The sequence below is a fragment of the Miscanthus floridulus genome, chromosome 1 (genome assembly GCF_019320115.1).
Source record: "Miscanthus floridulus cultivar M001 chromosome 1, ASM1932011v1, whole genome shotgun sequence".
NCBI classification, from domain to species: Eukaryota; Viridiplantae; Streptophyta; class Magnoliopsida; order Poales; family Poaceae; genus Miscanthus; species Miscanthus floridulus.
This window is the reverse complement of record NC_089580.1, coordinates 5,479,718-5,551,806: the sequence shown is the minus strand read 5'-3', so window position 1 is coordinate 5,551,806 and position 72,089 is coordinate 5,479,718. Positions and strand designations below refer to the sequence as shown.

Here is a 72,089-nt window from a genome sequence, read left to right as displayed (position 1 = left end):
CCTGGCGAGCCCTTGTCCACCACGAGGTCTTCAGGAGCAGAGTGGAAGAGTTCGCGGGCGTAGGGAAGAGCCGAGCAGATCCGCGAGTACTCAGAACTACGGAGGGAGGGCGCCAGGGCGGGGGGCGGCGCTGCAGACGGACTGACGGAGCGCGATGCGGAGGGGAAGAGAAGTCGAGAAGAGATCTCGCGACCATATGGATTAGCAGTTTAATGGGCGAGAGACCCGTTAAGACCCAGATCGACGGTGGATATCGCGTGATGGCCAGATCCTACGGTTGCGGGATAATGGGTGACGTGGCGCTATCGGGTTCCCGAGCTTGAACCCGGGATTCGAAAGGTAAAGATATATCAAAGCTAATTAAGCAACGACGAAGAAGATAACCGGCCAGACAGTAGTGGGATCCATCAGTAAAATCGGCCAAAGAATGCTCCACGAACCACGATACAGAAAGTGGGGTTTCAGTCTGCAGGGGCACAGCCAACCCAAAGAATGGACAGGGCCTTCAACATATAATAAACATCAGGCAGTAGTTAATAGTGTTGCCAACAATGTAAAATAGTACTCGTACTTTCCTACTGATTTTCTCAAAATCCATCGGGTCGGCTGACCTCGACAAGTTTTTTTTTATTATAACCTGAAAATTCTCATTTATTAATAGCACGTCCAAACTAAATTTCTAGAAACTAGCTCTCTTCGTCATGCCAAATGTGATGGTGTTACTGGCCACTATGCATTGGCATGACTTATTGACACGCTAGCGTGACGGTCAAAATTTTTCACGAAAGCCGCCAACGTGGCCATCCTTGGCATGATATATTGTAGTTAAGCCACGCCATCTATTTAGCACGACTCGCTACGTGTAACTTTTCTTATGGATCCAAAACAAATGAGCTTGAGACCTACAAAAATCTTGTAATTTTTTGTGTAGACATCAAAAATCAACGACAACCCACTTTGCTTAGAACTGATATGCTATGTTTCACTTTTTTTGTTAAGCTATTTTTTCTTGGCGGTCCAGAACAAAGGACGTCGTGTAATTTAGTTGCGATGCTAAAAATCAAGCTCGACAAATTTTGCTTGTATGTGACATCATGGCTTTTGTTTTAAAATCAAACTTCTTTCCGGAAAGCTATATTTGAGTTTTCGGTTAAGCTTGTTAGCACCAAATGGTTTCCAGAAGTCCTAAAACTCATCTAAATTCTTAGCCTGAAAAGTAGTATTTTGTCATGTAATTTCTTAGCATATGTGTTCAAGTGAAATCCAAAGTTCCTTGACAAAACACGTGTTGAAAATTAGGTTTTAATGAGCAATCAGATTTAAAAAGCATTCAAAACAAGCTCAAAATTTTAAAGATCGTGCCATTTTTTGCAGCATTCCCATAGTTGAGTTGGTTAGGTGGTTTTGTAGCACTCCTCAAGTAGGGTTAAAAAAAATCACCTCGTCTGTCCTATGCCAAAGCACATGTCTAAGGCCTGGCCCAGGTTGTTGGTCGTTCTCACAAGAGCTACGGTGTCGCTGTGTATAGATGGGCAGAAGTTCGGGAGTTTTCGTGACCTGCGTAGTGAGAAGGTCTTCCCTATCACACAATGCCCAGGGTGGTCATACCCCCGCAGGTCAAGTTTTTTAAAAAAAAAATGAGTTTTCCACTCTATTTTGGGTAATGAACTTGCGTGAAAACAACTAAAAATAGTTGCATTAGAACTCGTATTGAACCATGAAAATGTGCTCAAACTTCAAAGTATTCACCCTGTTATTTTCTCCTTTGTACAAGATACAATTTTGATGTCGGTACTAGGGTTAGTTGTTAAGCAAAAATTGGAAAATATGGCCTGACTTTTGGAGGTTTATGTAAACAGCTAGGTAGGGGGGAACTTAAATCTGCAGCAGTTGGACTTGAGCAAGGCGAATTTGTTAGATGCTATAGCAAATTATGCAAGTATCTCTGGATTTTCTTAACAAGGTAGTAGAAACTATTATTGTCATGATATGTGAGGCAACATGTCTGAATCCGATCAGAAATAGGATATTTAGCAAGCGGCCTTTGCCAAACAAACTTGATAGAACTTTGACACAATACACGGCGTTAAGGTGCAGTGTTTCCATGCTTATCGCATATGTCCTCGAGCACGTCTTGGACACACAGTGGCAGGTTTGATGAATTGAAGGATATGGGGATCACCACCATCAAAGAAATAGTTGGCATTGTCATCGAATAATTCGCCTACTGTGACTACGTCCACTACATCGACTGCTTCGATGGAGGTGAATCCATGAAGTGAAGCTATTGAGGGATCAAGGCCATGATAAGGCTCAAGTTGTGAAAAGCGAAACCATGGAGGCTCCAACGAAGGTTGCTCCAAAGATCAATCAAAGACAGAAGCATCCCTATTCGATCTTTGTATAGACAAAAGTTTTGTGCGTGCTCTTTTCTCCTTATCCTTTTTCCCATAGTGTTTTCTAGATGGAGTTTTCAGTGTGGCACACATGGGTGGGTTTTGAAGGGCAATCCTCACAGCCAAGTCTGAGTTGTAATTTGACTTCATATAGTCATAATAACTATAGGGTCTTGTTGTTCTAGCCAAAATCAAATATTGGAGGGGTTACAATTGGTAGTGTGTCAAATGTTAGGACCCTTTAATAGTGTACAAAAAAGCCAAATTTCTAGGTCTAGGGTAATTGTGAGTATCTAATGATCTGTCTGTAAATTATAGGAACTTGTTTATAATTGAAAGCCTCACCGAGGGATTAAATAAAAATCTCTACCTTCCACCTCCCCTATAAAAAGGAGGAAAGGGATACGTGGAATGGACTCTTGGCCTCTCATACACTCTTCATTCTCATTGTCTTGTCATATTTTCTCTATGTTTGGTGCAAGGTCCAATAGAAATTTTTTATTCAGTCAAATTCGAATAACTAAGTTAGTAACAGAATAGATCATGAAATGTTTAGAGTGTGAAACTAAAATAAACTAACAAGCAAAATTAATTAGATTATAAGCGGCTCAATTAGAATATACAACAATTAGAAAATCACATTGCGTAACATCAATGTAATAGTTGCAGACTTTATGTTTGTCAGTGAATTAAATAAAAAATACTAAAATCATATTCATGCGTGTTATTTCGCGTTTACAGCTAAGAAGAACATAACAATTGAATTAATATCCTTAGAATGTCTCTATAGGAACCTCTAAAAGGCGGCAGGATGTAACCTAATATATCAATGTACCCTCTAAATCAGACTGTAGCTCGAACCATTGTCCTTGTTTGTTCTTAAATCCAGCTAGGTAAATGTTGTCGCTCCCTAAAGTTATTTCTATTTTCTGATCTCCTCTTCCAACTAGTTCGACTGGAATCCGGTTAAACGGTACTTGGTTAAGTAACTGCTCTAAGAAACGTGGGATGTTGTATATGTCGGCTGGACCTTCAAATTTGGGTTGAACTGCTCATATTGTGTCAATTAAAACTTTATATGATTGTATGACATTTCCGCTTATTTGTCGTGGTAAGTTTCTCGAATCGCCTATTATCCATATAAATAAATTGAGAAACAAGTTACAAACTTAATAATCCACTCACATAAAGATAATGAAAGTAAAAACCCGGTATGGAGATGCCGTGTACATGACATGAAGGTCTATGTAGTATGAGAAGGAGAATAATCACAATTCTGATGACCATGATGACACAACACACTGAATTGTGCTCCACAGTTGCAAATAATAATACTGTAAATATCTTCACATTATCAGTGATATAAATTCTTCTGAGCGCATGTTGCCTGAGTACGCGTTTGTGACTCATGAGGGCTCATGCAGCAGTCATGTTTGTTTGACCATATAATTAACAGTTGAATAAAGAGGGGTTCAATCTCCAATGCAACGTGTAAGTAATAATAGCCAAAATGCACATAGAATTCCTTGATAAGAAAATTCAAACATCTTGAGAAGTGGTGGGTGTATTGCAAACCAGAGGTGGCTAACTACATGGTCTTTGAGATCCATTTAGAGTAAGTAATAGCTATAAGACTTATATACAATATCAATATCCTTTTGAGGTTAGCACCACTACGCACGTTAGATCTCATCTTAGGCTCTACCAACAATTTTAAGCAACATGGTGAAGGTTTTCAACACTTGTTATACCAATGTAATACTTAATAGTGTAGTTTGTGATATAAAACCCTTATTTTAGCGTAAAAATGAGAGTTAACAAAAGATACAATAAGCACAAGATTTCATACCTTTAGCTCAACTTGATACAAAAATGTTTTAACAAATAATATTAAAATTTAAAAATGTGGATTCATGAATTCATAAGATACAGACTGCAACAAGAGACACCATAGACTAAGCTAAGGGTTTCAGTTAAATGCACATTCGAAATACATCAAGGTGCTTTGGAAAGGAAAAATATGGACATATGAAAAAAAAAATAGATCAGTAGTAAAAGATAAAAGACAACGAATCTCACCTGTTGTCTCCTCTCCAATATGGTCCTAGGGAACAAAGAACACCTCCCCATTTTGTCTCCTTTGCCAAACAGCGTGAACTATCTGCCATATCATCGGTATGTACAATAATCTCGTACTCTACAACTAGCTTCCCATTTCTATCAACTTTTGTATTCCTCCAACACCTCACCTTGGCTAGCTAATCCGAAACCACTAGTTACTGATAATGAATGACAGTAAAATACATAAAGCACACTAATAATTAATTTGAGAAAGAAGCTAAGAACACAGCCAACTAAGCATTCCTGTTCATAACTATACTTCACTCCTGTTATATATGAGCCAATTCAACTTATAACAACAACCCCTATGTGGTGTAGACAACCTTGCGTGATCTACCTACTCATAGGCAAGTACATACTAACACATGAATCATTTATGTACTTTACTAGCACACTTCGCACACACGCTCACAAATATATATGGTGTGTTTGCATTCACTTGCCAAAGAGTGTGAACTATTTGCCATATCACCGGTATTCTAACTACTACAATCCATATTATTTATGCTCATCGACTCATCGTCTCTTCTTGGATAAGTTGGTAAAACCTAACACAGGTTGTCCATTATTAGCATGACAACATGTAAAATGAATGATGAATGATTTTGTAGACCAATAAGTAATACCATGTGAAATGGTTATTTTAACACAAGTTGTCCATTAGCATGATAGCATGTAAAATGGATGATTTTGTTGACCAATACAAAAAGTATGTTGGTTTACCTTCCTTGTATAATTTGTAACACCCTCGGTGTTACACCCTAAATCATTTACTAAAACATGTCATGAGCGTCATGTTTATGTGTTAATGCATGTGATAGAGTGTATAGATAAATTTCTTGTAACTTAAAATGATCAATAAAAATGTTGAACGGAAGTTGATTCAATAGTCCGTGTATATCAAGTAGGGTTTAAAACCAATTTTTATTAAGCAAAAATACTATAGAACCTGTGTGTGATACTTAAATAAAGTTTGAAGTACAAACTTTGTAGATGACAGGAAAATACTTGCTGTAGAAAAATGATATTACTAGCTAATATTTCCACTAGCTTAGAAATCGCAATTGAAATCAAATTCAGCTCAAAACTTAGAAATTTTCCAAGTTTGTTAACAGCTAGACATTGCTATGTTTAGCAATTTATTTTGAGAGATTGGGTTAAAGGGTGATGTAGTGTTATAGCTCGATTTGGTAGTCTCATGTGCTATCTTGAGCATGGTGAAGATGGTTTAGGTACAGAAGCAACTATTTAGTTTTTATGGGCGCTTTAAAATTCATGCACGACATGGTTTTGGGTTGGTTGGCCGTGTGGGCGCGATCACCACGTTAGGGCGCTCGGCATCGCGCGTTCGTCGCCGCGTTCGTCACGCGTGCGCGCGCTGTCGTGCGTGGCCGGCCGTGGCTGCCTCAGGCCTGGCTATGGCTCAGCTACCGCTGGCCCCGCCGCGTAGATCTGTTGCTGCCCGCCGTGCCTCAATGAAGCCACTGCCGACGCTATCACCTTGCCGTCGCGTCCGCCCACTGCTGCCTCACCGCACTGCCAACCCACCTCGCGCCGCGACACTGCCGTTGCTGTCGCATTGTCGTCACGTCCGCACCTATCCACTGCATCTCTGTGCTGCTGCCAGCCTAGTGCGTTGCTGTCGTTGCTGCACACACATGGTCGGGCTTGCCGTCGCCTTGTCATTAATGACACTGCGGCTGCGCAGGCCACGCTGATCGGGAGCACGTGCACCTGTCAGCTAGCGCCTGCACATGGGTCTCCATGATCTCGCTGACCGTGTCCCACCAAGGTGAGGACGAGCTGAGCCCACCTGTCACGTCTCATCTCTCTCTTTCTCTTTTCCTCCCTCTACTGCCGCCACCGAGCCACGCCATCAATTACCCTACGAGCGATCACCTACATTCAATTCAGCGCATTCACATCTTCACCATCACATCCTCTCGCTGCCCGACCCCACCTAGCTTCGAAGCGAGCACGACCAAGCTCTAATTTGGAGTTTCTTCCACCACCGGGCCGATAAGGCCGCGTCCAGCTGCGGGTGTGGGCAGCTCTCCCACCGTCCCTCTCGGGCCAATTCACTTGCACCATCAGCTTCACCTCACCTCCCTCTTCACCCTGCGCGCCTTAGCTGAACTGCTACCACCTTCCCTTCGTCGCTGACGCGACAGTGCCACCACGGTGTGCCGCTGCACGGCTTGGCCGCACATTGCCAGCCCTCCTCTATCATCCTCCACCACAACTGTCACCTTGGCTAGGTCCACGGTAGTCTACTAATGCTCCCTCGCTTGCCAGTTGGGTTCTTAGGTGTTCTAGATCGCTGAGGCCGCTGTGCCGCCACCGCGGATGGTCGCGCTTCGCTGTAGCTCGCTCCAGCACGTCCCGCCACCCCTTGCCGCCGCTTAGCATAGCCGCTTGGGTCAGCGATGGTGATCGACCAGTTAGGTGGGCCCATAACCCATAGGTCCCAGGTGGCCGGTGTAAGCGCTCAATGCCATCGCTCACCATGCCGCCGTGCGCTGGGTCGCCAGCGGTGCGCGTGGGCAAATTAGGAAAATGTCAGGGGGTTAAGTGAGAAGTTCTAAGAGAGGGGAAAATAGCGTCAGGACTTAGTTGCAATTCAGGAGAAGTGTGAGGTCTCTTTTGCAAGGTCATCGACGCTGAAAGCTCGAGTTTGGTTTTGGTGAATTGATGAAACCCTAAGTGCTAACCTAGTTTATCAAAGTGATTATGTGATAGGTAGCACATTCTAAGTGGTGAAGCAAATGAAGATTATGACATGATGATGGTGATGCCATGGTGATGATCAAGTGCTTGGACTTGGAAAAGGAGAAAGAGAAACAAAAGGCTTAAGGCAAAGGTATAAATGGTAGGAGCCTTTTCGTTTCGGTGATCAAGACACTTAGCGAGTGTGATCACATTTAGGTTCGATAGCCATACTATTAAGATGGGTGAAACTCGTATCGAAATGCGGTTATCAAAGTGTCACTAGATGCTCTAACTCATTGCATATGCATTTAGGATCTAGTGGAGTGCTAACACCCTTGAAAATGTTTGTGAAAATATTCTAACACATGTGCACAAGGTGATACACTTGGTGGTTGGCATATTTGAGCAAGGGTAAGAAACTTCACCGGTGGAGTGTCTACCCATAGAGTGCGGACAGTCCGACGGTGCCACCGGTGCCCTATACAGAAAAGACAGAATTTCACAGAGTGCACCGGACGTTGGCCTCAACTGGACTGGTGCATCCGGTTAGTGGAAGCAGTGAAGACACTAGCGTCGGTCTTCGACCGGTCGCTGGGTCACTTCATGACCGGACACTAACGGGGTGCGTCCGGTCCTATAGATGTGGAAGCGCGTAGAGGAGAGAGTGAGTCACCAAATGCTGGGTGAGTCCGGTCAGGTGTGACCGGACATGTTTGGTCATGAGTGGAACCTTACTAAAAATGACCGGACACTTGGGTCATGCGTCTAGTCACTTCGAGCAGCGCGTCCGGTCATCACTTGACCATTGGGATCAGGTGCTCAGTATTTGAAGAGAGGGATGACGTGGTAGCCATCCGTTGACCAAACGCTAGCAGGGTGCGTCCGGTTGATCAGACCGGAGCGTCCAGTCACCCTAAGCAATGCCCAGTGAAGGCTTCTATTTAAGCCCCATGGCCGGCTCAAGCTCACTCTCTTGGCCATTTGCATTGACATAGCAACCTTGTGAGCTTAGCCAAAGCCCTCCCACTCATCTCCATCATAGATTCAACATCTTTGTGAGATTGGAAGTGAATCCAAGTGCATTGCTTGAGTGTTTGCATCTAGAGGCACTTGGTGTTCGTGTTTTGCTACGGGATTCGCTTATTACTTTTGATGGTTGCCGCCATCAGATGGCTTGGAGCATCGAGGATCATCGAGCGGAGGTTGGTGATTCTCTTCAGCTCCGATCATGGTGATTGTGAGGGGTTCTTGACCTTTCCCCGACGGAGAGTTAAAAGGTACTCTAGTGAATTGCTCATGGCTTGTGTGATCCTCATCTTATGTTGGTTGTGTGGCACCCTATTAAGAGTTTGGCATGTGATGCTAATTAGCGCATGAACCTCCAAGTGAGTGAATCGCCACAACGAGGACTAGCTTGCCAGCAAGCAAGTGAACCTCGGTAAAAAATCATTGTGTTGTCATTTGATTTCGAGGTGATTAGTCTTCATTGATATTCATTCTTGTGATTGATTGGTTCACTCCTCGACACGGCGGTATAACTATCTTGCTCTCTCTTTATAATACCACAAACTAGTTGTCAAGCTCTTTAGTGTAGCTAGTTGTAAGAGCTTGTTAGTTTGGTTAGTGTGGCTCTTTAGTTAGTATTTGAGAGTACACTAACTTAGTGTAGTGACATAGCTATTGTGTGGATAGAAACTATATAAACTAGAATTGTGGTAGGTGGTTTGCAATTTTAGTAGGCTAGTGCAATACTTGCTTCGCCTCATAATTGTCTAACCGGTTTGCTAAGTGTTGTTGTAGAAATTTTTAATAGGCTATTCACCCCCCTCTAGCCATTAGGACCTTTCAGAAGCGCGCGGGATTCCTCCGCCGTGGGACGTCTTGTGCTGTAGGCCGGCCTCGCATGGACCGCGCCTGTGGACCGCGCGGGCGAGTTCATTTTTCTTTTTCATAAGGAATTATAAATAGCTTTCTAATTTAATTTTTGAGCTGATCTTTAGTAAATCATATAAAATCATGTAGGTGTCCAAAAATTATGAAACAAATTTTGTTAGATTCCTAAAATTGTGCTCTATCTGTTAGTGTATTTAGTTCATATATGTACATGTTGATACCAGAAGTTATTAAATCATTTGTAAATGTTTAATAGTGTTTGTAGAATTATTGTAGGAATTCTTGTGGTAAATTGGTGATAGCTTTAGTCCTAAAATTTTTATAGTAGCTCCATTGTATTATTATGTGCTCACTGTAATTTTTGTAGCTTTAGAATAGACTAAACATTTGGGTAGTTAAATGCTCTTTGTTTCAATCTACATTAAATAATGAGTAGAAATAAAGATATTTTCTTCATTTGTAAAGCTAGGTGTTTGTTAGTTGAACCCAACGCTTTGCTTGATGAAGATGATAGTTAGCTTAGTATCTTAGTCATTAGAGCTAGCTTAGTAGCTTAGTATGCGTATTCTTATATTAAGAGTTGTTGTTGCATAAATGCTAAGTGTTGCATCATCATCGCATGCATGTAGAGAACGAGTTGGTGGAGATCGTGACCATCGGTGATCATGAGTTTAAGGAGATTGTCAAGGAGTATGAGGAGGAGATTCTCATGTAGGAGGAGGTCCTAGAGCCACCACTGATTGCCTCAGCTGACACCACACCTACCTAAGGCAAGCCCTAGTGCATAACCCTTATTTTTTATAATAACTGTTTATATATGTTGTGTGCATTTACGTTATAGGAATTTAATGAAAACCACATGCATAGATATAGCTGTCCTCTGAGTCCTACTAGTATAGGTTCGAGTAGCTGCTATGCTTAGGTTTTTGGTAGTGTGAGTAACCTGCCGTTACTCACAATAGGTGATTATTATAATTACTCTCATGATAAAATAATGAAAGAAAAAATAGAGACATGGCATGGATTTGGTATGGGTATTGGTGAGTGTAACAAGTTGTGTCCCGTGGCCAACGGGGCTTAGCTTGGTTATACTATTTCCCTGCTCATATCGATTAAGGACCGTCTGTTGTTGTGGATGATAGTGTAACACCTCTGGTGTTATGAGCTCGCTAAGCACCGAGATTATGACCTGCGAGATAGATCTAATAATATAGTGAGTTTGTTTACTTAGCGTAAAGAGGTGGTGATGAAAACTCCTAACAAAAAGAATAGAATAAGTTGTGTTAATTGTTGGCATGAAAACAATTTCTATGAGCAACGACCAATTATAACTGGGGTGTAGTATGGAAATAAAGATTTGAGGGCGAGTTACGTAGCTGGGCATGCAATTTAAACCTTGGAGAATAATAATGTCAGCTAGTATTTTTGTGAAGCTCGGAAATCAAATTGAAATTAAATCCACTCTTCACGGTTAAGTCGGCAAACAAACAATTTAAGTTTAAAAGTGCTTTTTTTGGTAAATTATATAGTGGAACATACTTAAATAGTGCTTTAATATTTTGTTCCTAGGAGTTAGTACCTCTTTACGCTAGATCATGGACTAGGTCATGGTATGTTAGTTAGTTGAAATTAACAATGTTTTGACCTTTTAAAAATTCAATCAAAAGTGTTAGGGGAGGTTAGTACTAATCGAACATCGAATTCTTGTAAGTCTGAAATGATAATTGACAATGCTATTTTGTCATTTAAGTTTTTACCAAAATGCCTAAACACTAGCGTCATGTAAGTGTACAGTTGATTGCATCAAGGAGAGTACTTGAGGACGGTATAGGTTGTAGTCACGATGGGAGTCGCGATGTGCCCACAAAAATTGCCCAAATTCCCCTAGAATGCACGGTGAATCACGTTTCGGAACTCTATTCGTGAACAGGCGTTCGGCGTGACAAGCCTATGTTGGCATGCATATAACTCCTCCTCGAGCGACTCCCAGGCCTCAGCGATTGCTTTGCTAGATAGTTGGCACTATGGGTTTGAGGTTAGGGAAAGTAGTTGAGCTTCATCCAGGGTCGTTAGCGATTTTTGTCTCGCTTTAAAAACCGTGTGTGTTGCCATTTCGGCCATTTGGATTACGTGGCTGCAGTCACCACGCGCGCGCGTATGTGAGCCAGTGTTGGGCGGGGGTCGTGGCCAGTTGGCCATTGCTGGTCAGCCCTCAGGCCATGCCATGTGTCACTAAGTGCGCGTGATGTCTTATCATCGCCTTGGCAGAGCCCCATGGGCTAGTCTAGAGGCTAGCTGGCGGTGCACCGAGCCAGGCTTGGTCACCATCACCGTGCTGTGCGCACATGTGGCCGAGTCACGCACAGGGCTGCACTTTGTCCTCTCCTTTCACCTCGTTCCACCCTGTGGCGGGTTCACAGCTGCTCAACTCATCTACCACGCTCCTACTCGCATTATCTTCGACTGCGTCGCGACAGTGGGCCGCCGCCGCATGTGTCCGTGCATTGATGCATGGGCTCTGGCCTTAGGAGTCCCATCCAAGCGCCATTTGAGGGACCATGGTGTCGCATTGTTTTGCCTACATGTACTCGGTCTCACCTTCACTAGGTCTCTTTTGCAAGATGGCGCGTGCGCGGGCTCCCCGCTTTGGGCCGCTTGCTGGGCCAGCTTGCCGCACGTGGTCGAGCCTCGCGCTGGGCCAAGTGGGTCATGGTGCCCTTCTTGTTTTCTAGGGAATTAGAAAAGGTTTTCTAAAATAAATTATGAGCTAATTTTTGTTATTTAGATATAAAATTATCCAGGGATCCCAAAATAGTGAAACAAATTTTGTTAGGTTCCTAAAATCATGATCTATCTGTTAATGTATTTTGTTCATCTAGTTGGTGCTATTTTTAGTGTGGCTCTAATTATTTGAAAATGTTTAATATTGTTAAAATATGAACTTGTGGGAATTTTTGTGAGAAAATTGTGATACTGTCGACTCTGAAAATTTTACAGTAAATTCCTAATAATATTATCTGCCCACTGCAATTTTTATAGCTCTAGAGTAATTAGTTTGTTAGATAGATAATGATGCCCTATTTCGAATAGATATTAAATCGATAGAATGGAATAAAGAAACAACTTGGGTTTGTATAGCTAAAACACTCATTGGGAAATAACGTCTAGTTTGGCAACACGGATACATAGCCTAAGTACGATCATCGTTAGAACTAGCTCATTAGCTTGAGAGGCGTAAATTGTATTTTACGAGTCACGGTTGTAGTTGGTTAATTACGTCTCTGCATTTCATCCACGTATACCCAAATAGGAACAATGAGAGATCATGGAGTCATCTGGAGTATCGAAAGGATGGTCCAGAGGATTATACCACCACGATGGAATGTTAACTTTTGGTTATACCTTACCCAGGCAAGCCCCGGTGTATAACCCCTATTATTCTACACTTTATTTTATGCTTGTGCATTAAGTTTAAGGAGTTGAATGAAACCCGCCTACATATATATATCCTTATCCTATGAGTTTTACTAGTATGATAAGATTGTGTATATTGCTATGCTACAGGACTCCGGTAGAAGTTGAGTGATTGCCTGTCACTCGCAAGAGATAGGAAAGATATTATTATTGCTATTATATTATTATTAAAAGCATCTAGGCCCCTTGTTGGGTTTCGGTGATTAATGACAATAACAGATTACTGTGACTAATGTGTGTTTTGTAGATGCAATTAAGTTAGGTCATGGTAATGGCAATTGATTGGGCAATCATGGTTGGCATGCCCCTACGATGGAAATTGTTTCGGTTTTCAAAGGATGGACAACAAGGTTAAGGATGGACTAGTTCTAAGTATCATTTGGTGTTGAAGAGACACTTAGAGTAGTTTAGGACTTTGTTTTTCCTTTGGCCGTACTTTGAGGAGGAGGATTTTCCTTATTAGAAAATCCGCTTGGAGGCGTATTTAGAAGCTCTAGATGTTGGAATACTTAGAGTCGCCTCACAAGGATTCCCAAAACCTTAGGATCCCATGCACCTTCAAGGCAATGAAGTGAACTATAAGAAATGGAAAGCAAAGGCTCGAAACACCATCTTTAGAGGCCTTTGCAAAGATGTGTTTAACCAGGTGAGGAACCATAAGGACACCCATGCACTATGGTTGAAAATTTGTGTGCTCCATGAGGGAACTAAGAGCGAGCATGAGGAACGCTATCATCTTGTTATGAAAAAGCTTAATTCTTTTGAGATGCTTCCTAAAGAGAGTGCTAATGAAATGTACTCATGCTTGAATGTTCTTGTAGAGGAAGTCAATGGGCTTAGACTTACTCAAATGCAACCATCCGATGTTGTGAGAAAAATTTTGAGTGTCCTCCCTATTGATAAATATGGCCATATTGGGACCGTGCTCCATCAAGGTGATCTTTCCACCGCTACACTAGCTCAAATCTTGGGAAAGATCAATGCTCATGAGATGTACATGCACATCACACCACAAGATGGATCATCCTCTACCAAGAAGAAAGACAAAGACTTAGCAGTCAAGGCTAGCCAAGAGAAGGGCAAAGCAAGAATTGAGTATGAGAGCTCAAGTGATGATGAAGTTAATGATGCAAGTCTTGCTCTCATGGTGAGAAGAACCACCAAGATGCTAAAGAAGCTCAACAAGAGTGGCATCAAGTTCGATGGCAAGAAAAAGAAGTTCTTCACTAGCTCTAGAAGGAAGCCAATCTCCAAGATGGATTGCTACAATTGTGGAGAACTTGGTCATCTAGCACATCAATGCACAAAGCCCAAGAAAGACAAGTATAAGAATAAGAACAAGGGAAAGAAAGATGACTCAAGTGATGAAGATGAAAAGAAGAAGAACAAGCCATACAAGAAGAAAGATGGCAAGAAGAAGGACTTCCACAAGAAAAAGAAAAATGGAAAGGCATACATTGTCGGTGATTGGCTCACGGACATTGACTCATCAAGTTGCTCATCCAATGATGATAGTGATAATGAGAAGGTGGCCGCAATTGTGATTGACTCTTTATCATCTTCATCGACACCACCACCATCATCCTCTACACTCCTATGCCTTATGGCCAAGGGTGAATGAAAGGTATCAAATGATGATGATAGTAGTGGTGATGATCATGCTAACAATGATGATAGTGATAGTGATGATGATGAATATGAATCACCTTCATATGATGATCTTGTTAAATTGCTAAATCAATACACTAAGATCATTAGAAAGACTAGAGCTAAGAATGACAAGCTAGAAGCTAAGAATGATTCTCTTTTAGCCAAATGTGATATAGCCAAAAAGGCTTGTGTTGAGCTTAGAGAAGCAAATGAAGCTATGTCATCCAAACTTAAGGAGCTAAAATCTTCTAAGAAAGAGCTTAAAGATAAACATGATAAACTTGAGGGGATGCACAAAGAGCTCATCACTAGCAACAATATGCTAAAAGAAGAATATACAACTCTCAAGATCAATCATGACAATGTTGTTATTGCTCAAGAATTTTTATCCAATGAGCCACATGATGCTACTAACGATGTTGTTAAGATTGATATAGCTACATCATGTGATGATTTATTTGTTGAGAGTATTGAGCAAGGATCTAGTGGCAAAGGCAAGCAAGTGGTTGAGTCTGATGACTATGATGAGTATATCAAGATCAACAATAAGAATGAGAAGCTAAAGAAAGATCTTGAGAAGCTATCAACCACCAACACCATTGTGTTAGAGAACCTTGATCATGATTATGATGTAGAGCTTAAGGAAGAGAATGAGAAACTCAAAGAGGAGAACAAGAGACTCAAGCAAGAGAAAAATCATGATGAGCTAAAAGAAGAGAACAAGAAGCTTAAGTTGGAGAAAGAACATCTCAAGATTGGTTTGAGCAAGTTCACAAGAGGCAAGCATCTTCAAAGTGAGCTACGGATGAACACCATCATGAAGATGGATAGAAGTGGCATTGGGTATTTGGCAAACCAAGAGAAGAAGGCTTAAGCTCAACAACAACAACACAAGCCAAAGCCAAAGAGGTGTTTTGAGTGTGGACAAGAAGGCCACTTTGCCCATGAGTGTCAAACTCCACCACCACAACCCTTGTCCAAGCATGCTAGACCCTTTGTTTTCAATGCTCATTACATGCTTAGAAAGGACTCTAGTGGAAAGATGAAAGTTATGTTCTTAGGACCTCTCAACAAGAATAGGCCTAAGAAAATTTGGGTAGGAAAGTCACTTGTTGAGAAAGTCAAGAGCCCTCAATAAGTTTGGGTTCCTAAAACTTGATCTCTTATGTGTAGGTGAACTACAAGACCGGTAGAAGTCATTGTGTAATTGATAGTGGTTGCACACAACATATGACCGGTGATCCTCGTATGTTCACCTCACTAGATGAAGAAGTAGATGGACAAGAAAGAATCACATTTGGAGATAATTCAAAGGGTAAAGTTAAAGGATTGGGAAAAGTGGCAATATAAAATGATCATTCAATCTCAATTGTGCTATATGTTGCTTCATTGAGCTTCAACTTGCTATCCATTGGACAAATATGTGATCTTGGCTTTCAATGCCTATTTATCGAGAAGGAAGTGGTTGTATCCAAGAAAGATGATGATCAAGTGATATTCAAGGGATTTAGATACAACAACCTATATCTAGTGGACTTCACCTCTAAAGATGCTAATTTGAAGACTTGCCTATTCACCAAAACAACACTTGGGTGGCTATGGCATAGAAGACTTGCTCATGTTCGGATGAGCTCACTCAAGAAGCTAATAAAGAATGATTTGGTGAGAGGGTTGAAGGATGTGAAGTTTGAAAAGGACAAGCTTTGTAGTGCATGTCAAGCCAGCAAACAAGTTGCAAATACTCATCCTACAAAAGCTTTCATGTTAACCACAAGAGTGCTAGAGCTCCTTCACATGGATTTATTTAGACCAACAACATACAAAAGTTTGGGAGAAAATCTTTATTGTCTTGTGATTGTTGATGACTACTCTAGATACACATGGGTATTCTTCCTTCATGACAAATCCAAAGTTGCATCATGCTTCAAGAAGTTTGCCAAGAGAGCACAAAATGAGTTTAAAGTAAAGCTCAAGAAGATTAGAAGCGATAATGGGAAAGAATTTGAGAACACAAACATTAAAGCCTATTGTGATGAAGTTGGGATCAAGCATGAGGTCTCCGCAACATATACTCCTCAACAAAATGGTGTAGTTGAGAGAAAGAACCGGGCATTGATCATGCTAGCAAGAACAATGCTTGATGAGTACAATACTCCTGAAGCTCTATGGGTGGAAGCTATCAACACCACATGCTATGTATCCAACCGCCTATTCCTTCAAAAGTTTCTTGGCAAGACACCTTATGAGTTGCTCAATGGGAAGAAGCCAGACGTCTCCTTCTTTAGGGTGTTTGGTTGCAAATACTACATCTACAAGAAGCGGCAACACCTAGGGAAGTTTCAAAGACGTTGTGATATTGGTTTTCTTGTTGGTTACTCATCAAAGTCTAAAGTATATAGAGTATTTAATCATGCCACCGGCTTGGTTGAAGAAACATATGATGTGGAATTTGATGAATTTAATGGCTCCCACGGAGCACATGAAAATCTTGATGATATATGTGATGAACCATTGAGGGAAGCCATGAAGAATATTCTGGTTGGAGACATCAAGCCTAATGATGATGAAAATGATGTACAAGTGATCAATCCACCTTCTTCATCAAATGTGCCACAAGATGGTGATAAAGATGGGAGAGTAGAAAATAGAGACACTCATGTCTCCCATGAGCAAATGGTGGTACAAGCATAAGATGTTGATGTTCCATAACCTCCCCCTCAACTGGTTGATAGAAGAAATTCACCTCTACTACAAGCTCATCCACAAGATCTCATCATAGGGAGTCCATCAAAGGGAGTAATGACTCGCTCTCAAAAGCTTGCTTTGTTTGTTAAACATCACTCTTTTGTCTCTTGCTTTGAGCCTACTAAGGTAGAAGAAGCTCTTCAAGATCCAGATTGGATAAATGCCATGCATGAAGAGTTGAACAACTTGACCCACAATGAAGTTTGGACTCTTGAAGAGTGACCAGAAGGTGCAAGAGTCATTGGAACAAAGTGGATATTCCACAACAAGCAAGATGATCCAGGCATTGTTGTGAGGAACAAGGCAAGATTAGTTGCAAAGGGGTTATCTCAAGTTGAAGGCTTGGATTTTGGGGAGACCTTTACACCGGTTGCAATACTAGAAGCCATTTGTATCCTCCTTGCATATGCATCACATCATAAAATGAAACTATATCAAATGGATGTGAAAACTGCATTTTTAAATGGCTTTATTAATGAACTAGTCTATGTTGATCAACCTCCTGGGTTTGAAGACCCTAGATATCCTAATCATGTTTATAGGTTGTCCAAGGTGCTATATGGGCTTAAGCAAGCCCCAAGAGCTTGGTATGAGCATCTTCGGGACTTCCTTATTGAGAAGGTCTTCACCATTAGTAAGGTCGATACCACACTATTCACCAAGAAGCTTGATGGACATATCTTCATTTGTCAAGTATATGTTGATGATATCATCTTTGGATCATCAAATGAAGATTCTTGCAAGGAATTTGGTGAATTGATGTCGAAGGAGTTCGAGATGTCAATTATTGGTGAGCTTACATTCTTTCTTGGTTTTCAAGTCAAGCAAATGAGAGAAGGGATTTTTATCTCTCAAGAAAAGTACACCAAGGATCTTCTCAAGAGGTTCAAAATGGATGAATGTAAGACAATCAAGACATAAATGCCAACTAATGGATATCTCGACCTAGATGAGGGAGGTAACACGGTTGATCAAACTCTCTACCATTCTATGATTGGTAGTTTGTTATATTTAACTGCATCTAGACCCGACATCATGTTTAGTGTGTGTATGTGTGCTAGATTACAAGCTAATCCTAAGGAAACTCATTTGATTGTCGTTAAAAGAATCCTTAGGTATCTTAAGCACACACCAAGCATTGACCTTTGGTATCCCAAAGGAGCTATATTTGAATTAGCTGGCTATTCCGATTTGGATTATGCTGGTTGCAAAGTTGATAGAAAAAACACATCTAGAGGGTGCCATTTGCTTGGTAGATCACTTGTGTCTTGGTCCTCTAAGAAACAAAATAGTGTGACTTTGTCCACCGCCGAAGCGGAATACATTGCCGTGGGTGCTTGTTGTGCACAAATACTTTACATGAAGCAAACTTTGCTAGACTATGGTGTAGTTCTAGAAAAGTACCTCTTTTGTATGATAATGAGAGTGTGGTAAAACTTGCTAATACTCCGGTTCAACACTCTCGCACCAAGCACAAGATATCCACCATCACTTTCTTAGAGATCATGTTGCTAAGAATGATATTTCACTAGAAGATGTAAGGACTGAGGATCAATTGGCGGATATCTTCACTAAACCGCTAGATGAGGCAACATTTTGTCGGTTGAGTAATGAGCTTAATGTGCTTGATTTTAGCAACTTCACTAGAAAATGAGCTTGTGTTGTCCCTTGAATTGCATTGTAATATACAACATGTTTAATCTTTGATAATGCATATAGGGCTTGTCTAACATGGTTAAGATAACCGCTGAAAAGCGTGTGAAGAAGCTTAACCTTGGATCAAACTTGACAAACAACTAGAATTACTTTCAAGTATTGCATTGCATATGCATGAATGTTGTTTTGTCATTTCTCTTCAAATTACCCTTTTATTGCCTATTTTCTTAAAAAAATTATAGCCTAAGGTAAAATATTTTGAAAATTTTGATGGTTTGAGATAGGTCACTCACATCAGTCCCAATTGATGTTTATTTGGATCTTATCGAAGTTGGGACTTGATTTGGAACATGCAGCATGAAGAACTTTGAAGAATTGCTGAAAAGGAGTGACTGGACGCTGGACCGGACTCTACTCTCCTACGTCTGGTTAGTTCACAGGAGGTGAACTTTGCTGTGAAATAGTGATCGGACACTGGAACAGTGTTCTCCCTGTGTCCGGTCAGAAGGTGATCCTGCGTTCGGTCAAGCGAAGAAGATGAAGTCAGGATCGACCAGACTCTGGCTGGGTTTGGTCAGTTGTGATCGGACACGTTTGGTCATGACTCTAGGAGATTTGGACCTCTCTAGAGTCGACCGGACTCTAGGTGGCAACGTCCGGTCATTGCCACCAGAGTGTTTGGTCAGTAGAAATCGTGCGGGATTCCAACTCTTTTCTTTGTTTCCTTTTCTATCATGAGTGGGCCACCATATAACATCACACCGCCATGACCTAATCCCATACCCTACGCCATGCTCCATGCTCGAGCTCGCCATTGCCTGCGCCCACGCCTCTACGCCGCTCCCACACAGCCACACCAGCACCACCGCCATGCCCTGCGATGTCATCTCCGCGCCGAAGCAGCGCCACCACACTAGCCACCTCTACTCTGCGCCGCCGCCATGCCCACACTATGCCCATGCCCTAGCGTCGCCCACATTAGCGCTGCCACTAGAGCCTCGCTGGTGCCCTAGCCACATTACTCACCGCATTAAACCATCAATTCACGCCACATTGCCTCGTCGAAACCCTAACCCTAGGTGTTTTCCCGGTGGTGCCCTCGTGTTCCATTCCTCTGCTCTTTGGATCACTAGTTCATTAGGTAGCAAGCCCTTGACTCTAATTTCGTATCTAATTACTTGCTTCTTAGGGTTTTGTATCTCTAGATATATATTGAAATTATTCATATATCTGATCTATTCAAACATGCAGCGAGTTGGTGTTTCTAAGGTCTCTTTGGTAGTTGTCAGTCAACTTGGGGCCAAGCTCACGAGTACAGATCAAGGCCAAGCCTTAGAAGTGATAGTTGGTAGTTGATTCTTGTTAGTGCTGTTGTTCTTTTCAGCTCCATCAGATGGCTCGTGTCAAGAATGTCAGAGGTGGTCCCGGTGATGAGGATCCAAGACCCCTCCCTCGCCTACCTTCTAAGGCAAAAGGCAAGACAACGAAGAAGCTAGCGACAAAGAAGAGAAAGTATGCAGATGCTGACACAGAGAGAGCAGCAGCAGTCACAACCGCTGCAGAGCGTGCAGAGAGAGGAGGTGCTAGGAGTGGAGTATAGATTGCAGATCAGCTTTCACCTGCACAAAGGGCAGCTATTGAGTAGGTTGAGCATCGACATGGTAGTCTAGCTAGGACTATCGTGCTTGAGGGACGCCATGTTTCTCTAGAGGAACCTCAGCCTTAGGGGGAGCCATAGCTAGCATAGCAGACTCGGGAAGGAGAGTAGGTCGAGTAGGCTAAGGAGATAGAGCTGGCACCATAGCTTCACCGCTCTAGTCATACCCATACCCAGGTGACACCGAGGGTAGAGACATAGCAGAGGGGTTCTCATCTACCTCCCAGACCATGAGGTCTGCCTCCACTAACTCATCTAGATTTGAGGGCCACCATGGCCAAATAGGTGCAGCAGCTTAGGTTTGTGCAGTTTGAGGAGTGGTTTCCGCCGAGGAGGGATGAGCGTGCATTAGAGGGCTTCTACACACCACTGCAGGAGGATTTTTATATTGTATATCTTAATAGTGGGGCAGCATTTAGGTCTTAGAGGGTTTGCTCCATTAAGTCCATTGTAGCAGCAGCTGGAGAGCAGATTCGCCCTTACCTATCTTACTTGCCAGGGCTGATAGACTTACTCGAATGGATAAGCAGATATGTTCCATCTTGGGTCTGAGAGTTCTATGCTATACTTTGGATTGACCCACAACACAGATTCATTCACTTTGCTTTCAAAGGTAGAGATTATAGGCTAATGAGCTTTAGGGTCAGGGAGATTCTTAGGCTTCAGGAGCAACCCAACCGGCTACATGAGGTGTGCTATGGTCAAATAGCGCCTCCTAGACATCCACATGGCGATCTTGTGCCTCCTACTGATTTGGCCTGCCATTGCTTCACAGAGCCATTCAGCGAGAGATCGAGCAGGACACCCAATGACCTCACTCCTATAGCTAGAGTGCTTGATGCTATCATGAGGAGGACCCTGCTTCCGAGGATGGGATATCACGAGGGCTTGACTCGCATTCAGTTATGGCTACTAAACTCTCTGATGCAGCAGACTGTATTTGATATTTGGGATCTCTTACTTTCAGAGATGGAGGATACTATTGCAGAGGGGTTCAGAGGTCATCGACAGTTGCCCCATGCTCACTGGATCACATTCTTGATTCACAGAGCAGTTATAGTGAGGCCACCTAAGATGCTAGTAGAGTACAGTGGTGCTACTACAGAGTTTCCTGCCTATAACATGACTCAGATGCTCCACCATAGTGCAGTGAGGACACCTAGTCAGCCACACCATCTTCCAGAGGTGCCAGAGACTGTAGCCTAGCAGGATGAGACTATCAAGGGCATTATAGCTTTAGAGGAGGAGCAGTTTGATGCTCAATAGGAGGGTATAGTCAAGAGCGACCCCAGTGATAGTACTGATGATGACTACCAGGACATCCCACAGATGCCTACATGATGACATAACCATGAGTCCGGTAGTTCCAGTTCAGCTCCACCTACACCATAGACAGATCCCGCTCTACTTAATATCCTTGAGCGGATGAGGCAGGATTAGGCTCGCTAGGCCTAGGAGACAGCAGGTGCTCTAGCATAGGTTTAGGCTAGATTGGACCAATTCTAGTGTTAGCAACAGGCTATCCAGCAGTAGCAGTAGTGAAGGGTCGAGATGGTGACTAGAGGGGGAGGGTGAATAGTATTTTCTAAAATTAATCGCGTTGGCTAACTGATACAAATGTGGAATTAAAACTATCGGTCTAGCCAAGACTATACCCCACTCTATATGTTCACTAGCACCTTGCAAAGATAACAATTATGCAACAAAGGTACCGGGCTAGTTAGAGCTCTCCTAAACAATTCTAGGAGCAAGGTTACACAAACCTATGCCACTAGTACTTTAAGCAACAAGGGAGCTCCTACACATGCTAGTAAGCAAAAGCACAAAGCTAACTAAGCTCACTAGCAATGCTCAATAACAAGGCAACCAATGCCTAATTAGAGAGCGCAAATACTTAGCTACACAAACTAAGCAATGTGACTAACAAGGTTACTAAAACCAAATTAGCCATGCAAGGGAGCTACTTCTATGCTACACAAGCAAGAAGGTAATTAGCAAGCTACACAAGCTATCTAATTACAAGAGCAACTACACAAGCTTAATATGTATAAAAGTAATTGCAAGCTTGTGTAATGGGGATGCAAACCAACGGGAAGAATAAGGTTGACACGATGATTTTTCTCCCGAGGTTCACGTGTTTGCCAACACGCTAGTCCCCGTTGTGTCGACCGCTCACTTGGTGGATCGGTGGCTAATTAGCATCACCCGCTAAGCCCGCACGTCGGGCGCCGCAAGAACCTACCCCTTGAGTGAGGGTAGCTCAATGACACGCTTTACTAGAGTTGCTCTTCGCGGCTCCCGCGGGGCGAGCACAATGCCCCTCACAAGCACTTCTCCGGAGCGCCGCACAAGCTTCTTGCGCGCTTCAACGGAGACCACCACCAAGCCATCTAGGAGGAGGCAACCTCCAAGAGTAACAAGCACCACCGGCTTGCAACTCGATCACCTAGTGCCACTCGATGCAACCTCATGATGCAATCGCACTAGAATCGCTCACTCACACAATCGGATGATCGCTATCAAGTATGTGTGAGATGGAGGGCTCCTAAGCACTCTCAAGCATGGACACAAAGTCCCCCAAGGTGCCAACACCACCAAGTGTACACCATCATGTGTATGTGTGTTAGCATTTTCACAATCATTTCCCAAAGGATGTTAGCCACTCAACTTGCCACGCCACTCGATCCTAGCGACAATGCAAAGTTAGATCACTCGAGTGGCACTAGATGACCGATATGCAAACAAGTTTGCCCCTCTTGATAGTATGGCCATCAATCCTAAACCCGGTCATAAACTTCTCTACACACCTATGACCGGTGAAATGAAATGCCCTAGGTTATACCTTTGCCTTGCGCATTCCATTCCATCTCCTTCAATGTTGATGCAACACATGCACCAACACGATCAACAATGATATGATCAACTTCATATCATCACATGATCATATTGGTTCATCGATCTTGACTCTACTTGCTCTTCACCGTTGTCATCGTCCATCGGCGCCAAGTCTTGCTCAAGCTTCACCGCCACGCGGTCCATCACTCCAAAGCCTTTGACTTGCCCTTCACGCTTGCAACTGGTCCATCAAGCCAAGTCTTGTATTGATCTTCTCCACCTTGATCACATGACTCAATGTCATGTCTCATGTGTATTTAAGCTCCTTCATCATCACATGTGTGAGCTTTGCAACATCTCCAAGCCATTTTCACCTTCATGGCATATGTTGCTCACACACATGTACCTGTGGACTAATCACCTGTGTATCTCACATAAACACAATTAGTCCACCTAAGTTGTCACTCAATTACCAAAACCAAACAAGGACCTTTCAAGTAGGCCATGCAACAGCAGCAGCTCCTCATGCAGCAATAGTTACTTGGATTCATGCAGTATGTAGTTATAGCTATTGGGGCTCCACCACCACACCCTTCACCCCAGATCGGCTAGCCTACCACCACTTCTATGACTCCAGCTTTACAGCCTAGTGGGCTTCATAGTTAGGGACAGCCAGTAGCATAGTTTCCTTCACCTACAGAGTAGGTGTCCTAGTGATTTGCCTCGCTAGTGCCAGCCCTGTAGTTTACACCTCTACAGACGGGCTTCACATCGGCACAGACTTCCTCGCTGTTAGTGCCAGATACCATAGTTTCTAGGAGCCTTAGTGCTACCTTCAGTGAGTTGACAAGGCAGCCTACTCTGCCATATCTACATGTCCCTGGTCCTTCCATAGTTGCACCTATTACCGGGACTACAGAGACGCTCCCTTCCTTAGTTGCATCATCAGAGCCGCCTGCCATAGTTATACCTATAGTCACAGGTCGCACTAGTCCCTGATCCGACCTAGGCCGCTTGAGCATCACTTCCAGCTACAGAGGGTCAGTCTGCTCAGAGCTCAAGATCAGATGATGATGGCACATAGTTCCAGCTCGCTCCTCGCACCTCAGCGCTCGACTCGTCCGCTGTAGCCCCGCCGATCGACCCTTAGGTTTTGGTGTTTAATGCCAAAGGAGGAGAGGGATCGAGTATGTTAGACTTACAGGGAGCGATACATTTAGGGGGAGCTTATCTATTATATTTGGCTTTTTATGTGTGATACACTTATTATGCATTCATGTGTTTACTTTCATGCATCGAACTATATTTATGTGATAGTGATATCTACGTGATTGTGATATTTATGTGATATATGACATGTGTGCTCTCTACTCTAAATCATTTATATGTCATATCACTTGTGTTATGCTCTTTTGCTTTGCTTCTGTGTTTAACTCCGATGCAAATGAGCTTTATTACTTGTACTCATGCTTATTTCATATCTATTGAGTACATCATGTTGGCTTGGGTCATATAAGCTTGCCTATCTCTTTCGTTCTTATTGTCAAAAGCTTATATGAACCAAGCATGTAGAAAACCTCATCTCTCTCACAAACTCGAGGTTGTATTGTCATCAATCACCAAAAAGGGAGAGATTGAAAGCATCTAGGCCCCTTGTTGGGTTTCGATGATTAATGACAATACAAGATTACTATGACTAACGTGTGTTTTACAGATGCAATTAAGTTAGGTCATGGTAATGGCAATTGATTGGACAATCATGGTTGTCATGCCCCTACGATGGAAATCATTTCGGTTTTCAAAGGATGGACGACAAGGTTAACGATGGACTAGTTCTAAGTGTCGTTTGGTGTTGAAGAGACACTTAGAGTAGTTTAGGACTTTGTTTTTCCGTTGGCCATACTATTAAGGGGGGTATGGACGGGTAGCTTGACCTAGGTGAGTCTAGTGGGTTAGGTATGGTGCACACTTATCAAATCTAGCACTAGGTAGCTCCTAAAAAGCCCTTAGATCAATTGGAGCCAACTTTATTCACATATGATTGTGAGTTGGAAGTGAATGGAGGGTCAAATATTGATCAGACGCTGGTTTCGGTGTGACCGAACGCTGATGTAGAGTCCGGTCAGTTCATTTGATCAAGGTGAAGTCATCTGGATACGACCGGACGCTGAGAGATGAGTGACTGGACACTGGGTACCAGCGTCCGGTTGACACTAGTAAGGGTCTAGAGAAGGAGAATCCTGATCGGACGTGTCTGATCAGTGCTGACCGAACGCTGGTCATGTTTCAGCTACTGACCGGACGCTGAGCAGCAAAGTGACCGGACGTTGGGTGCCAGAGTTCGGTCAACATCAGTAAGGTTCTAGAGGGCAGTTTTTGTGATCGGACGTGTCCGGTCAGTGCTAACCGGACGCTGGCCAGTGTCCGATCACAACTTAAACTGCATAGAGGCAGGTGAACTGACCGAAGCGTCCGGTCACCTTGATCGGAGCGTCTAGTCACCCCGTAGAGGCACATAACGGTTTGTTTTGAATGAGGGGTTATAAATACTTCCTCTATTCACTCAAGGGATCACTTTTGCTCATCCCAACAGCTGAGAAACACCCTTGAGAGTGTCAAGAAGAGCAAGGTCATAGTGAGGTGATTGAGATTTGAGAAACCAAGAGAGAGGCCTCATTAGTGAAAGCAAGAGTTGCAAAGTGTGGATCCACCCTTCTCATTAGGCTTGTCATGGTCAAGTGAGAGTTCATGCTTGTTACTCTTAGTGATCGCCATCACCTAGATGGCTTGGTGGTCATTAGGAGCTTGGTGATCATCCTGGTGGAGCTTGTGGATGACCCAACTCAAGTTATTAAGCGGTTGTGGGCGATTCACCTGCGATGAAGTGTCGAAGAATCAACCCATAGAGAGCACTTGATACTTGCGTGGATCAAGGGGGAGCTACACCCTTGTGCGGGTGCTCCAATGAGGACTAGTGGGGAGTGGCGACTCTCTGATACCTCAGGCAAAATATCATCGTGTTCCTCCTTCTCTCTTTACTTTGAGCATTTACTTTGTGCAATTCAATTCTTGTCTTTATATTCATAGAATTGCCATGCTAGAGTAGGATTAGAACATAGGTTGCTAAACTTTTAGTGTGATAGAACAATAGAAACACTTTCTAGGCACAAGGGGTGAAGTAGGTTAACCGTAGGGTTTAATTATTGCAAAGAATTTTAGAATTAGCCCAATTCACCTCCCTCTTGGGCATCTTGATCCTTTCAATTATCACCTGGAAAATATATATGAATGATAATTGGAGACCTGGGTAGAATGGTACTTTGGATTGGGACTTGGTTTGGTATTCGAGCGAGGACTCAGATTGCACTTGTTCCGCCTGTGTTGGTTAATGACCAACCATTACATTGGGTTCTAGTCAGGTTACGGACTTATTATCCTGAGCACATACTTGTTTATAGGAGCAGAGAAGACTTGTTGCTCTCTTGTCATGGGTTTTGGCTCTTTCTGGACTGATTGGAGGCGGGGATGGTGGAGGTCTAAGCACCTACACTGAGTCTAGGACTCAGGTGTGGGGGCTTGGAGTCCAAGTTTAAACTGAGGACCTGGACCCCTTGATAGGAGAGTGGTGGGCTGGTCCTGCTTGTGCCTAGGGTACAAGTGGGGCGTGTGTTTCAGGGTACCTAGCTGGGCATATTGATTCATGAATCGCCAGGTAATCTGGTATGACTTGTCTATAATCTTGCACCGTAGTAAGAACTAGGAATATGAAAGATGGTAAAATGGTTCTGATTGCTTACCACCTGCTTGAAAGTAGCACATGTGCTTACATAGAATGGTTAGTTAATGAACTAATGATGATCGCTAATGAAATTGAATATAAGGACGTGTGTTTAGTAATGCTTCCTGCAGATACAATAAACCACAAGCCAGATAGCCTTGCATATCCTCGAAGTCTTTTCTTTCCTCCTGGCAGGTAAGTCTTGCGGAGTATAATTGAGTACTCAGGGTTTGTTCTACACTGTTGCAGGTGACAGGAACGTGTGGAGCTGACACTTGTGTGTGGAAACCTCCTGGTGGGCTCAGCGAGGATTTCCTTAACGTTGCGGACAAAGAGTTTATTTAAAACATTCGCCCAAAATGTTTTACAATGGAAGACAAGTACTCATATGAGGCATTAGATTAGGCGGTTCTGCCATAGGTAGTCAGGTCACAAACTTATTATCCTGAGCACATACTTGCTTATGGGAGCGGGAAGACTCATTACACTCTTGTCATGGGTTCCGGCTCTTTTCGGACCGACTGATTGGAGGCAGGAAAAGGTAGAGGTCTAAGCACCATACTGAGACCTGGGTCTCAAGTGTGGGGGCTTGGAGTCCAAGTTTGGACGAGGATCTGGACCCCAGTGACAAGAGTGGAATGGGTTGGTCTTGTTTGTGCCTGGGGATACAAACGGGGCGTGTGTTTCGAGGATACCCAGCTATAATACATTGGTTCGTGAATCAGCCGTTTTCGTGAGACGGTACGACTTGGCTATGGTCTAGCACTGTGTAGTAAGAACCTGAAAGATGAAAGATGATAAAATGGTTCTGATTGCTCAACCCTTGCTTGAAAGTAGAACAGGTACTTACCTAGAATGATTAGCTAACGAAGTAATCATGACTGCTAATAAAACTTGACTGTAAGGATTAACTATTAGTAATGTTTTTCGCAAATAAAAAAATAGCAAACCCATATTACCTATCATACTCCTTGAGAGTCGGGAAAACTATTCCCACTAGTCGGGTAAGTCTTGCGAGTACACTGTGTACTCAGGGTTTACTTTATCCCGATTGCAGGTGCAGCTTGAGGAGTAGCTCTTGTGTGGAGGATTCTTCTTATGGACACAGACGGATCCTTGTATTGTTTTCGCTAGATGTTTATTTCCATTCCGCTGTTTAATTATCGCACTCTGAACTCTGGTATTGTAATAAATAATTTTCAAGAACTCTTGTTGAATGAAATGGACTAAGTATTGTAAGCTCGTACTCATTATTGGATCCTGATGGTAAAACGTGGATTGTTTTGAGTTCTTCTTTGGGGTGGACTCGACAGAACTGTCTGATCTAGCTAACTTTCGGAGTGTTTAGTATCTATACGAAGTCGAGCGCCCCTGCCACATAATTGGCCTGGCGCGAACATGACACGACACAACGTGACTGCAAAACACGCGTGCACACCATCCTAGTTCTGCTTATAAATGAAAGGATTAACAATGCTCTGCATTGCGATGTGTGGTTCTCAGCCTCAGGAACAGGTCAGAACGAAAGCTGCAGAATGCTGTCGGGGCATAGTACTCCCAGGTAAAAAAAAACAATTTTAGCCTAAAACCAAGTTAAATCATTTTCAATTTATGATAACAGTATTTATGATACCAAATATGTATCATTGATTTGTCTTGAGATATGTTTTTCATAGTATTTTTATTTTATCTTATAAACCTTGATATTCTTTTTATAAATTTAATTTAATTTTAAAAAGCTTAACTAGAGATTGAGCTAGAATTGTGTCCATTTCGAAGGGTTAACAATGCTCGAGGTGTGGTCCTCAGCCTTAGGAACACAAACGGCGTGTTCGCTGGTTGGTCTCTGGGACTGGTTTGGGCTGGCTGGTGCTAGGTTTGTTGTGAGAGAAAAACTACTGTTGGCTGGTTGAATAAGTCTAGCTGAAACCAACAAACGAACAGGGTGAAAGTAAGTGTTCATCTCGTACTTCGAGGAGTCAAATCCCAAGTTTATTTAAGCTTATAGAAAATTATATCAATATTTGTATCTGTAAATGTGTTTATTATGAAATATATGACATGATTAACCTAATTATATCTATTTGATATCATAAAGATTAATAGTTTTGGGATACATTTGGTAAAATTTAAAAGTGTTTGACTCCTCGAAGTACAAGATGCGCACTTAGTTTAGGATGGAGGGAGTGTACTAGGATACATTTTCAGGTCCGACAAAAATAAGTGCAATTTTAAACCGTTTCACCTTCGGTGGATAAGATAGCTTCCATATGCTTTGCCAATTAAACTCTTCTTGTTATCCCCACCGGCACCCATGGATCATTCCATATGTCGATTTGTGTACCATCTCCTACACGCCATATCAGCCCCTTTCTCAAAGTTTTGATGCCCCGCAAAATACTTCTCCATGCATAGGATGTACATGTTCCTTCCTACACATTTAGCAACGGCCCATTTGCAAAATATTTTGCCTTTAAAACACGAGCACATTGTGACTGAGCACATTGTGACTTCGGGTTACATGAGAAGTCGCCACCCTTGTCTTGCTAGCATCGCTAGGTTTAACAGACTGAGAAAACCCAAGCCATCACTTTTCTTCCTTCATGTGCAACTTGTTTTCTTTATCCTGCTGCGCCCACAAGAAATGACAAATCATAGAGCTAATTTCATCACACAAAGTTTTGGTGAGATCAAAACAAGACATTGCGTAGGAGAAAATGTCTTGAGTAAAAGCCTTAACGAGAACATCTTTTCCGGCCTTCGACATGGTTTTCTAGTTATACCTATTTCATGCTAAGAATGGCAATTAGGTTCTAGGGTTAAGTAATTATGCTTGGTTCACTTACTAGTTATGTTTTAAAAAAGGTAAACTTAATCATAACCCGCCATTATAACCAGAAAAAAGGTAGGACATAAACCAGTGACTCAAAACTTGAAGCTAATTTTATTGATTCTATTCTTCTAAGTCCAAACTTTCAGTGAACTCTCATATCCAACAAGGCGTTACTCCCCTTGATTGGCGGAGCCCTGCTTAGGCAGGTGGCGGCCCTCCAGTGTCCGCGTCCCCTCCCAGTCACGCCGCGCCCTCCTCGGGCTATGCCAGGAGGCGCCACAGGCCCACGCGTAGGCTCTACGCTGTGCCTCACTTAGTCAGCTTGGTCCATAGTCAGGGGCCCACATTGAGTGTATGACAAAATCTATGTTGAATATAGGGACGGTGATAGGGCTAAGATGAAAACGTGCATAGAGGTGCTCAAGTCGAGTTCAGATAGGGATTGATTCATGAAGGCTTTCTTGCTTCTAGCTTTGGGGTCTGTTTATTGTACGAGCACAACAAATGCAGTGACCTTGAAGTATCTTCATAGCCTACGTGATGTATCAAAGATCAATGAATTCGATTGGGTTGGCCATATCCTAGAGGTGGTGATGGAAGAGGTGAAGAAATACAAGAGATTATCTCCTAAGCATGACCATTACGTTAGATCTTGTCTTGCAATTTTAGCTGTATTTTGACTTTCTTCGTTACATTGCTTATTATCCATGTACTATACTATCTTCAAATCATCGTATTATTTTGTACTATCTTCAACTTTCCTTTGTTACATGGCTCAGCGACGAGGTGACAAGTGGTGGAGCTAGGGGGGCCATAACACGCCCCCCCCCCCCCCCCCCCGACTTAACATGTCACAACAAAATATTTGTAGTAGTATATAATTTTATAATTTTTAGGCTTGCCAAAAGAGAGAGTATAAACAAAATAATATAATTGTTATATATACCTATTAATATCTCAAGGAATGTGCGCAGCGAGGGGACGTCCGTCCCAACCGCGTTGGAGAGGATGACGTTGTGTGGTGCCTCACGGCTGACGAGGTGCTCTAGCTCTAGCTGGAAGGACGCCGCCGCATTTTGGATCCCGAAAGGCAGGTCCGGGAGGTAGTACCAGAAGCGGTCCGGCGGTGGGAGCACCTCGCCGGTTGCGATCTGATGATGGACATTGGCCAACATGTAGAACATCTGGCGATGCTCTGACACGGTGGGGTTAGGACCCAGACTACGCTAGATCTGATAGGCCAGAACCTCGAGATTTGCTCCCAAGAGTCCAGGCTCCCAAAGTTGAGGACCTGGCCCGGAGTGAAAGCGCCGGCTGTGACGAAGAACTTGCTAGGGAAGCAGACACTGTAGTCTAGGGCGACGCCGCTCGCTCCAGTGATGAGGCGGGTGGCTCCGGCCACCGTAGATCCCGAATCGCACTTGATGCAACCCCCTACCTGGCGCGCCATCTATCGCGGGGTCAAAACCACGACAAATATTATTGTTCAAGTTGGTGTCAGAGTGCGTATCTTTGGTGGCACGGATGGACTCAAGAACACAAGAATCACAGAGAGGACGCAACGGTTTATCCTAGTTCGGGCCGATGATGCCCTACGTCCAGCAGCTGATGATCCTAATACTCAAAAGCACCAAAAATCAGGGGATTATAACCGAGTGTAGGAAGAGATTTGGTAGGGGGTTAGCTCGGTGCTAATCCTGATGTTGCCTCACCGCTAGTGGAGTCCTCCCATCATCAGAGAGGAGGAAGACAATGGGAGTGGAGGAGCTCTCGATGCCCCTCTCTGGGTTGCTCTGCCCTCGATGCCAGGCGAGAGCGGAACGGTGGAGAGCGGTGCAATCGTCTGGGATCACCCCTCTGGTGGAATGATCGACTGATGCTCGAATGAACATCCTTTGATCATCCTCCCCTTCTAGGATCCGCCTCCCCTTATATTTTAAGATAGGTCAGGTACATGGCGGTTTGGGGGATTAGTCTATGGTGTACATGCACTGGACTCCAGGAGGGTCTTGTAGTGGTGTCTTATGGACCGTAGAGATGGCGTGGAGCCGAAGAAGCTCTGGGCGTCATCTGGCTACTCTGCTCTGACACCCTACGTGTTAGGTTCTGTCGGTTGGACCGGCCTTCCCTAGGTGCACCTTCTGGAGTCTTCTCGGTGGCGTGGGAGGCCAGCTCAAGGGGCTAACACATGGGCCCAGGAGCCCCCGAGCCCTTGGAGGCCACGGAGGAGGAGTTTATCTTCTTGTGTTACGCCCCGTGCGTGACCCTATCGGGGGAGCGGCTGACAAGGCCATGCCCAAAGGATAGCACCTAGGAGCCCCCGAGCCTTGGTGGCTTGGGGTGTCTTCTTCTTGCGCCCAAGCCTTAGCTGGTGCTGAAGGCCAAGAAGGAGCCAAGGGTCAGGTCTGAAAGGATCAAGATGCCCAAGAGGGGAGGTGAATTGGGCTAATTCTAAAATTCTTTGCAATACTTGAACCCTATGGTTAGCCCACTTCACCCCTTGTGCCTAGAAAGTGTTTCTATTATTCTACCGCATAAAAGTTTAGCAACCTATGTTCCAATCCTACTCTAGCATGGCAATTCTCTGAATGTAAAGATAAGAATTAAATTGCTCAAAGTAAATGCTTAAAGTAAAGAGAGAAAGAGGAACGCGACGATGTTTTGCTGAGGTATCAGAGAGTCACCACTCTCCACTAGTCCTCGTTGGAGCACCCACGCAAGGATCAAGTGCTCTCTATGGATTGATTCTTTGACACTCTGTCATGGTGAATCACCCACAACCGCTCACAACTTGAGTTGGGTCATCCACAAGCTCCACTAGATGATCACCAAGCTCCCAATCACCACCAAACTGTCTAGGTGATGGCAATCACCAAGTGTAACAAGCACGAACTCTTACTTGACCATGACAAGCCAAATGAGAAGGGTGGATGCACACTTTGCTACTCTTGCTTTCACTAATGAGGCCTCTCTCTTGGATTCTCAAATCTCAATCACCTCACTAGGACCTTGCTCTTCTTGGCACTCTCAAGGGTGTTTCCTAGCTGTTGGAATAAGCAAAAGTAATCCCTTGAGTGAATAGAGGAAGTATTTATAACCCCTCATTCAAAACGAACCGTTATGTGCCTCTGCGGGGTGACCGGACACTGGCCAGCATTCGATCACAAAAACTGCCCTCTAGAACCATACTGATGTTGACCGGACTCTGGCACCCATCGTCCGGTCATTTGCTGCTCAGCGTCCGGTCAATAGCCACAACCTGACCAGCGTCCGGTCAGCACTGACCGGATGCGTCCGATCAGGATTTTCCCTCTCTATACCCTTAATGGAGTCGACCAGGACGCTGGCACCCAGCGTCCGGTCACTCACCTCTCAGCGTCCGATCATGTCCAGATGACTTCACCTTGATCAAATGAACTGACCGAACTCTACGCCAGCATCCGGTCACACCGGAACCAGCGTCCGGTCAACATTTGACTCTCCATTCACTTTTAACTCTCAATCATATGTGAATGAAGTTTGCTCCAATTGATCTAAGGGCTATTTAGGAGCTACCTAGTGCTAGTTTTGACAAGTGTGCACCACACCTAACCCACTAGACTCACCTAGGTCAAGCTACCCGTCCATACCCCCCTTAATAGTACGGCCAACGGAAAAACAATGTCCTAAACTACTCTAAGTGTCTCTTCAACACCAAACGACACTTAGAACTAGTCCATCCTTAACCTTGTCGTCCATCCTTTGAAAACCGAAATGATTTCCATCATAGGGGCATGACAACTATGATTGCCCAATCAATTGCCATTACCATGACCTAACTTAATTGCATCTGCAAAACACACGTTAGTCACAGTACTCTCGTATTGTCATTAATCACCGAAACCCAACTAGGGGCCTAGATGCTTTCAATCTCCCCCTTTTTGTGATTGATGACAATACAACCTCAAGTATGTGAAAGAGATGAGGTTTTCAACATGCTTGGTTCATATAAGCTTTTGACAATAAGAACGAAAGAGATAGGCAAGCTTATACGACCCAAGCCAACATGATGTACTCAATAGATATGAAATAAGCATGAGTACAAGTAATAAAGCTCATTTGCATCGGAGTTAAACGTGAAAGCAAAGCAAAAGAGCATAACACAAGTGATGTGACATATAAATGATTCAAAGTAGAGAGCACACATGTCACATATCACATAAATATCACGATCACGTAGATATCACTATCACATAAATATAGTTCGATGCATGAAAGTAAACACATGAATGCATAATAGTGCATCACACATATAAAGCCAAATATAATAGATAGGCTCCCCCTAAGTGTATTGCTCCCCCTAAGTCTAACATACTCGATCCCCCTCCCCCTTTGACGTCAAACACCAAAACCTAGGGGTCGGTCGGTGGGGCTGTAGCGGATGAGTCGGGTGCTGAGGTGCGAGGAGGCAGTTGGAACTATGTGCCATCATCATCTTATCCTAAGCTCTAAGCAGTCTGACCCTCTAGTAGCTATAAGCGACGCTGAAGCGATCTAGGTCGGATTAGGGACTGGTGCGGCCTGTGACTCTACAGGTATAACTATGGCAGGCGGCTCTGATGATGCAACTGAGGAAGAGGAGCATCTCTGTAGTCTCGGTAATAGGAGCAACTGTGGAAGGACCAGGGACATGTAGATATGGCAGAGTAGGTTGCCCTGTCAACTCACTGAAAGTAGCACCAAGGCTCCTAGGATGCTGAGGTATCTAGGCATAAGCAGCGAGGAAGTCTAAGCCAGTGTGAAACCCATCTGGAGAGGTGTGAACTGCGGGGCTGGCACTAGCGAGGCAAACCACTAGGACACCTGCTCTATAGGTGAAGGAAACTATGTCGCTGGCAGTCCCTAACTCTGAAGCCCACTGGCTGTAAAGCTGGAATATGTGAAGTGGTGGTAGGCTAACCAATCTAGGGTGAAGGCTATGGCGGTGGAGCCCCAATAGCAGTAACCCCATGCTGCATGAATCCAAGTAACTGCTACTACATAAGAAGTTGCTGCTGCTGCATGGCCTGCTGCTGCTGCTGTATAGCCTACTGCTTTCGCTGGAACTCATCCTGTCTAGCCTAAACCTGTGCTAGAGCAGCTGCTATCTCCTAGGCCTGGCGAGCTTGGTCCTGCCTCATCCGCTCATGGATAGCAAGTAGAGCGGGGTCTGTCTACGATGTAGGTGGAGCTGAATTGGAGCTGCCGACCTCATAGTCATGTCATTAAGGAGGCATCTGAGGGATATCCTAGTAGTCATCATCTAAACTATCGCTAGGGTTGCTCTCTACCATACCTTCCTACTGAGCATCTAACTGCTCCTCCTCTATAGCTACAATGCCTCTAATAATCTCATCCTGCTGGGCTGTAGTCTCTGGCACCTCTGGGCGATGGCGTGGCTGGCTAGGTGCACTCAGCCTACTGTGAGTGAGCATCTAGGTTAAGTTATATGTAGGGAACTCCATAGTAGCACCAAAATACTCTACCAACATCTCTAGAGGCCTCACAATAACAGCCCTGTGAATCAGAAATGTAATCCAATGAGCATAAGGCAGCTGTCTATGTCCTCTGAATCCCTCTATAAGGGTATCCTCTATCTTAGAAAGGATGGCATCCCATACATCAAAGATAGTCTACTGCATCAGGGCGTTCAGTAACCACAACTGAATGCGAGTCAAGCCCTCATGATATTCTAGCCTCGGTAGCAGGGTCCTCCTCATGATACCATCTAGCAGTCTGGCTATAGGAGTAAGATCCCTAGGTGTCCTGCTCGACCCCTCACCGAATGGCTCTATGAAGCAAGGGTGAACCAGATCTGTAGGAGGCACAAGACTGCTGTGAAGGCATCTAGGGTGCTCTGTATGTTCATAGCAAACCTCATGTATACGGATGGGTGAATCCTATAGCCTGAGTATCTCCTTGACCCTGAAGCTCATCATCCTGTAATCTCAGCCTCTGAATGCAAAGTGAATGAACCTATGAGCTAGGTCAATCCACAGTGTATCAAAGAACTCTTAGACCTAAGATGGAACATATCTGCCTATCTATCTAAGTAAATCTATCAGCCTTGGTAGGTAAGAAAGGTGTGGACGTATCTGCTCTCTAGCTATAGCTACTATAGCCTCAATAGAATAGACCCTCTGAGACCTGAATGCAACCCCACTGTTAAGATATGTATTATAAAAATCTTCTTGCAGTGGTGTATAGAACCCCTCAGAAGCACACTCATCCCTCCTAGGCAAGAACAAATCCTCAAATTGCACAAATCTGAGCTGTTGCACCTGTTTGGCCATGGTGGCCCTCAAATCCAGATGAGTCACTGAAGGTGGACCCTATGGTCTAGGAGGCAAATGAGAACCCCTCCACTGTGTCTCTGCCCTCGGTGTCACCTGGATACGGGTACGACCAGAGCGCCCCAACTGTGGCTGAGGTGCCTGCTCTATCTCCTCTATCTGCTCTGCCTGCTGCTGATGCTCCCCTTGAGACTGAGTCTCCTCCAAAGCAATACGTCATCCCTCAAGCATGACAGTCCTAGCTAGACTACCATGACGACGCTCAACCTGCTCTATAGCTATCCTCTATGCTGGTGAAAGCTGATCTACAATCTATACTCCACTCCTAGCACCACCTCTCTCTACATGTTATGCGGCGGCTGCAACTGCGGCTGCTCTCTTTGTATCAGCATCTACATACTTCCGCTTCTTTGATGTGATCTTCTTCATCGCCTTGCCTTTCACATCAGTAGGCAAGCGAGGCGGAGGCCTCGGATCCTCATCACTAGGACCACCTTCGGTGTTCTTGGCAAGTGCCATCTGAAACAATCTGCTGCCTCGGACAAGAACCAACTGTCACTGACACTTTCGAGACTTGGCCACGATCCGTACTCGCGAGCTTGGCCCCAAGTTAACTGACAACTGCCAAAGTGACCTCAGAGACATTGACTTGCTGCATGATGGAATAGATCAGATATATATGAATACTTTAAATATACATCTAGAGATACAAAACCCTAAGAAAGCAAGCAATAGATACAAAATTGGAAACGAGGGATTGCTACCTGACAAATCGGCGAAACAAAGAGAAGAACGAATCAGGGAACCACCAGGACGACAATTAGGGTTAGGGTTCTGGTGAGGCAATGTGGCGCGATGACTGTGGCTGATTGCTGGCACGATGGTGGATCATGATGAGGCAGAGGTGCTAGGGCACAACACAGTTGAGCTCTGATGGCGCGAACATGGTGGCACAGGAGTAGCGCGGGCATAGCGTGAGTAGGGCGTGGCGGCACAGAGTGTGGCGGTGCGAAAGTGCTGGAGCAGGTGCGCGGGGCGCGGGAGGCAGCGAGGTGCGCGAAGTAGTGGCGCGGGCACGTGGCAAGTGGCGCAGTGGTGTGGAAGCGGCGTGGCGGCTCGGGACGGCGAGGTCACGGTGACGATGCAGCGATGTCAGCGCGAGTGCTGGCAGATTAGGTCACGGCATGGCTTGATTTGGATTAAATAGTGGCCCCCGATGGATTAGAAAAGGAAACGAGATAGAGTCCGAATCCTGCATGATTTCTACTAACCGGACGCTCCTGTGGCAATGATCGGACGCTACCACCTAGAGTCTGGTCGACTCCAAAGAGGTCTAAATCCTCTGAAGTCGCGACTGGACTTGTCCAATCACCACTGACCGGACGTTGCCAGAGTCTGATTGATCCTGACTTCGTCTTCTTTGTTTGACCGGACACAGGGAGAACACTATTCTAGCATTCGGTCACTCCTTCGCAGCATGGTTCACCTCCTATGAACTGATCAGATGTAGGGGAGTAGAGTCTGGTCAGCGTCCTCTTTTCAGCAATTCTTCAAAGTTCTTCGAGCTGCCTGTTCCCAATTGAGTCCCAACTTCAATAAGATCCAAATAAACACCAATTGGGACTGATGTGAGTGACCTCTCTCAAACCCTCAAATTTTTCAAAATATTTTGCCTTAGGCTATAATTCTTTTTAGGAAAATAGGCATTCAAAGGGTGATTGAAGAGAAATGACTAAAACAACATTCATGCATATGCAATGCAATACTTGAAAGTAATTCTAGTTGCTTGTCAAGTTTGATCCAAGGTTAAGCTTCTTCACATGCTTTTCAACGGTTATCTTAACCATGTTAGACAAGCCCTATATGCATTACCAAAGATTAAACATGCTGTATATTACAATGTAATGCAAGGGACAACACAAGCTCATTTTCTAGTGAAGTTGCTAAAATCAAGCACATTGAGCTCATTCCTCAACCTACAAAATGATGCCTCATCTAGCGGTTTAGTGAAGATATCCGCCAATTGATCCTAGGTCCTTACATATTCTAGTGAAATATCATTCTTAGCAACATGATCTCTAAGAAAGTGATGGTGGATATCTATGTGCTTGGTGCGAGAGTGTTGAACCGGATTATTAGCAAGTTTTACCTGTACTCTCATTGTCACACAAAAGAGGTACTTTTTCTAGAACTACACCATAGTCTAGCAAAGTTTGTTTCATGTAAAGTATTTGTGCACAACAAGCACCCACGGCAATGTATTCCGCTTTGGTGGTGGACAAAGCCACACTATTTTGTTTCTTAGAGGACCAAGACACAAGTGATCTACCAAGCAAATGGCACCCTCCAGATGTGTTTTTTCTATCAACTTTGCAACCGGCATAATCCGAATCAGAATAGCCAACTAATTCAAATATAGCTCCTTTGGGAATACCAAAGGCCAATGCTTGGTGTGTGCTTAAGATACCTAAGGATTCTTTTAACGGCAATCAAATGAGTTTCCTTAGAATTAGCTTGAAATCTAGCACACATACACACACTAAACATGATGTCGGGCCTAGATGCGGTTAAATATAACAAGCTACCAATCATAGAGCGGTAGAGAGTTTGATCAACCGTGTTACCTCCCTCATCTAGGTCGAGATGTCCATTAGTTGGCATTGGTGTCTTGATTGGCTTACATTCATTCATTTTGAACCTCTTGAGAAGATCCTTGGTGTATTTCTCTTGAGAGATGAAAATCTCTTCTCTCATTTGCTTGACTTGAAAACCAAGAAAGAATGTAAGCTCTCCAATCATGGACATCTCGAACTCCTTCGACATCAATTCACCAAACTCTTTGCAAGAATCTTCATTCGATGATCCAAATATGATATCATCAACATACACTTGACAAATGAAGATATGTCCATCAAGCTTCTTGGTGAATAGTGTGGTATCGACCTTCCCATGATGAAGCCCTTCTCAATGAGGAAGTCCGAAGGCGCTCATACCAAGCTCTTGGGGCTTGCTTAAGACCATATAACGCCCTTGGACAACCTATAAACATGATTAGGATATCTAGGGTCTTCAAACCCAGGAGGTTGATCAACATAGACTAGTTCATTAATAAAGCCATTTAAAAATGCAGTTTTCACATCCATTTGATATAGTTTCATTTCATGATGTGATGCATATGCAAGGAGGATACAAATGGCTTCTAGTCTTGCAACCGGTGTAAAGGTCTCCCCAAAATCCAAGCCTTCAACTTGAGATAACCCCTTTGCAACTAGTCTTGCCTTGTTCCTCACAACAATGCCTTGATCATCTTGCTTGTTGTGGAACACTCCACTTTGTTCCAATGACTCTTGCACCTTTGGTCGCTCTTCAAGAGTCCAAACTTCATTGTGGGTAAAGTTGTTCAACTCTTCATGCATGGCATTTATCCAATCTGGATCTTGAAGAGCTTCTTCTACCTTAGTAGGCTCAAAGCAAGAGACAAAAGAGTGATGTTTAACAAACAAAGCAAGCTTTTGAGAGCGAGTCATTACTCCCTTTGATGGACTCCCTATGATGAGATCTTGTGGATGAGCTTGTAGTAGAGGTGAATTTCTTCTATCAACCAGTTGAGGGGGAGGTTATGGAACATCAACATCTTATGCTTGTACCACCATTTGCTCATGGGAGACATGAGTGTCTCTATTTTCTACTCTCCCATCTTTATCACCATCTTGTGGCACATTTGATGAAGAAGGTGGATTGATCACTTGTACATCATTTTCATCATCATTAGGCTTGATGTCTCCAACCAGAATATTCTTCATGGCTTCCCTCAATGGTTCATCACATATATCATCAAGATTTTCATGTGCTCCGTGGGAGCCGTTAGATTCATCAAATTCCACATCATATGTTTCTTCAACCAAGCCAGGTGGCATGATTAAATACTCTATATACTTTAGACTTTGATGAGTAACCAACAAGAAAACCAATATCACAACGTCTTTGAAACTTCCCTAGGTGTTGCCGCTTCTTGTAGATGTAGTATTTGCAACCAAACACCCTAAAGAAGGAGACGTCCGGCTTCTTCCCATTGAGCAACTCATAAGGTGTCTTGCCAAGGAACTTTTGAAGGAATAGGCGGTTGGATGCATAGCATGTGGTGTTGATAGCTTCCACCCATAGAGCTTTAGGAGTATTGTACTCATCAAGCATTGTTCTTGCTAGCGTGATCAATGTCCGGTTCTTTCTCTCAACTACACCATTTTGTTGAGGAGTATATGTTGCGGAGACCTCATGCTTGATCCCAACTTCATCACAATAGGCTTAATGTTTGTGTTCTCAAATTCTTTCCCATTGTCGCTTCTAATCTTCTTGAGCTTTACTTCAAACTCATTTTGTGCTCTCTTGGCAAACTTCTTGAAGCATGATGCAACTTTGGATTTGTCATGAAGGAAGAATACCCATGTGTATCTTAGAGTAGTCATCAACAATCACAAGACAATAAAGATTTTCTCCCAAACTCTTGTATGTTGTTGGTCCAAATAAATCCATGTGAAGGAGCTCTAGCACTCTTGTGGTTAACATGAAAGCTTTTGTAGGATGAGTATTTGCAACTTGTTTGCTGGCTTGACATGCACTACAAAGCTTGTCCTTTTCAAACTTCACATCCTTCAACCCTCTCACCAAATCATTCTTTATTAGCTTCTTGAGTGAGCTCATCCCAACATGAGCAAGTCTTCTATGCCATAGCCACCCAAGTGTTGTTTTGGTGAATAGGCAAGTCTTCAAATTAGCATCTTCGGAGGTGAAGTCCACTAGATATAGGTTGTTGTATCTAAATCCCTTGAATATCACTTGATCATCATCTTTCTTGGATACAACCACTTCCTTTCTCGATAAATAGGCATTGAAAGCCAAGATCACATAATTGTCCAATGGATAGCAAGTTGAAGCTCAATGAAGCAACATATAGCACATTGAGATTGAATGATCATTTATATATGCCACTTTGCCCAATCCTTTAACTTTGCCCTTTGAATTATCTCCAAATGTGATTCTTTCTTGTCCATCTACTTCTTCATCTAGTGAGGTGAACATATGAGGATCACCGGTCATATGTTGTGTGCAACCACTATCAATTACACAATGACTTCTACCGGTCTTGTAGTTCACCTACACATAAGAGATCAAGCTTTAGGAACCCAAACTTAGTTGAGGGCTCTTGACTTTCTCAACAAGTGACTTTGCCTACCCAAATTTTCTTAGGCCTATTCTTATTGAGAGGTCCTAAGAACATAACTTTCATCTTTCCACTAGAGTCCTTTCTAAGCATGTAATGAGCATTGAAAACAAAGGGTCTAGCATGCTTGGGACAAGGGTTGTGGTGGTGGAGTTTGACACTCATGGGCAAAGTGGCCTTCTTGTCCACACTCAAAACACCTCTTTGGCTTTGGCTTGTGTTGTTGTTGTTGAGCTTAAGCCTTCTTCTCTTGGTTTGCCAAATACCCAATGCCACTTCTATCCATCTTCATGATGGTGTTCATTCGTAGCTCACTTTGAAGATGCTTGCCTCTTGTGAACTTGCTCAAACCAATCTTGAGATGTTCTTTCTCCAACTTGAGCTTCTTGTTCTCTTCTTTTAGCTCATCATGATTTTTCTCTTGCTTGAGTCTCTTGTTCTCCTCTTTGAGTTTCTCATTCTCTTCCTTAAGCTCTACATCATAATCATGATCAAGGTTCTCTAACACAATGGTGTTGGTGGTTGATAGCTTCTCAAGATCTTTCTTTAGCTTCTCATTCTCATTGTTGATCTTGATATACTCATCATAGTCATCAGACTCAACCACTTGCTTGCCTTTGCCACTAGATCCTTGCTCAATACTCTCAACAATTAAATCATCACATGATGTAGCTATATCAATCTTAACAACATCGTTAGTAGCATCATGTGGCTCATTGGATAAAAATTCTTGAGCAATAACAAGATTGTCATGATTGATCTTGAGAGTTGTATATTCTTCTTTTAGCATATTGTTGCTAGTGATGAGCTCTTTGTGCATCCCCTCAAGTTTATCATGTTTATCTTTAAGCTCTTTCTTAGAAGATTTTAGCTCCTTGAGTTTGGATGACATAGCTTCATTTGCTTCTCTAAGCTCAACACAAGCCTTTTTGGCTATATCACATTTGGCTAAAAGAGAATCATTCTTAGCTTCTAGCTTGTCATTCTTAGCTCTAGTCTTTCTAATGATCTTAGTGTATTGATTTAGCAATTTAACAAGATCATCATATGAAGGTGATTCATATTCATCATCATCACTATCACTATCATCATTGTTAGCATGATCATCACCACTACTATCATCATCATTTGATACCTTTCGTTCACCCTTGGCCATAAGGCATAGGAGTGTAGAGGATGATGGTGGTGGTGTCGATGAAGATGATGAAGAGTCAATCACAATTGCGGCCACCTTCTCATTATCACTATCATCATCGGATGAGCAACTTGATGAGTCAATGTCCATGAGCCAATCACCGACAATGTATGCCTTTCCATTTTTCTTCTTCTTGTGGAAGTCCTTCTTGCCATCTTTCTTCTTGTATGGCTTGTTCTTCTTCTTTTCATCTTCATCACTTGAGTCATCTTTCTTTCCCTTGTTCTTATTCTTGTACTTGTCTTTCTTGGGCTTTGTGCATTGATGTGCTAGATGACCAAGTTCTCCACAATTGTAGCAATCCATCTTGGAGATTGGCTTCCTTCTAGAGCTAGTGAAGAACTTCTTTTTCTTGCCATCGAACTTGATGCCACTCTTGTTGAGCTTCTTTAGCATCTTGGTGGTTCTTCTCACCATGAGAGCAAGACTTGCATCATTAACTTCATCATCACTTGAGCTCTCATACTCAATTCTTGCTTTGCCCTTCTCTTGGCTAGCCTTGACTGCTAAGTCTTTGTCTTTCTTCTTGGTAGAGGATGAGCCATCTTGTGGTGTGATGTGCATGTACATCTCATGAGCATTGATCTTTCCCAAGATTTGAGCTGGTGTAGCGGTGGAAAGATCACCTTGATGGAGCACGGTCCCAATATGCCCATATTTATCAATGGGGAGGACACTCAAAATTTTTCTCACAACATCGGATGGTTGCATTTGAGTAAGTCTAAGCCTATTGACTTCCTCTACAAGAACATTCAAGCATGAGTACATTTCATTAGCACTCTCTTTAGGAAGCATCTCAAAAGAATTAAGCTTTTTCATAACAAGATGATAGCGTTCCTCATGCTCGCTCTTAGTTCCCTCATGGAGCACACAAATTTTCGACCATAGTGCATGGGTGTCCTTATGGTTCCTCACCCGGTTAAACACATCTTTGCAAAGGCCTCTAAAGATGGTGTTTTGAGCCTTTGCTTTCCATTTCTTATAGTTCACTTCATTGCCTTGAAGGTGCATGGGATCCCGAGGTTTTGGGAATCCTTGTGAGGCGACTCTAAGTATTCCAACATCTAGAGCTTCTAAATACGCCTCCAAGCGGATTTTCTAATAAGGAAAATCATCCCCCTCAAAGTACGGCCAAAGGAAAAACAAAGTCCTAAACTACTCTAAGTGTCTCTTCAACACCAAATGATACTTAGAACTAGTCCATCCTTAACCTTGTTGTCCATCCTTTGAAAACCGAAACAACTTTCCATCGTAGGGGCATGCCAACCATGATTGCCCAATCAATTGCCATTACCATGACCTAACTTAATTGCATCTGCAAAACACACATTAGTCACAGTAATCTGTTATTGTCATTAATCACCGAAACCCAACAAGGGGCCTAGATGCTTTCAATAATAATATAATAGCAATAATAATATCTTTCCTATCTCTTGCGAGTGACAGGCAATCACTCGACTTCTACCGGAGTCCTGTAGCATAGCAATATACACAATCCTATCATACTAGTAAAACTCATAGGATAAGGATATATATATGTAGGCGGGTTTCATTCAACTCCTTAAACTTAATGCACAAGCATAAAATAAAGTGTAGAATAATAGGGGTTATGCACCGGGGCTTGCCTGGGTAAGGTATAACCAAAAGTTAACATTCCATCAGTGGTGGTATAATCCTCTGGACCATCCTTTCGATACTCCAGATGACTCCATGATCTCTCATTGTTCCTATTTGGGTATACGTGGATGAAATGCAGAGACGTAATTAACCAACTACAACCGTGACTCGTAAAATACAATTTACGCCTCTCAAGCTAACGAGCTAGTTCTAACGATGATCGTACTTAGGCTATGTATCCGTGTTGCCAAACTAGACGTTATTTCCCAATGAGTGTTTTAGCTATACAAACCCAAGTTGTTTCTTTATTCCATTCTATCGATTTAATATCTATTCGAAATAGGGCATCATTATCTATCTAACAAACTAATTACTCTAGAGCTATAAAAATTGCAGTGGGCAGATAATATTATTAGGAATTTACTGTAAAATTTTCAGAGTCGACAGTATCACAATTTTCTCACAAAAATTCCCACAAGTTCATATTTTAACAATATTAAACATTTTAAAATAATTAGAGCCACACTAAAAATAGCACCAACTAGATGAACAAAATACATTAACAGATAGATCATGATTTTAGGAACCTAACAAAATTTGTTTCACTATTTTGGGATCCCTGGATAATTTTATATCTAAATAACAAAAATCAGCTCAGAATTTATTTTAGAAAACCTTTTCTAATTCCCTAGAAAACAAGAAGGGAACCATGACCCACTTGGCCCAGCGCGAGGCTCGACCACGTGCGGCAAGCTGGCCCAGCAAGCGGCCCAAGGCGGGGAGCCCAGCGCACGCGCCATCTTGCAAAAGAGACCTAGTGAAGGTGAGACCGAGTACATGTAGGGGAAACAATGCGAACACCATGGTCCCTCAAATGGCGCTTGGATGGGACTCCTAAGGCCAGAGCCCATGCGTCAATGCACGGACACATGCTGGCGGCGGCCCACTGTCGCGACGTAGTCGAAGATAATGCGAGTAGGAGCGTGGTAGATGAGTTGAGCGGCTGTGAACCCTGCCACAGGGTGGAACGAGGATGAAAGGAGAGGACAAAGTGCAGCCCTGTGCGCGACTCGGCCGCATGTGCGCACAGCACAGTGATGGTGACCAAGCCTGGCTCGGCGCACCGCTAGCTGGCCTCTAGACTGGCCCATGGGGCTCTGCCAAGGCGATGATAAGACATCGCGCGCACTTAGTGACACATGGCATGGCCTGAGGGCAAGACTTGCATCATCAACTTCATCATCACTTGAGCTCTCATACTCAATTCTTGCTTTGCCCTTCTCTTGGCTAGCCTTGAATGCTAAGTCTTTGCCTTTCTTCTTGGTAGAGGATGAGCCATCTTGTGGTGTGATGTGCATGTACATCTCATGAGCATTGATCTTTCCCAAGATTTGAGTCGGTGTAGCGGTGGAAAGATCACCTTGATGGAGCATGGTCACAATATGCCCATATTTATCAATGGGGAGGACACTCAAAATTTTTCTCACAACATCAGATGGTTGCATTTGAGTAAGTCCGAGCCCATTGACTTCCTCTATAAGTACATTTAAGCGTGAGTACATTTCATTAGCACTCTCTTTAGGAAGCATCTCAAAAGAATTAAGCTTTTTCATAATAAGATGATAGCGTTCCTCACGCTCGCTCTTAGTTCCCTCATGGAGCGCACAAATGTTCGATCATAGTGCATGGGCATCCTTGTGGTTCCTCACCCGGTTAAACACATCTTTACAAAGGCCTCTAAAGATGGTGTTTCGAGCCTTTGTATTCCATTTCTCATAGTTTACTTCATCGCCTTGAAGGTGCATGGGATCCCGAGGTTTTGGGAATCCTTGTGAGGCAGCTCTAAGTATTCCAACATCTAGAGCTTCTAAATACGCCTCCATGCAGATTTTCCAATAAGGAAAATCGTCCCCTGCAAAGGTAGAAGGAGGTCCATCCCCGTGAGACATCTTTCTCTAGGCGGTTAAGCCTAAATACGTGAGCACAAGGCTCCGATACCAATTGAAAGGATCAAGATGCCTAAGAGTGGGGTGAATTGGGCTAATTCTAAAATTCTTTGTAATAATTAAACCCTACAGTTAGCCTACTTCACCCCTTATGCCTACAAAGTGTTTCTATTGTTATACTGCACAAAAGTTTAGCAGCCTATGTTCCAATCCTACTCTAGCAAGATAATTCAATGAATGTAAAGACAAGAATTGAATTGCTCAAAGTAAATGCTTAAAGTAAAGGGAGAAGGAGGAATGCGGCGATGTTTTGCCGAGGTATCGGAGAGTCGCCACTCCCCACTAGTCCTCATTGGAGCACCTGCGCAAGGTTGTAGCCCCCCCTTAATCCGCGCAAGGATCAAGTGCTCTATACAGGTTGACTGTTTGACACTCCATCGCGGTGAATCACCCACAACCGCTCACAACTTAAGTTGGGTCATCCACAAGCTCCACCGGATGATCACCAAGCTCCCAATCACCACCAAGCCGTCTAGCTGATGGCGATCACCAAGAGTAACAACCATGAACTCTCACTTGACCATGATAAGCCTAATGAGAAGGGTGGATACACACTTTGCTACTCTTGCTTTCACTAATGAGGCCTCTCTCTTGGATTCTCAAATCTCAATCACCTCACTAGGACCTTGCTCTTCTTGGCACTCTCAAGGGCGTTTCTCAGCTGTTGGAATGAGCAAAATTAATCCCTTGAGTGAATAGAAGAAGTATTTATAACCCCTCATTTAAAACGAACCGTTATGTGCCTCTACGGGGTGACCGGACGCTCCGGTTAGTTCACCCGTCTCTGTGCAGTTTAAGTTGTGACCGGACACTGGCCAACATCCAGTCAGCACTGACCGGACGCGTCCGGTCACAAAAACTACCCTCTGGAACCTTACTGATGTTGACCGGACTCTGGCACCCAGCGTCCAGTTATTTGCTGCTCAGCGTCCGGTCAGTAGCCGGAACCTGACCAGCGTCCGGTCAGCACTGATCGGACGCGTTTGATTAGGATTTTCCCTCTCTGGACCCTTACTGGAGTCGACCGGACGCTGGCACCCAGTGTTCGGTCACTCACCTCTCAGCGTTCGATCGCGTCCAAACGATTTCATCTTGATCAAATGAACTTACCGGACTCTACGCCAGCGTCTGGTCACACCGGAACCAGCGTCCGATCAACATTTGACCCTCCATTCACTTCAAACTCTCAATCATATGTGAATGAAGTTTGCTCTAATTGATCTAAGGGCTATTTAGGAGCTACCTAGTCCTAGTTTTGACAAGTGTGCACCACACCTAACCCACTAGACTCACCTAGGTCAAGCTACCCATCCATACCCCTTAATAGTACGGCCAAAGGAAATATAAAGTCATAAACTACTCTAAGTGTCTCTTCAACACCAAACGACACTTAGAACTAGTCCATCATTAACCTTGTCGTCCATCCTTTGAAAACCGAAATGATTTCCATCATAGGGGCATGACAACTATGATTGCCCAATCAATTGCCATTACCGTGACCTAACTTAATTGCATCTGCAAAACACACGTTAGTCACAGTAATCTCGTATTGTCATTTATCACCGAAACCCAACTAGGGGCTTAGATGCTTTCAAGGTTCATGCTCTCGTCGGTCGGGATGGGGCTCGTGCGAGCCCCCGAGCGCTGAGCAGAGGCAGCGGGCGTGCTTGGGCTCGGTCCTTTTCCTTAGCCGGAGGGTTTGCGTGAGCGCACCCGATGGGTGTAGCCCCCTAGCGATCCTGGAGGGATCGGTCGAGGGTCTCTCGGTCGGGAACCTTTGATCCCGAGGCTTAACATACCCATATATTAGAATCTCGTCAGGTAGCAATATATAGAAAACGATTTCTATTAAAATGTCTCTAAAAAATAAATGCTATCTGAACAACAATAAAAATCAGGCACGGCAATTAAAGAGGAGTGAAAAGAAGACAGTAAAATCTTTGGTACAGTGCCACGGTGGTAGAAGGAAATACAGAAAAATGAAATAAAATTGTCTTACGGGCCGTGGGCCGTGGCACTTTCAGTGTTTACGGGCTTTAGTTTTGGGCTTTTCGTCCACATATGTTTCCATAAACCAAACCAGTACGGCAGCAAGCATGACTGCGCGAGGAGCGTCCAACTTCATACGTGAGCTGCAGCTCCGATCCGACTTGACCACGCATGATGTTCTGCACATCGAGTTGGCTGTCGACCACGCCGGCACTGGACCTGAAGCAAGCCGCCAAGCACCTCAGGCGGCGGCATATGGGAGCGCGAGAAGAAGCCCATTCAGCAAATCCAGCAGCCGAGGGATTACGCGGACGTGTTGTTGTGGGAGGTCGACACGGTGGCAGATGCGACCGTGGCGACCAAGATGGCCACGAGGCGCGTGGATGGGCTCGCACGGGAGGCGGTGGCGGAGCTCCACCGTCTCATGGTCACGAGGACTAACGGGATGCAGCAGCGGCGAATCTAGACTAAACTGCTGTCGGGGTCGCATAGATTCATGAACTCAATTTGATGGGGTCGTAGCTGACCGGAATACGCGGGGTTCCACTGATTCGTACAAAGTTATCGGGGTCGCATGACCCCGACAACTTTGCACTGGCTTCGCCGCTGGGATGCAGGCCGATAAGAAGCTACGGGAGGGGGGAGGAGCTGAAGCCGTTCTGAAAAACGTTTGGCAAAAACGGCTACTTCGCACTAGACGACGTGAACCCACAATAAGGAGCCACGCGAAGCTCGTTTTTTAGGTTTCTCCTGCACAGGCAGGCACGGAGCCAGCGGTGGGGCTAGGGGGGCTCCAGCCCCCCCTACCGCTTGGGAGCAAGTGAAGCCCTGTAGAGCCGCCGTTTGAAATTTTAGCTGTAGATGTACAGGTAGGAGGGACTAAGATTTGCTGAACTTCTTTTCTTGCTAATTGCCGTTGTTTAGCCCCTTCTAAATTTTTTTTTCTAGCTTCGTCCCTGTGCACAGGCAAAAAATAGCTCCGGCTTTTGACCGACTCTCCATGCGAAGCCCTTTCCAAAACAGGCATTTGGTACAGCTCCTGCAGAAATCGAAGCTAAAACATCTGCAGGAGCCTACCAAAGAGGCTCAGCCTATCTTTGCTTCCACGCCGTACCTATCGATCTCCGAGGTCGAACCAAATAAGTCACGTACTTTGATAAAACTACGTGTGCCCAGATTTGCCTCTTTTGCTTGCCCTTACGTCGTGCTCATGCACACATGTTGCCAAAAGGAAATAATTAACAAATCTGAGTTGCATGTATCTCATTGACAAGCGAGAGGTTGTGACGTGATGTGACTATGTGAGCGAGTTCGGTTCGTATACGAGCCGTGGGGCCTTAGTTTTCAAAATAAACATAAAAGAAATCCAATCGGTACGTCTTGTATTTAATTAGGATTCCTAGTTATATTCTGATTATTTTAAAATATCATACATATGTGGTTTATAAATATAACATGCGAGATATAGATAGATGTGAAAAGAGATAATTTGCACATTCCTGAAGTTAGTTAGGGGACCATGGACGAACAAAATGGCCCTAAATTTTTACCTCTTTATTATTAAGGTATATATAGGTATAAATAAATATAAATATAATTTGGGCCCGTGCATATAGTTGGCCATTTGGCCCAGGCACTACTGGGCCAGCCCAAGAACAACACGAATCAGCACGGCCCAGGAATGGCCCGGCCCGATAGCCTTCGTGCCAGTGCTTGGCACGGCCCGGCCTTAGTGTCGTGCTTGGGCCATCATTCTGGCCCGCAGTGCCGGCCCAGGGCATGGCACGCTATATGGGCCGGCCCGGCACCGGCACGGCTCGGCCGTAGGTGGCCATTGGATCCCGGCGTCACTCCCATCAGACCGTTGGATCCTGGCCGTTGGAATCGTGGGCTATAAAACCGCAGTGCTCTCGCGGTCGCAGTCTCGCCTCGCTCTCAGTCTCCGTTGCCCTAATTTATTTGCTCTCAGAGACTCAGTCTCACTCTCTGTCTCTCTCGCCTCTCTCTCGGCTCTCCCCCGCAGCGCCGTCTCGTCCGCTCCTCTCTCGCCTCGCTCTCCTCTCTCGGCGAGTCGGCGTCGCCGCGTCGGCTGACTCGCTCTCCTCTCTCGCCTCTGACTTCCTCTCTTCTTCTTGCTCTCCGGTGGCCTCTAGAGCCATCGTTGGTCGGCACTGGCACAATCCCAAACCCTAACCCTTGCTCAATCCCTAACCCTAACCCTTGATCTCTCTTCGTCCTCACCGCATCCGTCGTCGAGCTCGCCGGATCCATCGGTTTCCTCGTCGGATCCGTTAGTTTCATCGTCGGATCCATCGGATCTTCGGCCTCGCTCCCATCGGACCGTTGGATCCGGCCGTTGGAATAGCTGGCCAGCACTAGCACAATCCCTAACCCTAACCCTTGATCTCGCTTTGTCCTCGCCGGATCCGTCGGTTTCCTCTCTAGATCCGTCGGTTTCCTCACCGGATCCGTCCCTCGTCGTCTGTGCTCATCGGATCCGTGCCTCGTCGACCTTGCCGGTGACTCAGGTGCTCCGGCTTTGAAGGTAAGTCCATAACCCTTACCCTAACCCTTACCCTAACCCTCAATCTGTACTAACCCTTGCTCTATTTTGTCTGAAGTCGTTGAGGGACCGGGGCACCGACGAGTGGTGATGGCTAGATCCGACGATGAGACGCTTGAGGTCAGTTCCAACCAAGAGAGGCGGTTGTGCGGGTTGGCCGGAGATGACGACGAGGACGACCTGCGCGAGGACGCCGCAGAGTTGTTCGGCTAGTAACGTTCAAGCTCCCATCGTCCTTGAGCCCTGCGATGATCAAGCAGAGGACGGGGAAGAGAATAACGGCAAGCGGTCATGTCCCTCTACCTTGGCAGGTGTGGCTTGATTTCAAGAAACTCTTCAAAACAGTGAAAGGTAAGAAGGTCAGGTATGGAGCTAAGTGCATCCATTGCTCTAAGGAATACTCTGGGCTCTCTAGTGGTGGCACTGGTCATCTCACCCGGCATAGGGATAAATGCCCTAGGAGGCGTGAAAAAACTCGCATGTCTCAGTCACAGATCTCTTTTAATCCCGATGGTAGTATGCGCAATTGGGAAGTACTGCCCTATTGTTGCTCGTACTCAACTGGTTCGATTGCTTGCTAGGCTTGATTTTTCTATCTCTTTGGGAGAATCATATGCATTCGATGAATACATTAGAACTACTCATAATCCTAAATTTGTTTCAGTCTCTAGGCAAACCACCACTAGAGACATGCTTAAATACTTCTCTGATTGGAAGGTTAAGCTTGTTGAGACTGTTAGTTCTGCTAGTGTTAATTGTATGTGTCTAACCTCTGATATTTGGTCTAGTAATGCCAAAGAGGACTACCTTAGTGTTGTTGCTAAATACATAAACTCTGATTGGCAACTAGAGAAGAGAGTGCTTGGTCTTAGGCTTATGAATTGTTCCCACAATGGACAAAATATTGCTGATCTTGTTGCATCTGTGCTTGCTGATTATGGTTTGACTGAAAAGTATTTGCTTGTTACTTTGGATAATGCATCATCTAATGTATCAGCCATGCAAAAACTTAGACCCTGTTCTTTCTAAATATCTTGGTATTGAAGTTGTGGTCAATGCATCATCTAATGATAGTGGTGATTTAGACAATGCAGTTAATTCTATGTTCTTGCATCAGCGTTGTGCATGTCACATTATCAATCTGATTGTTAAGGAGGCCTCTAACTGCTCTTAAGCCTTTGATTGAAAATTTTAGAATTGCAATATCTTTCATAAACTCATCTAACCAGAGAATTGCTGCATATAAAAGTTACTGCATTGCCACTGGTGTTAGGCCTAGAAAGTTTCAACTAGACATGGAAGTTAGGTGGAATTCTACATACCTAATGCTTAAGCATTTGTTTCCACATAAGGTCTCATTCACTACTTTCATCCAAGCTCAATATCCTAGGGCTGAAGGTGGTCAGTTGCTTTTAACTGATGACCATTGGGCTATGGCAGAAAAAGTGCTTAAATTTTTTGAACTGTTTTATGATGCTACAGTTGCATTGTCTGGTGTGTACTATCCTACATCTCCACTCATGATTCATTATCTTGTTAAGATTGCTATGCACCTAAAGAATTATGCTAATGATAATCAAATCAGACATGTGGTTCAACCTATGATAGACAAATATAATAAATACTGGAGGGACATACCTTTGCTTTATTCTTTGGCATTCATTCCTGGACCCTAGAGCTAAAATGAAAGGTTTCATTAGAGTGCTTAGGAGGTTGGGTACCCTTACTAGTACAGATTATAGTGCTTACCAGGTTGGCACTAGAGCTCGACTTACTGATGTCTACAATAAGTATGAGGAGAAATATGGAGGTGTTAGGTTGAGGAGGACTGCCCCTCCTAACCTATCTGGTAAAAAAATGTCTGCTTGGGAATGAAATTTATGATGATGATAGTGATGTTGGTGGTGGTGGTGGTGGTGGTATGCATACTGCAGCTGCTACTCTAATCATGGCTAGAGATACATCTGCAACTGCCCTGTTGCAGGCTGCAAGTTCTTCAGGTTCTAATGTTTCTGAACTTGTTTCTTACTTGGACTGTGACACTGTGAACCATTTAGATGATGATTTTAACATCTTGGACTGGTGGCATCAGCACAAACTCACATATCCAGTGCTGTCAATCATGGCTAAAGATATTTTAACTGTTCTTGTTTCAACATATCTTCATAATCCACTTTTAGTATGACTGGCAGGATCATCAAGGAGCGGCGGAGGAAGCTAAAGCCTGAAATGGTGGAGATGCTGACCTACATCAAAGATTGGGAGGCTGCTGAAGCTCGGCTGCAACACATGGTGGAGGACAAGGAGCTTGAAGAAGCATTTGAAGAACTTTATCTTGATTAGTTATCATTTATGTAATGGGACTGTAATATTATGGACTATGGACTGGACTTTGATGAACTTTATAATTGGAGCTGGGTTGTACTCTTTTTTTCTGTTTAGGGTTTCTCACAAGGGTGAGTTTTACCTAGATAGGTTTTTAATGAGGCAGCCATTGCACTGAAGCTCCCAATAAAATGTTATTTTGTTCTCTGCTGTGTTTGTGATCAGTTTGAAGTGTTGATCACTTATAGTGCCAGTGCCAGCACGGGCACTGCTGGGCCGCCGTGCCCAGTGACACGACACGACACGGCTAATACCTAATAGCGTCGTGCCTGGGCCGGCACAGCGGCACTAACAGGCACGACACGACTAGTCTACCGTGCCGCGTAGTGCCGTGCCTGACCGGGCCGTGCCTAGCCGTGCTCGTGCCAGTGCCGTGCCGTGCGGCCCGTTTGGCCAACTATACCTGTGTACAACCGATTGAACTCAAGCTCAGTGAGTGACGTCGGCTGCTACGCGCCGGCCTACCGTGCTCTGGGGAGATCCGGCGGCTGCATCCAGTTCCACAACTCGTGCCAGTACATGGTCGAGTACGGTGACGGCTCTTCCACTGCGGTCGATTTTGGCATCGAGACGCTGACCTTCGCGCTGGGCGTCCGCGTACCGGACGTGGCGTTCGGGTGCGGCCCCAACAACCAGGGTCTGTTCCCAGCGCTAGCAGAGGGGATCCTGGGCCTCGGCAGAGGGAGCTTGTGGTTCTCGAGCAAGATCACCGGCCGCACTACGGCCGGAGCTTCTCCTACTGCCTGGTCGGCCTAGGTCCCAGCTACTCCTCAACCCCGCCGGCATCCTTCCCTCCCAAGTTGACCATCCCGCACATGTACACGTTCTACTGCGTGCGTCTCATCGGCATCAGCGTGAGCGGCGTGCGTGTGCCGGGCGTCACCGAATCTGGCCTCTGCCTTTGTTGAGACATGGATATATGGGCCGTGAAGGCTTAGCATTACTCTAGCAAATAAAAGCTAAGGATGTGGATCATATGGCAAGCAATTTTCAAGGATCATGCAGGGGACCTCCGCTAGCGCCGCCCTTGGTTGACGAAGGCCTGGCGCAAGAGTCGTGGCGAAGGCGGCCCCTAGGACGGCGAAGGCCTGGCGCAACAGTCGTGGCGAAGGCGTCCGGGGCAGTGGAGGCCTGGCAGGGTGCAGAGCGCGGGAACCGGGATCAAGTCGGCGGAGGCAGATAATAGGGCAAGACCGGAAAGGTCGGTAGGAGCCTCCGCCAGTTGATGAGCCTCCCATGGGCGCCGGCTAAGGCCCATGCAGCAAGGCTGTTGGTAAAAGAGAAGCCCCAAGTTGCCCACAGAAGTCTAGCTTGAGTGCAGGAATATCCTAAGTATGTGGCAGATGGTATTTTTGGCCCCGTTTAGTTCCACCCAAAAGCCAAAAATTTTTGCATAGTAACCGTCACATCGAATCTTACGGCACATGCATGGAGTACTAAATGTAGACGAAAAAAAACTAATTACACAGTTATTCGAGAAATCGTGAGACGAATCTTTTAAGCCTAAATAGTCTATAATTGGACAATTTTTACCAAATACAAACGAAAGTGCTACAGTAGCCAAAAGCCAAAAATTTTCGGAACTAAACACGCCCTTTGTCAAAGAGTTTCCTCTTGTACAGTGACCTATAAAAAGGGAGGGTGAACCTCATGTAAGAGTTAGTTGAACCTCATTTATGAAACCCTAGATTTGGTGGGCCTCACTCTGTGTGTTCACATCTGTTCTCCGCGGGGCTTAGCCTTCGGCCTGTGCCGGAGGCCTCCGCCCCATATTTCGTTCTGTTAGGGACAGTTCCCCAACAGCCTTGACTTGTCCACGGGCCACGGCGGCGTCATCGTGGACTCCGGCACTGCCGTGACCCGCCTCGCTGGCCCCGCGTACACCGCATTCCGCGACGCCTTTCGAGCGGTGGCAGTGACGAACCTCGGCTGGCCCTCCCCGGGCGGCCCCTTTGGCTTCTTCGACACCTGCTATAGCATGCGCGGACTCGTGAAGGTGTCTGCTGTGTCGATGCACTTCGCCGGCAGCGTCGAGGTGAAGCTCCCTCCCCTAGAACTACCTCATCCCCGTGTACTCCAAGGGCACCATGTGCTTCGCGTTTGCCGGTAGCGGTGACCGTGGTGTCTCCATCTTCGGCAACATCCAGCTGCAGGGGTTCTGCGTCGTGCACGACGTCGACGGCCAGCGTGTTGGGTTCGCGCCAAATAGCTGCTGAGAGAGGAAGATCGAGCAGGGGTCGATTGATCGCGTAATTGAGTACTCATATATTTACACCTCTGTCGGTTCGTCTCAAAAGGAATATCATTTTCGTTTTTCAATGAGTCACATTCATTCTTGATTTACATAAGTTAATTCATCTCAAGTTTGACTAATTAAACATATGAAAAATAATAATATTTATAATGCATAATAATAATAATTAGGTGCACTAGATAGTCCATCAACCTGTGCTCATGCATAAGTTAGAATCTTATATAAGATATAATTCTGATAGACTTGTCAATTACTTATACATATCTTTTTATCTCCATCCGGTTTTTTCCCTTTGCATGGCAACGCTTTTTCTTGAGGGTATTTGCATGGCAACCCTGTGCATATTCAATATTCATTTCGTTAACATCATAGCTTAAACTATGGTAGCTGTGGTTGCAGCTCATATCTTATGATGTCACTAATCTAAATTTTGATATCATATTTTTAATCTTGTAAACTATAGATTTTGACAATGCACACGATGGGTTGTTTTATATATAAGCTTTCAGATTAGGTGGTTACATGACGCTATCGGGTTCTTTCATAAAGAAACAACACCAGATTGTATTATTCTATTAGCAATATAATATTATTTTGTTCCCAGTCAAACTTCTCAACTTTTGACTATGTTTATACAAAAACATATTAACATGTACAATATCTTTAAATGCACAACCCAAATTTTTTTTGCCGTATCTAATGAACCTATTGAATGTTGTAGATGTTTGTATCTTTATCTATAATTAAATCTAGTTAATAAAGCTAACCAAGTTTGACTTTGAACAAAACTTAGGACTCGTTTGGTTCGGCTCCGCATGGCTCCGTCTCTGCCTACCTGTATCATGTGGACTAGTCGGCATTCCACGGGCCGACAGGACCCATCGGCGCACGGGACGCAGTATATCGCAAAGTTCACGGGACTAGTCGGCATTCCACGGGCCGACATGACCTATCGGCGCACGGGGCTCAGCGTATCGCGAAGGTCACGGGACTAGTCGGCATTCCACGGACCGACAGGAACTATCGGCGCACCAGAAGCCGATAGGACCCGTGTCGTCGCGCATGATCCTGTCGGCCCGTGAGGTGCCGACATGTTCCCAGTCGCCATCTCAACTGCTGACAGGGTACCATATCTCAAATTTTTATATAACAGCTTCTAGATTTGCAATTATTCATTAAAAAATATTATTTAAAAAACTATTTCTCTCTCATTGAATATCCAAATATAGCTATCATCTATTTTGAAATTCTCTCTCTAGCTAAAGATGGACAATGAGTTTAACTCCCTCAAGTGTGGAAAACGGTTTTCTTTTTCAAATGATTTTCTTATGATGGTTTAGATAATAAGTTTTAGAAAGACTTTTTGAGATGCTCTTAATCTACTGATCAAAGCAACCTTCTCGCTAGCTCCTTTTCTCTTCTCATATATAACCACCAACCCCTGCGGCCTTGGCAAAACTCAAGGTCACTTCTGATCGAAGCAAACGACTCGTAACTGTCCTTTTATCATTTATACAATATAGGGTTATTTTGTTGCCCTTTTGACTAAGTTTATATAAAAACATATTAACATCTACAATATCATTAAATGCACTACCCAAATATTTTTTTCTTGGCTTATCTAATTAATATATTTAATTTTGTAAATGTTTATTTGTATTGTTATCTATAAATGTTGTTAGTAAAGATAAGCAAGTTTGACTTTGAACAAAACTAAGTGCATGTTTGGCATGACTCCTACTCCAACAGCTCCTTCACAGGAACCATTGTTGGAGCCAGAGCAGAAGGATCAAAAGTAGCTTCTACTCTACATGTAAAAACAGTTCTGACTCCTCATATCTATAAAAAAATAGCTCCTCCTCTATGGGTGCTTCTTCTACCTCTCGCCAAGAGCGTTGGCGTGTGTGTGTTTGAGTGGTTCCTTGGCGAAGCCAACATACATTGCCAAGATCGCGGTGGGCACGCCGGGCGTCGAGGCGCTGCTGGCGCTGGACACGGGCAACCACGTCACGTGGCTGCCGTGCTAGCCATGCCGGCGGTGATACCCGCAGTCCGGGCTCGTGTTCCACCCGCGGCACTCGACGTAATACTGCGAAATGGGGTATGACGCGCCAGATTGCCAAGCGCTGGGACGATCCGGCGGCGGCGACGCGAAGCGCATGATGTGCGTCTACGTTGTGGGCTTCGGGGACGGCTCTACGACGGTGGGAGACTTCATCAAGGAGATGATGACCTTCGCGGGCAGCGTCTAGGTTCCGCACCTGTTGATCGGCTGTGGTGATGACAACAAGGGCCTGTTCGGGGCGCCGGGCGCGGGGATCCTGGGCCTCGGTCGTGGCCAAATATCGTGCCCGAGCCAGATTGCTGCTCTTGGCTACAACGCCACGACCTTCTCCTACTGTCTCCTTGACTTCTTGTCAAACCCTGGCTCCCACTCCTCCACCCTCACCTTCGGTGCCGGCGCCGTGGAGACCTCCCCACCGGCCAGCGTCCTTCACCCCCACGGTATGGAACCCGAACATGGGCACATTCTCCTACGTGCGGCTTATCGGCGTCGGTGTGGGCAGCACGCGCGTGCCGGGTGTGACTGAGCGCGACCTCCAGCTAGACCCATACACGGGTCGCCGTGGTGTCATCCTGGACTCTGGCACCACCGTGACGCGGCTTGCCCTCTCAGTGTACATCGCAATCCGTGACGCCTTCCGCACTGCGGCAGCCGATCTCGGCCAGCTCCTGCTCGTCCTCCACGAGCGAGAGCACAACCAGCGCCATGTCTGGCCACACCGTAGCTGCTGATCTCTCCGCCTCGATCGCCACCGTCCTCTCCGTTGCCAACATCAAGAATCACGTGCCAGTCACCCTCAGCTTCAAGGCCGGTAACTACTCTCGCTGGTCCACCTACTTCCGGGCTGCCTGCGGCAAGTTCGAGGTCCTAGACCACATCGATGGCTCCCCTGATCGCCCGGACGATCCGCTCTGGGCGCAGCAGGACCACACGGTGCGGACATGGCTCTTCACCTTCGTTGCCGACGATGTTCTGGATGTGTCCGTCGAGGATGAGCAATCCGCCCATGAACTCTGGGTGCGCATCACCAGCCACTTCACTGCCAATCAGGCCTCCCGTGCGATCTTCCTGCGCAACGAGTTCCTCTGCACCACGCAAGGCACGTCGTCGATCACCGACTACTGTGCGTGCCAAAAGACGACCTCCGACACCCTGCGTGCCATCGGTCACCCCGTCCATGAGTCGGACCTCGTCCTCAACACTCTCCGTGGCTTGAACAACGACTTCTGCACTGCCGCCGACATCATCGCCTTCACCGAGCCCCTGCCGTCCTTCGCCAGGACTCGCAACTTGCTCCTCACCAGCGAGCAGTCGCACAACAAGCTTGGGCCGCCCTGCGTCGTCATCGTCCGTCTCTCTATTCTACGCCACGCCCTCCTCCGACACACCTACCCCGCCGCCCAATTGAGGTCGCGGTCGCGGCAAGGGCAGTCATGGCAAGCCCTGTGGACCGCCATCGGGTGGTGCGCTGCCGCCAAACCGCGTCGGTGGGCCTACCCCTTCCACTGGCCTATGGGTCTGCATGACCCCTTGGGGTCCTCTACCGGTGGTGGTCGCGCCTGGGTTCCCTACTGGCGGCGTCGCCTCTCCCCCTCCGGAGCATGCTGCTGGTCGCGGCCATGGCAACTCCGCCTCCGGCGTCTTAGGCCCGTGCCCTGCTCCTGCCCCCACGCAGGCCTACACGATATTCGCCCCCGCGCAGATGTCCACCGCCGACTCCTCCAGCGCACAACACCTCTGCGCTGATGATTGTGGCCCTCAACGCCATGCAGAATCCCTCTGCAGATGACTGGATCATGGACTCAGGTGCTTCCTCCCACGTGGCATCTGATGCAGGTATCCTACACTCCTCGTACCCTCTCTCTCCCACACTGTCCGTGACCGTGGGCAACGGTTCCTCATTGCCCGTCACACGTGTGGGATCCTCTTGTTTATCGACTCCTTCATCCAACTTCTCTCTTAATAATATATTTCTTGTTCCTTCCATTGTTAAAAATCTTGTTTCCGTTCGCCGTTTCAATGCTGACAACTCTGTTTCCGTGGAATTAATTTGACCTGTTTGGTTTCTCTGTCAAGGACCTGTGTACTTGGTGCACAATTCTTCATTGCAATAGTGTCAGTGACCTCTACACCCTTGGCACCCGCACCTCCGCATCCGCAGCTGCCCTACTCTCCACTGTCACATCCTCCGACACTTGGCACCGTCGTCTCGGTCACCCCGGTCGCGATGTTCTTACAGCCTTGAATAAAACGGGGCTTATTTCTTGTAATAAACTAGCTGGTAGTTCTCTATGTCATGCGTGTCAACTTGGCAAACATGTACGTCTACCTTTTCCTAGATCTACCTCTGTTAGCACTGCCCCCTTTCAGCTTGTTTTTTGTGATCTTTGGACTTCGCCCATTGTCAGCCCATCTGGTTACAAATTTTACCTCATTATAGTCAATGATTACACTCATTATTTCTGGGCTTTTTGGCTGCGTTTCAAGTCTGAAGTTCATTTTATGCTAATTGCTTTTGTCGCTTATGTGCAAAACCAATTTCAGTCCTCCGTTGGCTCTTTTCAGTCTGACAACAGGCGCGAATTTGTCAATCATATTAATGTTGATTTCTTTCATCAACATGGGATTTTCCTTCAGCTTTTTTGTCCTCATACTTCCCAGCAAAAGGGCAAGGTCTAGCGTGCCATTCGCACCACTAATCAATTATTGTCTACTGCGACAATAATTGTCTACTGCGACAATGTGAGTGTGGTGTACATGACCTCTAACCCGGTCCACCATCCACGCACAAAACATATTGAGATCGATATTCATTTTGTGCGTGAGAAGGTTTCTCTTGGCCAGATACGGGTTCTACATGTCCCCTCGAGACATCAGTTCGCGGATATCATGACCAAAGGTCTCCCGATTCAGCTCTTCTAGGAGTTTTGGTCCAGCCTTTGCATTCGGGAACCTCGTGCTACGACTGCGGGGGGGAGGGGGGGGTGTTTAACGGAAATACATATGTAATTTGTATGCTTCCTTGTTTATTAGGATCAATTTTATCTTTCCTTGTTTATTGGGATTATTTCCCATTCTAACCTGTACACCATATATATATAATGAAACTGAAGGCTACCGTGATGTATATGGAAAACATGTTCCTATTTTTTCTATGAAAGACATGTTTGGGGACAAGTCACCCAAGTCCTCTAGTTTTGATGAATTCAAATGATACGCCAGTCCTCTTCTCATTGATCTGTGCAAGAAGAGAATCTCTTTGTAAGAGCATCTCCAAGAGTTTGCCAAAATTAACTTGGCAAATCTTGTGATTTGGCAACTTGCTAAAATATATGCCAAGTGAAAAAATAGACCATCTCCAAGAGTTCCCTATTTTTGACTTGGCAAAACTAAAAAAAGAAGGGCCCACCAATATTTTTCTGTTGACCGGTACGTGGGGAGGTCGAGCGCCTGGGTTCCTTCGTCGCACGCAGGAGGCCGCCGCGAAGGAGAGGTCGCGATCTCCTCTTCCACGCCGCCACGCAAAACGCCGATCCTTCTCCTCTCCCGTTGCCGATCCTTCTCCTCTCCCGTTGCCGGCCTACACCAACAGAAGCCGACCATCTCCTCCTCCCTGTGCCGGCATCTTTTCCTCCCTGTGTGCTGCCCATCTCCTCCACCAGCCGGCCCTGGGAATCATGCCTAGGAAGAGGTCCCGTGCGCGAAGACAATTGGATGATTCATCATCCGATGATGATGACTCCCTAATATTATCGGCTGCTCGAATTGTGCAAACCTTTTCCAATGACAAAGGAAGACACGGTGGCTCTGTCGAAGGTCATAGAGTTCTTTACCGGGATAGAGAAGGTGGCCATGACAGGATGTTTCGAGATTATTTGGCGGACAATCCAACATACGGCCCCGAAATATTCCGTCGAAGGTTGTTGTTCTTCAACTTCGGATTAATTTGTTTTATGTGCTCAAATATTATTAGAGTTGTCAAACTTTAGTTTTGTTTTCTTCAGGTACAGGATGTCTAGGGAACTTTTCTTACGCATAATGAATGCTGTTGAAGCACACGATGAGTACTTTGTGCAGAAAAGGAATGCGGCCAACGTTCTTGGATTGAGTTGCTTCCAAAAAGTCACTGCCGCAATGCGTATGCTCACTTATGGGGTTCCAGCTGATGCGACAGATGAGTACGTTCGCATTGGCGAAAGTACTGCACTTGAGAGCCTACGTAGGTTTGTTGCTGCAGTTGTTGAAATTTTTGGAGATGAATACCTCAGATATCCCAATGAGGCGGACACAGCACGCTTACTTGCATTGGGTGAGCAACAAGGATTTCCAGGAATGTTAGGGTCCATCGATTGTATGCATTAGGCGTGGAAGAACTGTCCATATGATAAACAGGGTCAGTACAAGGGGCTGTGAACAAGCCCACTATAATTTTGGAGGCTGTTGCTTCGAACGACCTTTGGATATGGCATGCCTTCTTTGGAATGCCCGGGTCTCATAATGACATCAATGTTCTTCATAGATCTCCTTTGTTTGATAACCTGGCGGAAGGTAGAGCTCCAGAAGTGAACTATTCCGTTAATGGCCATGACTACAATATGGGTTATTATCTTGCAGATGGTATATATCCGTCATGGGCTACTTTAGTCAAGTCCATCACTCTTCCTATGGGGAACAAGAGGCAATATTTTGCCAAAGCGCAAGAAGCAGCGAGGAAGATGGTCGAGAGAGCTTTTGGGGTTCTTCAATCTAGGTTTGCGATTGTTCGAGGACCAGCTCGTTTTTGGGACATTGAGACGTTAGCATTGATCATGAGGGCTTGTGTGATCATGCACAACATGATTGTGGAAGATGAAGGATTCGTGGTCGACCCTAACGAGCGTTTTGATTATGGTGGTGAGAATGTCCAACCTGCTCATGGCCGAGGTACTCGTACACTTGATGAATATATTGAGGCGCAAAGAATGATCAGAAACAAGGAAACACACGTGCAAATGAAAGAAGACCTCATCGAACACCTATGGAACCATCATCCAGATTTATATTAGCTACATGATAATTTTATGTCTTTTATTTTTTATAGTGATGGACAAATCAATATTAGCTAAACATGAGATGAATAAATAAAGGTTCGGATGAACTAAAAACAAACTAAAGGTACTTGAACCATGATTTGACACCAACTAAATTTATTTTGCAACACGCCTAGCAACAATCTCCTTCTGCATCGTCTCAAGCCATTCACGCTGCAGCGGGTTGAGGGAGGTCGTGTCCGCAAACATGATTTCTTTCTCCTGTTTGATCAACTCCGCTTCAGCTCTTTTCTCTTCAGTTGCTGCGCGCTTCTTCTCTAGCTCCAGTGCTTCCTTGTCTAGCTCAATTGACGCCATGAACCTCTCATGTTTTGCTTTCTCTTTTTCCTTGTCAGAAACCTCCTTCTTTGCCCACATCGCGTCCAACGCAGCCAAGCAAGCTTCCCCACCTCCTCGCCTAAGATTTTCTTTTGCCTTTTTTATCCCATCTGCCCTTTTCCTTGCTTGGGTTTCTTGAGGAACATCATCTTTACCTTGTTGATTGCTGGTGCCTTCTTCATCTCTTGGCCTGGACACCTTTGTGGACTTCTGTTTTTTGTTGGTTGCTGCTTGTTTATCCATCTCGGCAATTTCAATCCTCTTGGATTTCCACTTGTCTTCTTCCTTCAATATGTTCCAACAAGGTAGAAGAGTAAATTGCTTTTTGTCCTTGTCTAATCCGGTGTACATCTTCGATGCTTCTGAAATCTGTCCAGGGAATTGGTCAATGTATATACCTTTTAAAAAAAACAAATTTAAGGTACTAATTGAACACAAATTACATATATACCTTGTCTTGAATAGTTTGTCCACTCTGATTCCTACGCTCAACCGCCTCGTAGCAGTCACAATACTTGTTCACTTGATGCTGAATTGTAAGCCACCTATGCATAATCGAACTCTCTGTCCGCACAGCTTCGGTTTCCTTGTGCTCCTCAAAGTATGCATGTACTCTACCCCAAAATGTGCCACGAGCTTGATTGGCCCCGTTGATGGGGTCTTTGCTAACGTACAACCAGGCGGCGCATACAACTTCGTCTTCCTTCCAATGAAAATTTTTTGACCTTTTCGATCCCTTACTTGTACTGCGACTTGGCTGCACTTGCGCATCGACTTCTTGAGTGTCTTGTGTCATAGGAATGGTGAGGTCGTCCAAGCCTCCAACTTCAGCATCACGTCCATCGAGAAGAATGTCCGACAAAAAACCATCTCCATCCATTTCAATGAGTCTACAAAAAATATGACAAATGTGAACACGCCTATTACTGCACAATTGAAATTACCCACACATCAACATGATCACCACCGATTGAAAACTCAGGAAAGAATATGTATATGCTGTATGAATGAATACTCAGGAAAGAATATATATATATATACAATCATTACGCTAATCCAAGAACATGATCACCAACTCCTGTCACAATTGCAGCACATATGATCTGTATTCTGTACGGCATATATTATCCTGCATGTGAGATACTACTATATACTACTATACCAGTATATGTGCATCTGATCCAAATACTAGTAGACTTGGCTGGATTGGAGGTGATCAGAGGCAGTTTTTCATGTCTTCGGCTAGGCGGCTTGCAGCGGACTGTGGCTGCTAGCCCTACTCGGCAGATCTAGTCTGGTGCTGGGCTAGACATCATCGATACATGGCACAAGCGGAGGACCAAACCCTAAACCCTAGCAGCTGCCGAAGTTCGTCAATGGTGCAGGGGAAGATCGCGGCCACATACCAGGGGTTGTTGATGCCGCGTCGCCGATGCAGCTAGGGAGATCACGGCCGCCAGGGGAGGTGGAGTCCATCGCCGCCAGGGGAGGTCGAGTCCGTCGCCGCCAGGGGAGGTGGAGTCCGTCGCCGATGCAGGATCGCGAGGATTGGGGCGGGCGCGCGATCTTTATGGCGAGGGCTCAGCTGGGCGCGGGAAGGAGGAGGTGAAAGTTCGTCTCGCGCGCGGGAACGATGCCAGCGACGCGCGGGGGAGGGATGCGGAGTGGAGTCCGCGCGCGGAAAGATACGCACGCGGAGGGGTAGAATGCCAAGCTCGTAAATTTGCCAACCTCATTTGCCAAGCTGTTGGAGAGGAATTTTGCATGTTTTGCCAAATTTTCAAGGATGCCAACCTCATTTGCAAAACTGTTGGAGTTGCTCTAAGGGTGGAATGCAAGGATCTCTAGATATCCGCTGCAGCTGGTTTGTTCGTTATCTTCATTGTGGAGAATAATCTCCTCCTCATCGTTATCAGAATCCACTCATATTCATCATGTTCCGCTAGCGCATTCTGGTCATTTTTACCACCGGTAACATGATGTAAAATCCATGGTGCATGAATTTTTTTAATGCAATATAGACTTGGCAGCAAAAGACCAACACCGGTATCATGCCTGAGTATCCACTCTGTCTGGCCATTCGTTTCTGCAAGGATCCAAACATAAATTTTGGTCACCAAGCAAGGCAAAGTAAATTCCATTCCCAGACTTTACTAGATGAAGCTCTGGAAAGTTACAGATAGAGATGTCGGTGGTGGCTTGATCATATGGTACTTATTAATAGACAATGATATTCTGAAACTTAAAAAGCATAGCGTTAAGTAGTAACAAGAATAATCAATTAATAAATTAATTATATGTAACACATACATACATAAGAAGTGATTATATATATAATTATTGTTAAAGAAAGAAAGAATTTGGGCAGGCAGCTAGTGTAGGCATGCAGTACCTCAATGTTACTGTAAGGGGGGGGGCGCTACATCAATCGTATCGGGAGTGCACATCAATATTACAAAAAATAACCATCACACATGACTCAAAAACTAAACAAATTGGGCAGTCCATAGATTCATACGCTGATGCTAGTAAGCACATTATTGAATAAGACTTGTGGGGGGGGGGGGGGGCGCAGCCAGAAGCTGTGGCTTTCCTCTTAATGAAAAACGGGTGGGGCTGTTCCCCCCGGTCGCGTTTTTTTGCTGCGGTTGCTGCAGAAAATGCTTGCATATGAGTTGGCGAAGCGAATCTCTTCAAAGAAGGCACTGGAGCACCCATACTTCAATGATGCGAACAACTGTACTGAAGCGATCCGATTAGGTAGGAATCCATGGGAGGATCCATGTACTGCTTTTTCTCAACTTAGTGTGTTAACATGGCTTCCTGAAGCAGTGCTTTCGCTTCCAGGGAGTATGTTTGTGTTCAAGGTGCTACTATCCTTTGTGTCGTGCCATTCACTTTGGTTGTGATGGATAAAGTAGGGAGAACTTTCAGCATAAGTGAACTTATGTTGACGAGTGTTTCATGCAATTTGTAAAGCCTGGGTTCATCTTCCACTTCCTTTGTAAAGCTTTACTATATGGCTTCTGTAGCACAAGTCACCTGTCTTAATCAAAGCCAATTATTCTCTCATATGCTACTTCATTTTTTGTAAGGTTTCGAAATTATTGTAGGAAGGTTGAGGTAGCGTTCGAATCCTACGGGATTCTGTAATCTAGATTCTATAATCCAGATCTCTCTAGAATCCAGATTCTTAGACAATAAAAATCTCTACCCATCTAGATCTTTAGTCAAATTTTACATGCTTTAGTCTAGGACAAACTTAGATCCTTTATAGTTTTGTTTAGCATCGCAACCTAACATAATGGAACAATTCAATGCAAGACATCTGAAGTAATTGATGAGATAAATGTAATAAATTATATAAGTTATTGAAAGAACATAATCACATTACAATTAAGAAGTACACAACAATTGGATTAATCCATGATCACGTTTACAACTAAGAAGAACATACAATTAATTGGATTAATCTTCATGTGCATTATTACGAAGGGCATGCCAATGTGCGAGAGTGGGCCAGGTTGTTCGTCTTGAAAACCGATGGCCATAAGATAATGTTGACGGTGCCGGTTGCTTCTTCAACGGTGGTGATCCCATTATCCAATTCATTAACCCCGCCGATGTGTGTAAGACATGCCTAAGTATTTACACAGTATAAACATGGAAAGGCTACACCATAACACCATATATTTTGCAAATTTTCCATCAACTTTGACTGGGTGCCAAATGTTAAATATCCAATTTCTGATCGGGTTCAAACGTGCTGCCTCACAAATCATGACAATAATAGTTTATATTTTCCTTTTAAGATGATCCTCAAAGATATTGCTAGAGGGAACCTTTGTATTCCTCCAACACCTCACCTTCCTATCTAATCCGAAACCACTAGTTGCTGATAACGAATGACAGTAAAATACATAAGGACACTAATAATTAATTGGAGGAAGAAGCTAAGAACACGACCAACTACGGATTCCTGCGCATAACTATGCTTCACTCCTATTATATATGAGCCAACCACAACTTATAACAACCCCTATGGTGGTGTAGACAACCTTGCATGATCAAACTACTCATAGCCAAGTGCATACTAACACATGAATCATCTACTTTACTAGCATGCACTTAGCACACACGCTCACCTAAAGCAAATATATATATGGTGTGTTTGCATTCGCTTGCCAAAGAGCGTGAACTATCTGCCAGACCACCGGTATTCTTATCGATGCTCATCTGACTTATAGTCTCTTCTTGGATGAGCTGGTAAAACTTAACACAGGTTGTCCATTAGCATGACAACATGTAAAACGGATGATTTTGTAGATCAATTAGCATAACAACATGTAAAATGAATGATTTTGTAGACCAACAAGTAATGCCACGTGAAATAATGGCTATTTTAACACAGGTTGATAGCGTGTAAAATGGATGCTTTTGTTGACCAATAAGCACTACCACAAAAAAGTGCATCACTGTCGGGTTACACCCTGCATCATCACTATCTATAATCTAGCTGAGGAGAAGAGTTCATTCGAAAGAACTCGATTTATTCTAGGACTTCAAAGTTTCAAATATCACAAGAGTGCAAATGCAGTGCCTCGTTCTAGGGAAGATAAGCAGAACTAAAGAAGAGAGTTTTCTTCTTGTTCCCTGAATGTAGGTGTCGGCAGACTTACTCTAGGTATAAACATTGCTACTTATTGAATATCAAGCTTTTTCCTATTTCAAAAAAGGAGAAAAAAATTCGGACAAATTCAAACTTCATAGATATATTCATGCTTACTATAGTAAATAAAAGTTGTATCAATAGATTCACATTCCACACAGAGAGTGATTTCGTAGCAATTGATAAGATCTTGTACGAGTAATTCATGGTAAAAAATATACTTCTTCCCAAATCCTAATACGTCCTATATATAGAAATGGGGTAGTAATTGTTCTCAATTAATATAGTAATTTTTTTATAATTGTTTCTAGTCAAAATACAAATGTTGACTTAGGATAAATCTAGATGGACTATATGTCTGGGGGAATCGTTGGTGAAATTATGCTACTTATATTTACTAATATAATTGAATAAATATCATAATACATGTTAGTGGATAATTTTTAGCATTCTGATGTGGACAACTAAATATATGTTAGTAAATGATGTGGTTTGATAATGTTGAATAGCTCGAATGAAGATATAATGGCATGTGTTAGTTGGATGTGTTAGTGGATACTGATGTGGACATTTTGCATGGCGAGATAGTTGAATATGCTAGTGGGATGTTCTAGTGAATGTCGATGTAGACTCTTTGCATGGTAAGATAAATTGCTAGTGAGGTTTATCTTTATAAGAGATATAGATTACTAGGGGTGATCCCGATGAAGAAACTATTTAGTAGTTTGTATGACATGCTATTTTATACACTACTATAGGAAATTTAACCGAGACGGGCCAAATGGTTTAACCGAGGCGGGCAAGCCAACCGCCTGGTCCAAAAGTCACGGTTAATCATGGCCTTAATTATCAAAGGCGGTTGGCCAACTGCCTCGGTTAATCGATTAACCGAGACGTGCACCTTACAACGCCCGCCTCGGTTAATCGATAGAAAAAACAAAAAAATCCACGAGACCACCAACGAGCCCATTCTCAAGCTCGCCAGCAAGCCCGCTTCTAGCCCACGAGCCAGATCTGGCTCTGTCGTCGCCTGTCGTGCCGTTGTCTGCCTGGTCGCCTGCCGCCCAAAGTAGACCGAGAGAGAGAGAGAGAGAGAGTAGATCGAAGCCATCTTTCCGCCCGCTGTGCCTCCGTCGTCGTGGATTTGGATCTACATGGAGACCGAGAGTGAGAGGGAGATGGAGAGAGAGAGAGAGAGAGAGAGGAGACCTGCTTGTGGATGAAGAGAGCGACGCCAGGATGCACGCCGGGAGGCAGGGCCCGTGCACCATCGGGAGGCTGGGGCCAGGACGCTGCATGCTGGGGCTGCACGCCGCACACCAAGGCTGGTAGTGCCGCTGCACGCTGGGGCCGCACGCCAGGGTCGGGAGCGCCGCCGCACGCCGGTGAAGGCTGGGACGCCGGTTGTCTGCGGCAGAGACAGAGAGAGAGAGAGGTGAGGGAGAGGGAGCCTGAGAGGGTGAGGGAGAGGGCGCCGCCGTTTTCTAAGTGGTGACGGGTGAGAATGAGAGTGAGGGGTGAGGGCTAGGGTTTCGTTTGTGTTATATACTGCGACCTTAGATTTGGGCCTAGTGGGCTTCTCTAATCGGGCCATATTAACACAGACGAGCCTTATAGTGTGCCCGCCTCGAAAAATAGATTAACCGAGGCGGGCAGCCTTAAGCGACCGCCTAGGTTAATATCGATTAACCGAGGCGGTTGCTTTAAAATGACCGCCTCGGTTAATCCGCCTCGGATAATCGACATTAATCGAGACGGTTACGTTACAATGCCAGTCTCAGTTAAGCGTTAACTGAGGCAGTCGCTGACCAGGCTGCCCTGCCTCGAATAACCGAGGCGGGCAACCGGGCCGCCCGCCTCCGAGGCCATTTTGGAAACGTTGCACAAACGATTTTGTGTAGTACACCACCTAAAAAACTTTCACAATGCATAATGTCTAATTGTGGCTACAAAACAAACTCCTTCAATCATCTTTCTCCTCTCTCCCTGATCATCTTCACTACTACATATTAGTGGCTACAAAATAAACTATGCGTTTTCAAGATTCAAACTCAAGACCTCAATGTTCATTTTCTCTCGAGCGTCCATACCAGCTAAGCTACGTGACTTGTGACTATGCAACTAATGCTATTCTTTTAACTGCATAGTTCCAAATCTTATATTGTATATTTTGATTTTGTCTCTGTTTGCTATTGTTAACCATTTCAAGTCCGATCCGCCAACTTATAATGAATATTTGAATAAAACCATCTCAAATTAAAAAGTTGTCAACTATAAACTTTTAGAACTCTTTGAACTCTACAATTCTGATATAAAGTTTATGTTGATCCGACCTATATGAAAAGTTATGATTTTTTTTTGTTCAAAACCGTTTATTAGTACTAGCGGTTCAAAGTTCAAACCACGAATCGCCAGTGATGATCCACCTATCACTACTAGTTGTACTGTCACTATTGGTTGAAGGCTTGAAGCGATGAACTTACAGTAATAGTGTGTTGTGTGGTAGTGCTTCCTTCTGACTCCCTTATTCCAGTTTGGTATTTTTTGCGATGCACATTACAATAGATTTCATGTAGTTTCTTAAGCTTTGTTTTGGCAAGACCTAGTTTCTTGTACAAGACCCAGTTTCCTGTAGATTTCATCTCTCCTTTTTAATGTTGTTGCCACATCAGCAAAATATCCTATGTGGCACTAAAAAAACTCCTTCCGTCCAAAAATGAATACAATTTTAGATTTGAAACATATCAAACTTTCGTAAGTTTGATCAAACTTATAGAAAATAGTATGAACATTTATATCTTCGAATAGGTGTATTATCACAAACAGTTTATAATCAATCCAATAATACACAGCTTGATCGGTTGTGATTTTTCGGCTGCAGCTACAGTTGCATGCTGTTATAGAAAAGATACAAATCTGTTCGTTGTTTGCAGTAGCCGGTAGCTGCAAAAAATCTGCATCGAGCACACCGACTAATTTTTGTGAGGATAATTACTTATTCACAGTATCATAATGTTTTTCTATATATATTTGATCAAAGTTAAAATTATTTGATTTCTTAAAAAGCGAGATTTGTATTATGTTTAGGATGAGAGTAGTATGGAAACTATCCTGGTCATGCCATTGCATTAGGAGTGCCCTAGGCCTAGTGTAAACCCCAACAGGGTTGAGTGAAGCAGCCATTGCATTTGATGCCGCTATTGGTCTTCATTATCACCCAAAACAGTAGATTAATCTAGTACCCTGCCTCGTCCAATCTAAGATCGGGATTGAAGTCCGCGTTAGTTTCGGTTGGGCTACTCGAATCCTGGGCTTTGGGCTGTTTTTTGTAAGCAAAGGCCAGGTGGACGTGGGTTCCACGAAAAGGGAGATGGGCCTCTACGTGCGCATCTTTGGGCTTAGTTGGGTAGGGCCTCTCTCGCAATCCAAACTCATCCTTGTGCGTCTTCGCTCAACTGTGGGCCTGACAGCATTATTGGGAAGTCTTCTCTCTGTGGCCGATGTAGCCCTCTCTTTCCATTTCCTTCACCCCGATACTCCCTTGTCGACTCTCGAATTTCAAGACCAGAGAGCAGCATGTATACCCAAGTAGTTCCCCACGTGGTTCATCTAAGTTTGACTTCATCAAAAACTTTGACCGGTAATATATTCAAATGTAATATTATTAAATTCATGGTGAAATGGACTATTTGTAATGTACACTACATCCATTTCAAAATATATAGGAAACCTATATATATCTGGGATTAAAATGCACCAATGGCCCCTAAAAAATGGCAGAGGGTGTCAGCTAGGTCCTCAAACTCCTAAAATGCACATCCAGATCCTTGAACTTGGCAAATGGTATATATATGTCATAGGTTTAGAAGGGTCTAGGTGACATGGCAGTCTACGCTAGCACTAGGGCCTGATTGGTTACCTATAGAACTCCTTCTCTACTCTAGGCTACCGTAATGCAAATTGAGTTTGTTTGGTTCGTTGTATATGAGCTTACGCAGCACAGCACTCTCCTCAAAGCACGTTTGACCTGCAGCCCGTGATCCCCTCGAAATCGGTCGTATCCGCTATGCAGCATCCGCACTGCCGGGCCGTTGCACCCGCTCTGCACCTTGCCGCGCACCCGCTCGCACCCCCTCCCCCCGCCTGATCCTCCCCCGCGTCTTCTTCACGATTCTTCCCCTGCTGGCGGCTAGGGTTTCCTTCACCTGCGCCTGCGCCGTCCTCGGTGGTGGATCCGGCATCCGCGACTGGTTTTCCCTTTCTTCGAACGCGAGCTCGTGCCGGTGGCCGCAGGCCGCCTTCCGTCGCCATGGAGTCCAAAATCCTGGTGACAGCATGTCCTCACAGCGCTCGGCGAGATCCAGTGACAACACGTCCTCCTCGTCGCGACGGCGCGCGGCAGCGCGGGCTCGGTGTGGTCGCAGCATCGACGCGATCGCGGCATCACGGCAGCAACGACGCGGTATCACGGCGCCATCGGCGCCCAGTCACACGACTGCGTTGATGCCGTCGAGGCCACCGTTTGCCAGGCTTGTTGTTTTCTGGACACCGAAAGGCATGCACAGGCCAGCTCCCAGTCACACGAGTGCGTTGTATATCTGAACTTCTGAAGAGCTGCCGCCATGGCCGAGCGTGCTTCCCTCACTGTCGCTAGCCACC

The 72,089-nt window shown here is 44.7% G+C and overlaps 2 protein-coding genes, 1 long non-coding RNA gene and 3 pseudogenes across 3 annotated transcripts in view; 4 read left to right on the top strand and 2 right to left on the bottom strand.

Moving 5' to 3' along the window:
• LOC136471612 (uncharacterized) overlaps positions 1–146 on the bottom strand; it is a 4,550-nt gene extending 4,404 nt beyond the window's left edge. Inside the window, exon 1 of the long non-coding RNA XR_010762067.1 lies at positions 1–146. This exon is cut by the window's left edge and continues 225 nt beyond it. This is a non-coding gene — a long non-coding RNA (uncharacterized lncRNA).
• A 34,183-nt stretch (positions 147–34,329) lies between these two features.
• LOC136451481 (zinc finger BED domain-containing protein RICESLEEPER 2-like) lies at positions 34,330–53,058 on the top strand (annotated as a pseudogene).
• On the top strand, positions 53,023–55,250 carry LOC136451471 (aspartyl protease family protein 2-like; annotated as a pseudogene).
• A 1,129-nt stretch (positions 55,251–56,379) lies between these two features.
• On the top strand, positions 56,380–59,467 carry LOC136451463 (aspartyl protease AED3-like; annotated as a pseudogene).
• Positions 59,468–61,118: 1,651 nt separating this feature from the next.
• On the top strand, positions 61,119–62,398 carry LOC136451453 (protein ALP1-like). The gene is made up of 3 exons (XM_066452162.1): positions 61,119–61,272; positions 61,358–61,713; positions 61,746–62,398. The coding sequence occupies exons 1-3, from the start codon at positions 61,214–61,216 to the stop codon at positions 62,396–62,398; spliced, it is 1,068 nt and encodes a 355-aa protein (XP_066308259.1). The 5' UTR covers positions 61,119–61,213.
• Positions 62,399–62,486: 88 nt separating this feature from the next.
• Positions 62,487–64,395, bottom strand: LOC136471601 (glutathione S-transferase T3-like). Its single transcript, XM_066469352.1, has 3 exons — positions 64,168–64,395; positions 63,213–63,651; positions 62,487–63,130 (listed from the first exon to the last, which is right to left on the bottom strand). Exons 2-3 carry the CDS (start codon positions 63,639–63,641, stop codon positions 62,540–62,542), a joined length of 1,020 nt encoding a protein of 339 aa, XP_066325449.1. The 5' UTR covers positions 63,642–63,651; positions 64,168–64,395; the 3' UTR covers positions 62,487–62,539.
• Between the last annotated feature and the right edge of the window lie 7,694 nt (positions 64,396–72,089).

Excerpts from the sequence above, each read along its gene's own strand:
- LOC136451453 (XM_066452162.1), top strand. The coding sequence starts at position 61,214 with ATGTTTCGAGATTATTTGGCGGACAATCCAACATACGGCCCCGAAATA. Across the intron at positions 61,273-61,357 it reads CCCGAAATATTCCGTCGAAG|GTACAGGATGTCTAGGGAAC; the intron begins GTTGTTGTTCTT and ends TGTTTTCTTCAG. Across the intron at positions 61,714-61,745 it reads GTCCATCGATTGTATGCATT|GGTCAGTACAAGGGGCTGTG; the intron begins AGGCGTGGAAGA and ends TATGATAAACAG.
- LOC136471601 (XM_066469352.1), bottom strand. The coding sequence starts at position 63,641 with ATGGATGGAGATGGTTTTTTGTCGGACATTCTTCTCGATGGACGTGAT. Across the intron at positions 63,131-63,212 it reads GACAAACTATTCAAGACAAG|ATTTCAGAAGCATCGAAGAT; the intron begins GTATATATGTAA and ends TTCCCTGGACAG.